We start from the raw sequence: 66,839 nt of genomic DNA, 5'->3' as shown, positions 1-66,839 counted from the left end.
CCTCTAAAGTCTGAATAGTTCTCTCTGACTGACCATCAGTCTGCGGATGGTGAGACGTGCTTAGTCTCAATTTAGTTCCCAAAGCTCTATGAAAAGATCTCCAAAAGTGTGAAGTGAAGATTGGATCCCTATCTGATACGATGATCACTGGGACACCGTGCAACTTGACAACCTCTGAAATAAACAATTCGGCATATTGCGACGTCTTGTAGGTAGATTTAACCGGTAAGAAATGAGCCGACTTGGTTAACCTGTCCACAATTACCCAAATTGAATCATGCCCTCTTTGAGTACGAGGTAAGCCTCCTACAAAATCCATGGTAATGTGCTCCCATTTCCATTGAGGAATCTCTAACTGTTGCAACATTCCAGCGGGTCTTTGATGTTCTATCTTGACTTGTTGACATACTATGCATCTTGCTACAAACTCAGCAATATCAGTCTTCATACCAGGCCACCAGTATCCTTTCTTTAAATCCTGATACATCTTGGTGGAACCAGGATGAATCGAGAAACTACTTTTGTGAGCCTCTTCCAAGATTAATCTTCTAAGTTCTTGATCATTCGGGACACATATTCTTCCCTCAAACAAAATTGCCCCATCCGAAGCTATAGAAAATTCCGGGTGGACACTTCTTTTATGAAGTTCTAAATCAGCACCTTGTGCTTGGATAATTCTTGATCGCAAGTCGCATGAAATTTCCAATTGATGCAACCATATACCATCTTTATCCTCTGTGGCTTCAAGATTGAGGTCTCGGACCTTTTCATACATCTTACAAACATGCACCATGACCTTGGCTCGAGCTAAGGCCTTACGACTCAAGGCATCTGCTACCACGTTGGCCTTTCCGGGATGGTATTTCAAATCAAAATCAAAGTCCTTTAAATACTCCATCCAACGCCTTTGCCTCATATTCAAATCTCTTTGATCAAATAAGTACTTCAGACTCTTATGATCACTGAATAGCTCAAAATGTGTTCCATACAAGTGATGCCTCCATATCTTCAAAACAAAAATGATGGCTGCTAATTCTAAATCATGAGTGGGGTAGTTTTCTTCATGTGTCTTGTGTTGTCTAAAGGCGTAAGCTATCACATTGTTTTCTTGCATGAGTACTCCACCAATTCCCTTAGACGATGCATCACAAAACACAATATATCCTTTCTCTGGGTCTGGTATAGTTAAAACTGGTGCCTGCGTCAACTTCTTCTTCAGAGTCCTAAAACTCTTCTCACATTCTTCATTCCACACAAAAGGTACATCCTTCCTTGTGAGTCAGGTTAATGGCAAAGCGATTTGGGAAAACTTCATGATGAATCGTCGATAATAGCCAGCTAACCCCAAAAAGCTTCGAACCTCCGAAACATTCTTTGGTCTAGTCCAATTTTGAACAGCTTCTACTTTCGACTGGTCAACTGCTACTCCTCCTTGAGAAATAACATGACCCATGAACTTAACTTCTGACAACCAAAACTCACACTTGCTAAACTTTGCATAAAGTTGTTTCTCTCGGAGAACATCCAACACTGTTCTCAGATGTTGTGCATGCTCCTGTGGATTCTTAGAATATATCAATATGTCATCAATGAAAATTAATGACAAATTGATCCAAAAACGGTTGAAAGATCCGGTTCATGTAATCCATAAAAACTGCTGGAGCATTGGATACACCAAAATGCATAACTAAGAATTCATAATGTCTGTAACGCGTTCTGAAAGCCGTTTTAGACACATCCGAAGATTTGATGCGTATCTGATGATATGCAGATCTAAGGTCAATCTTTGAGAACACAGACGCTCCCTTAAGCTGATCAAGTAGATCATCAATCCTTGGCAATGGATACTTGTTCTTGATGGTTACCTTATTCAACTGGCGATAGTCAATACACAGTCTCATGCTACCATCTTTCTTCTTGACTAACAACACCGGTGCACCCCAAGGAGATACACTAGGCCTAATGAAATGCTTCTGTATAAGCTCTTCAAGCTGAGACTTCAGTTCTTTAAGCTCCAAAGGAGACATTCTATAAGGCGCTACCGACACCAGCTCTGCTCCTGGAATCAGATCAATTGAAAACTCAATTTCCCTTTCTGGTGGTAAATTTGTGATATCGGCCGGAAAGACATCCAGGTACTCGCTGACAATTGGAATATCACTTGGATTCAAATCTGTTTCTGAAGTCACGGTGAGCATAACATAAAAACCCTTATCTTGAGCACAAATAAAATGAGCAATTTGATACGTGTGCTTTAATAACTCTGACAAAGCCACTCCTTCCACCGTGTTAGTAGTTGGCATGTAAATACTCTTCTCTGCACACCCTATATATACGTGATTTGCTGAAAACCAATCCATACCTAATATCACATCGAGTTGCTTCATCGGAAGACATACCAAGTCTATATAATAAGTCTTACTAGATACGGTGATAAGACAATTCTCACAAACATAATTCGCTACAATTCCTCCGTCGGTGGCCGTAGTTACCATCATAGGGGGATTTATTAACGAAACAGATAACTGAAGGGCTTCAACACATTGGAAAGAAATGAAAGAACAGGATGCTCCACAATCAAATAAAACATTAATAGGATTTTGACCAAGAAAACACGTACCACCAATCAAATCTTCATTAGCTTGTGCCTTCTTGCCATCCAATGAGTACACCCTTCCCCTGTTCATTGCGGTACCTACACCTTTGCCCTTGTTCCTCCTAGTTGGACAATCCACCATAAAGTGCCCTCTCTGGCCACAAGCATAACATGAATCGTCTCCCATTTTGCATTGGCCAGCATGAGTCCTTCCACATTTACTGCAAGCAACAGAAGAATTGGATGAACCCATCTGTCTTCCCTTCTGAGGAGACCCCTTCTAAGGAGACCCCCTTGGCTTCAACTTATCATGATGCCTATCAACAAAATTGCCTCTTCTTCTATCAAAGGACGTGGTACCCTCTCTGACAGCTTTATCAAAGCCTCTCTCAGCCTCCAAACTATTATGCACCATCTCATCGAAATTTGTTAACCTTTGTTGACTGACTACCGCATATAGTTCACCCCTCAAAGCATACTTGTATTGGTTAACTTTCCACATCTCATTACCCGCATACTCATGGTGAGTAGAGTAATAAGATAATTCCTCAAACTTCTTTGTGAAATTTGTCACCGACATTTGACCTTGTTTGAAATGAAGAAATTCCTGCTCCTTCCTGACCTTGAACGACAAAGGAATATATTTCTCTTTCATCACTTGCTTAAAGCTCTCCCAATTCACTGGTAAACCATTTGTCACCATCCTGCGTCGAGCAGTTTCCCACCAATCCTGTGTTGCACCTCGGAATTGATTAGTTGCATAAACTACTTTCTCTTCCTCGGTACAATTGGCCATAAGAAAAATCTTCTCCATATGCTTGATCCACCTCTTAGCTTCAGGTGGCTCCCCGCTACCGTCGAACTCTGGAGGATGGTTCCGATTGAATTCTCGGAATGCTGGGTTTCCCACTACTGGAGGTGGTGGATGCGGTTGATTCACTCCCGAACCTTGTTGCATAGCTGCAACCCACTGCTGATGAGACTGTGCGTTCTGCTGGATCTGCTGTTGCATCATGTGCATCATCTGCTGATTCTGCTGCATCATCTGTGCCCACATCTGAGCATCAGGGTTAACATTTTTCTCCACATTCTGATTGGCTCTTGGCCGGCCTCGTCCTCTTTGTGCTCCAGACATTCTCGCTCAAACTGTCATATTTAAGTCAAAGTGATCAATTTCAACCAAATATAACAATGAGGACAACATCCTAAACTCAAAAGAACAACTACTTGGATTGTAATATTAATGACCCAAGGCACGATCTGAAACGACCTGCTCTGATACCAAAATGTAACGCCCAGTTTGAAATTATCTAGAATAATCAAACGTGCGTTAGAGAGTGATATTGGTTACATTAATTATACAATACAGAAACGACTTTAAGTCGAGAGTTAAGATACAAAGCTTCCGTGTCATATGTTACATTATTACACACCAAAGTTTCTGCTTCATAGATCTAGTTACGAAGTCTAACAACATAACTTAAATAATATAACATATGCATCCTTAATTCAACTCCACTTTGATTTCTGCAAACTCGATCAATCCAAAGCTTTTTCCTTACCTTTTCTTTGAGCAACCTGTGAACCTGAACAAATAAGGAGTTGGATGAGACATAATGCCTCAGTGAGTTCTATCTAACCTAGGCTAGTGATAACCTTGGGGAAAAATCTATGGTCATCACGTGTCTAATATACAACCTGCCGGTTGATTATACGTGTGTGGTCTTTCTTGGCTAGACGGTAGTGCATGCTAGATCCGTCGTAGATTCTCAAACTTACTAGAGGTTTCGCTACTCTATTTATGTCATGGCGATCAAGGGAAAAGACTAAGATCGCTATATCAAGATACGCGTTAATTATCAAGAGCTATCTTTCATGACACATCTCTAAGTCGGACGACTAGATGAAACCTAACTCGTCTTCGACATACTTCTTTACTTGATTCTAATCTTGTACATATTATATCATAGCTTAAATCATACGCAAGCGTAAACATGTTCAAGCATTAGATTAGAAGTTAGCGTTGAACAATCAAGAACATCTGGATTCATTTTACGGATTAGTTCCAGGAGGAGCAGCCCCGGAAGTTAATCCTTTACTACCGGTAATAATGCCTAACAAGGCGTACCGGACTCCCTTAGTGAACGTGCGGGTCCCTCACGGCTTACCCCATTCCCCCTTGGAGAACCTTTTGTACCCAACCTTGGAAGGTATACAAAAGACACGACACCTTACTTCTTAATAATCTTATTCGTATGATTCTTGTCTTATCTTACTCGTGAATAGATTACTATTCGTTATTCTTCTTATTAATCAATCTCAAGACTTAACTATCTAATTCTCGATATATAGATCGAGGCTCTAAGTTCTCTCCCTTTATCATAGTGTATAGCTTGCTACCCCTTCAGGACTTAGCTTTCTCTCATGTCATGCTTTGCCATCACCAACGAATACTTGCTTCACTCTTTTATTCTCAAGAAAACATTTGAAAGCCTATGCCTTAGGACATTGTTATGAGGGGTTCACTTATAAAAAGACTGTCCAAGGAAAACAGCTCGAAGAACGACCAAAGGCAAGAGGCGAGCAAACAGTGCAGTGCTGCACTGACTTACTCGCCTAGGCGAGTACAAGAGCTCGCGAGGCGAGCTGCCTTACTCGCAGCTGCGAGCGAAAGGCGAGCAACACCCCCCCTACGGCCTTCGAGCTCGCCGTGGCGAGCAACTTACTCGCGAGGCGAGCTATAACAGTCCAGAATCACCCAAAATGGTGGTTTTGATCAAAAGACCTCATATACAAGTATCCCAAAGCATAATATGACCCTTAGGAACATTTAAACCTGTAAAAACAGTCTTAGAGCAAGTATCCATAAGCAAAACAAGCATCACATGAAAAGGGCAAATAATTTATATGTATAAACCCTAACAAAACAACTACTCTTTCACAAGCAACACACAACCCATGGAAAGGATCTATCTAAGAACTCACCTTTGGATGATTATAAGTAGACTCACACAAGCTCAAGCTCTTGACAACAATTTATCCACAAACCCTAGATATGAGAAATCTTTGGTGAAGCTTGCACCAACTCCCTTGCCAACAAACTAAGCCTAATCTCTAGTCTAGTGAAGGTTTGGAAGATGATTGAGTGGTGATTCAAGTTTGGGTGATGAGTAGTGGTAATAATCTTAGAGAGAAGGAAGAGCAAAAGAGAAAGATAGAAAACCTAGAGAGAGAGTGGAGAAAATATTATGAAGGTAAAAGTCCCAAAATCAAATAAATATCTTCCTCAAGCGAAATTCCAAAAATGCCCCTCGCCTTAAACGCACGCATTACATCGTTATCAGGTCCTATTAAGCGGGATGTTACAGTGATTAGTTATTACAATTGATGGATATATTACATCTATAAAGAGAGAAGTTCACACTGTATAAATTTTAAAGTTGACTTTGTTCTTCCTCTTTTAATAAAAGTGATTATCAAATACATATTTATATGCAGACTTGTGAGTAATCCGTTTTTCCAATATACATGACTTGTATAGACTTATTACTTCATCTCAACATTCAATAAACCACATACATTATCAACACCACCATATACAGGAACATTAAAGTTCAAAGCTCCTACCTTCTCAAATTGTTTTGTGATTTGACGCACTAAAATTGGGCAATGAAAAGACAAATCCTTAAAAGTAAATAAAGTTGATTGACAATTCATTGCAAAGATAAATGATAACTATATTGAAATGAACATTCTCACTTTTAAGTAGTTCACCTTTTAAAAAATAAATAAAGAAATCATAATGATTGCACAATTGTCTTCGAAATTCAAAATAACCAATTATATAATGAGAAATCATCTTACCTAGTATTACTCTTTCAGTAGGCCTCTAGCAATCATTATTCGAAGAAGTTATCTGCCTTTTTATTCTCGTCTTTATGAAAGAGTGCGCGGATAATAGTATCATAAGTTACGGCATCAGGAATGATACCATTATTTTCCATTTTTGACAACAACACCTCTGCCTCCTCAAACAAGCCCTCTTTACAAAGTCCATTGATCATGATATTATACGTTCGGATATTTAGACTATAACCCTTAATAAAAAGATCCTGAAAAATCACTTGTGCATTCTTAAGTCTTCCTTCTTTGCATAGTCCATCGATAAGTATATTGTATGTGTTAATATTTGGTTCAATGCCTTGGTCTTTAATTTTCTTGACCAGTGCAATTGCTTTGTCAACTTGATGGTTTTTACATAAAACATGTAAGAAGGAGTTGTAAGTGATTACATTGGCAGGTTGACCTCTATCATGCATCTGATCAAGAAGCTCCCATGCATGAGAGATTCTCCCAGATTTTCACAAACCATCAATAAGAGAGTTGTAAGTTACTGTACGGGTTTGCAATGCATTTCTGTGAAGAGATTCAAGGCTTCATCAACCATTTTGATCTTACATAATCCATTAATAATGATATTGTAGCTGTTAACATTAGGTATCGCTTTCATTCTGCCAATGATGTTGATTACATGTTTGGCCTCGTTAACTTGATTAATTAAGCAATACCTATCTATTAGAGAGTTATATGTAACAACATCAGGTTCCACACATTCTTTTATCATCATAGCTATCACATTTTCTGCTTCTTTCACATTTCCTTCCTTACAAAGAGCATCAACCAATATATTAAAAGTATAAACATCAGGGTTGATTTTTTCAATACCATTTCATGAAACAAACCAAATGCTTCTTTCAGTTGACCAACAATGCAAAATCCATAAATTAGAGAACTGAATGTGACAACAGTAGGAAAAAAATTCTTTACAATCATTTCAGAATATAACTCATAGGTCTCGGTCACCAATTTCTTTTTACACAAACTATCAATGATTATGCCATACATTTCTACATCGGTGTTGACCAATTTCCCTTCAATCTTTCTCAACATTTGCAAGGCCGCTCTTGTTTCCCCAATTTTACACAAGCCATTGATCAAGATCCTTTAGCTAACTTGGTTCAAACGAAATCCATGTGCAAGCACATGATCGAGAAAGTGCAAAGCTTCCTTGACCTTACCATTAAGACACATACCATTGAAAAGTGTATTGAAGGTTATGGTTTTCGGGTGATGACCTAATTTGAGAATCTTAGCAAACATAGAAAAGGCAAAATCCATTTCAGCCAGGTGGCGGTAACAATTAATGACAATGTTGAGAGTAACAATAGTTGGAGTAATACCATTTAATTGCAATCAGTGATAAAGGGAAATAACAGCTGTGTAATGGTTGTTGTTAGTCCTAACAATGGAACCTAAAATCTTGTGAGAGGGTATATGGGTTTCTTGGTTCGATGAATGTTGGGGGTGGAATGGATGAATCCGTGTTTTTGGATTTGGAGAAGAATCAGTGAATCAAGCATCAATGGAATCACTGAATGTTGGAGATGTATCTTCTGAGTTTTGTGTCTCGAGGAAGGGAGAGAGGTAGTTGTTGGGAGGAAGAGAGAGATGAATCTCAGTTTTGGTTCATGAAGAGAAGAAGAAATTTCTTTAGTGATGATGGTGGTTGTTGGGAGGGAGGGAGCTGGTGGTGCGGTGGGGGTATTAGGAGAGGAGGTGGTGATATTTGTTTATTTTTTTAATTATTTAATGGGAATAAATAATTAGCTGGATTTTTTTAATTTTAAAATTAAAAAATACACATGTGGCATTTGATTCACCTAAGTGAGATGAATCAAATTGAGGTTGCAAAAGGGACTAAACTCAGGGGTTAAAATATCCATTTTTTTTTAAGGATCTATTTGGTTCGAGAGTATTGGAGGGGAGGGGGAGAGGAGGGGAGCAAATTTTATTGTATTGTTAAAATTATCCTTAGATTAATTTAAAATCTCAATATCATTCTTATAACAACATTTATTATTATTAGGTTATATTATTCTTGAAACAACTTTTATTATTATTAGGTTATAATTTATATTATCTGGTACCAACTTTTATTATTATATATTTTTTTTTGAACAAGTCAAAATGGTATATGATATAACAAAATAAATGGTTCATCTCGCACAAGGTGTGCAAAAAAGAACCACCCAAAAGTCTTACAATGTTAAATTAGAGATACCTCAGCACATAAGACACACGAAAATAAGAAGATACAAAACAAGTTACAATAAAACACCCATGCACAGTAAAGGGTGTCACCACCAGTCAGTGTAACGGTAGGCGAAAGTAGTCAGACAAGCCTTTATCCATTGAAAAGACACCTCTTTACGTTGTTTATTATTTGATGAATATCCAAGGCCTTCTAATTGAAAACTCGATTGTTCCTTTCCTTCCAGATTATCCAAACACACGCGAGCCATAACAATTTCATGAATGAGTGTGTAAATCGCGGCAACCCTGCTATGTGACTGAACTGGAAAATAAGATTTATTTATTATAATTATCAATGATAAAAAATAATTCCTTTTCTTCAAAAATTAACTCATTTAATTATTAATTTAACGATTTAGTGTACCAATACACTCAAATTTTTAGGTGTACCATAGAATTTGCCCTAAAATATATGTAATGACGTGTAAATTGTTTTACACATGTAGATTAAGCCTTGTCAGCGACAAATGTGCCACATCATAAAAAAAGTGACAACTCATCTAATTTTGTGCCAAATTTTTTGTTGGGAACTAAAACTGTATGAATTTAAAAGGGGGGCCAATTGCATGAAGAGATCAAAATAAGAAGACCAAAACTGTAATTAAACCAAATTGGTATTAGTTATTTGGACTGGATACCGAATTTTTAAAAAATTTAGAGAGAGAAAAATTGGAAGAAAAGTTTTTGAGACTGAAATAAAATTTGATATTATTTAAGTGATTTTTTTATGACATATCAATGTAAAGACTTTAAAATGTAAAGACTTTAAAATATTATTATCTTAATAACTTAACTATTTAATAAATAATTTACCAATTTCCTTCAAAAAAAAATCAATTTACCAATTTAATTTTTAATTTGACTTATATATAAATTCATGAGGATTAAATTGTTAAATTATTAATCTAATAATATATTTTTTTGAAGGAAATCTAATAATATTTTTAGATCGTTATTCCAAAAAAAATATATATTTTAAGATCGTTCCAATGATATGTCATATAAAAATGTAATTTGAAACATGCGACAAGTATGCTTCCTGTTTCTGTGCCATCTTATCATTCTGAATCATATAGCATCTTTTATAAGTTTTAATTTCAGTTTCTCTGTTTCTTTTCATGAGTTTTTCATTGTTTTTTGTACTTTAGTTCTTAGTCTATATAAATACATATGATATGATATGATATAGTGTTTAGTTCTTAACTCTGGGTATGTTGTATTTTAATACATTATAAATTGCCGAAGACATATTGAGCCAAGAGCTTCTTAAAATTGATGAATACATAGATAGATAGTTTTCTGGTCTTAGGACAAAACAGTATCCCCTTGTATTTCAAACTTATTCTTATTCTTTTTATGTTTCAGTTACAAGTTTTTGGGCTTCCTCCTGCTATTTTCATATCCAACTCCTGAAACTCAAACACCAAATTGAGTTTCACATTGCTTTCAATGGTGTTGCATTGGGAGTTCTATATAGTTCTCTTATACCAATTGTAAATGAATACTGAAATCAGAAACATGAGAGTTTATCGAAATGCTGCAATCTTATGGTTCATGCATTTTTGAATTTATATGTTTATTATTTAAGACACTGAAAATTCATTTATATATAATTCTTACATTTAGAAATTGTTAATGTATTCCTTACTCACATTGGTACTTTTGATGCCATTGTCCAGACACTTCATTGTGATTGTTTCCCAACGATTACATTGTGCATTATAAAATGAAAGTGAAGTAGATGACAACGACACAATTAGAAAGAAAATAAATTAAAATAGATCACAGGATTGAAAGAGAACAATAAAATAGAAGAGGAAAATGTAATGAGTAATGAGAAGGAAACGAAAATAGCAGAAAGGAAAAAAAGAGTAAAATGTAAAAGAAGAGGACCTCTATTTCCACAGGCCAGGCTCAGCAGCCATCGCCCATTGCTGCTCTGTCAGCCCCAATCAAACACCCTTAACGAAACATTCCTACAACCAGTCATGTAGCTCAGATGTTTCCTTTCATTTCTTTTTTCGTCAGTCGTATTTTGCAGACACGGTGGCGTCCAAACGTCGGCAACCAGGCCACTGCTTTTATCTGCCCCACGGATCGCATACAGGGTTAAGAGAGGGTCAATTACTGGCCATGCGAGTAGTTTTAAGCTTTACAAATCAAAAGTTTAGGAAATGGCCGCATGGCTTAATTTTGAGCATTAAATTCATCTGATGGTTGAAAAGGAGTGAACGGCACTCCAGCGTTCTGGTGCGGACATTAGAGAATCCAGATCCTAACCAAACATGCACCAATGCCGTGTTTGATTTAACATTATAAAACCCGAAAAATAAACTCTCATTATTCATTCTCCACCACTTTCTCTTTCTCTCTAACCCACCATGGCCCCAAGAGAAGAACAAAAATCTTTACTATATAGCTTCATAGCTCACCGCGACCATGCATTCATGGTTTCTGAATATGTGAATTTCGAAGGTAATTACACCGGAATCGCAAGAGACTTTATCCCCGACATTCCTTCTCCTTCTTTTTTAATCCAACCAACATCTTCAAATGCACATCAGGGGAACTTACTTTCACTCACCTCGTTCAAGACCCATACATTTACTGTGTTGTTGCTATCCCATGTGTTGGATTTCAGCTTCCTATTTATTTCCTTCGACGTATCAAGGAAGATTTTTCCGATGGATATGCTCGAAATCCAGATCGCCAGTTTGGATGTAAATTGAAGGAACACATGCAACATTGTGTCAATCAACTGGAATATATTAGAAGTCGTGAAATAGTGAAATCTCGGGATTTAGAAGTCAGTAGTCGTATGATGGAAAAGATTAGGAGGGCTCTGGGTGGCAAGGTGAATTTTCAAATCCATCGCAATTGGATGCGGAATGTAAAGATGACGACAAAGCTTATAATTGTAAGTGTCATTGTTGTCAGTGTTTGGTGGAGCAGATGGAGCGGATAGTGAAATCACACTATACCATAAGTGAATTTAGAACCTTTTTTTTTTTTTAACAAAAGAACATTTATAGTTTCATATTATTTGCGTTTGAAAAGCTAAAAAATATATAATAACAATTTAATAATTACCATATTTAAAGAAAAAGTATTACTTCCCTCAAACATGGATTTAATTGTAACAAAAAAAACCATTCCTTTACCAACACATTTTCAGTCTTTTCTTCGTATAACTCTCTTCTCATAATGTGCGTCTTGTCTCCTGTCTATTCATGTTCTAACCTCAAGAAAAAAGTCTACGTAAATTTTGTAGACTTAACTGCCTTAAATGTTACCATTGTATACTTGTATGCCCCCAAAATCTCAACCTTTTGGTGATCTTTATGGCATCTCTTACGACACCATAAAGGGGACTGCTATGGTGCAGTTGTTTTTATGACTTTTCTGGAAAAGTCGCTTATGTGGCTTAATGGGAGAGTGCCACGTGGATGTCTTTTTAAATCGGTTATTTGGAAAAACGATTTTAAAAAGTTTTTGTTTTATATAAAAAATATTTTTTAATTTCTTTTTTATTTTTATTTTCATGTTTATCCCTTAGGATTGTGTTTCCTGCTCTGATACCAGGTTTGGGGTGGGGTTTTCAGCGGAATTTTCACGAACTTCTTTTAGCATTTGTTCGATTTTAAATAATCCTTGAAAAGGTTTTAAGAGTGTTTTAGCTCTTTGTTTTTGTATCTGAGTAAGATTTTCTAAATCTTCTGTATCTCTTAATAGATCTTCAATATATTCTGTATGATATATAACAAATTCTCTAGAATTGTAAAGAGTTTGTTTAAAAACAATTCTTTCATAATACAATTCTATTTCAGAGACTATGTCTTCTAGCCTTTTCTTGAAGAGTCTTAATTCTGTTATAAGATCTAGTCCAGGCATTATAGATTTTCGGCAGAATTTTCAGCGGAATTTTCTCGAGCTTTTTCTCGAGCTTCGTTTATAAGTTGTTCAATTCCTTCTAATCCCCAAAAAGGTTCTAAAAGAATTTTTGCTCTTTTTATTTGAATCTCTGTGAGATTTTCTTGTATTTCTTCTACCAAATTTTCAATTAAATCTATATGAAATCTCACTAAAGTTTGTGCCCTATAAACTATTTGTTTGAACGTTATTAAATCATAATACCATTCTATATCACTTACTAAGTGTTGCAACCTAGTTTTAAACAGTATTAATTCCGATTTAAGAGTTAAACCAGGCATATTTAATTATAGTTTTTGATTTATGTTATTAACCTGTATTGATAAGGTTTTTATAGAATCTTGTAGCTTTTTCAACTCACTTTCTTTATTGATTTCGAAATCCTTTCTAGGAGGTTCGAATGAGGATGAAGCATCATCTTCAAATATAGTTCGAGAACTTAATGATTTACTAAAATCCTTTTGATCTCTGTTTGGTGATGTTATTCGAAGACTTTGGCTTCTAAACAATGGTTTTTCTGTTTCTTCAAACATATTCTTTTCTGCTTCTATCAAAGAAAAACTATTTCTTGTGATATCTTTAAATATTGGTGTTTCCAAAGTGATTAATGGTGTAAATAATTCATCAATATGAATTGTTTCTTTCCCTATGAATTCTATGCTATGATGTGAATTACTCAAAGCATAATTAATTCTGTAGTAAATTGTAAAAGGATGATTACCTTCTTTCATAAATGTTGAATCTTTTAGTTTATAATGAAAAACTATAGATTTATTCAAATCTATATCTTTTAGGGATAATCCCATCTGTAAATTTATATCAAATTTTATCTTTCCATATTTTAGATTGCATTTTCCTTTTGCAATTACTGCTTGTTTCTTATTTCTAATTCTAGAATCTTCTAGAGCTATTTCTAGAGGTGAATCAATACCTTTCATGAAGGTACTTTTGATTAGAATTTGAATGGTTGATATATGAATATAACCAATCTTTTTTCTTTCGTTCTCAGAAAATTTTCCAAGTCTTTTATCGATTTGTTGTTTATCTATAGTTGATATAACTATTTTTCCATTAGTTGTTTCGATTGGAATTGCTTCCTCTCCTACCATTATTCCGAATTTTAGAATATTTTTTCTTGACAAAAATTCCTTAAGTTTACTAAACTTTCTTTTAAAATTTTCTTCAGCAGTTAAAGATAAATCTGCTTCTTCAATTTTATTATCTATTATGCTATCAGCATGATAACTAGATGTTCCTTCAAAATATGAAACTTCAGACATATTTTATAATAATTCTTGATAAATTCATACCTGATTTTTCTTCAGAAATATGGGTTGTTTTGCTTCAGCAATCTGATCTTCTTCAGCAGTTTTTTCTGCTTGTGTTGAGTTTATCCCAACTCAGGGCGAATTCCTCCAGAGTATTACCTCAAGAATTCTCAGCTATAGTGTTTTACCACTATAGGACCATTAGTTTTAAAGAAAAACTAAGAGGCAAAGTTTATGAAAAACTTATATTATCTCAAAACATGGTGAATACAAATGAGCTTCGAGGCCCTTATTTATAGGATGAGAGACTCACAAGTTGGCCTTCATAGTTGGCACAACGTCTCTTTCCATTACAGCACACGGAAAAGAAATGACATGACAGAAAGAGGAAAACGACAAAGAAAATTATATTACATAATTGCCTTAGAGATAAGGCTTATCTCTAAATGGGTCCCATGCCCACTAATTTTCTACATTTTCTTCGTTGTTTGGTGAAACGTCACTGTCATACAACGATTCTTTGTCTGCCACGTTATTTATGTCTTTTGCACACCACTTGCATTGGTGTCCTTTGTATTTTTGAAAGTGTCGGCAGCACTCCTGTTGGATTGGGTCGGGTAGACGGCCCAAGTCTGCTTCAAGCCCGCTAAAGTTTTCTTCGAACTTTAGAATTTGCTGAAGGTGTTCTTCTCTTGCTTGCTTCCTTGAATCACTATAGACTAGAAAGCTTTCCTTTGCAGTAATTACCCTGAAGTTTGGTAATTTTACTCCAAATCTGATGAGAGTATCGTAGAATTTTTCCATTTGATGCAGAAAACATTCTGGTCTTGGATCTACATCTCTTCCATCATTTGTTGGATATGAATGATTTGAAATGCCAATCTTGATTAAGTGTCTGGCTTTAATAACTTCATCGTCTTCGAACCATGGATAAGTTGAAGTAAAAGATAAAAAGAACTCTTTACCTTTTGCGAAGCTATTATTGAATTTATAAGCGATTTCGCCTATATCTTTTGGAAGAAGTTCTAGTTCATGAATTTTTCTTCCTGCATCTTCTTGAAGATACATTGTTTTAATCATTCCACAATCATAGAATGAACTGACTAACTCTTTACTTACGCCTGGGACTGTTACGGCTTTTACCTCTATCCCGTTGTTGCTAGGATAAAAACATTCTGTTTTTAACTCTTCTGAGTAGTTGGTTAACCATCTCCAGTTTTTGTAGTAGTCTCCAATGGTGACTTCTTTAACAAATTTGCTTTCTCCATAGATAATTCTATCTACAGATATTTTCTTCTTAGTCACCATTTTTGATGGCTGGACTATATTGTTTGCTATTGCGACTTCCTTGTAAACAGCGTTGTAGGCTGTTTTTGCTTCTTCAAGGGTCTCATACCCTTTGTATCTGACATTTTTGCCATTTGTATGTAACTTTGTGGTTTCCCAGTTTTGGTAGATACCTTTCATAGGTCCATCAAAAATTACATAAGCTTTCTTTTTGCCTCCAAGTTGACTGTCAATCTTTTGGCTTGTTTGTTGATCAATGGATTCTTTTTCTTTTCCATTTTTTCTTTCTTCTTCTTCAACTTTATCGGCCCAAGATGTTTTTGGTAAATCTGCAAGGACAGTTGTTGGGTTTGTTGAAGATTTCCATCCTTTTGGTTCTATTGACTCAATTGGGATGTTTGATTCTTTTGGAGCTGAGTATTTTACATAGTAGTTGAATTTTCCAGAATCTTGACCTAGCAGATCCCAGTTTTCAGTATTTTTGGATTCTGAAACTGTTGATGTTTCTTTTTTGCATAGTTTTTCAAGGTTTTGAATTGTTAATATCATCTCCCCCTCTTCAGAAAGAAGAGTTTCTAGACGATTTTTTGCAGAGGCAATTTGCTCCTGCTTTTGCCTGAGAGAATTCTGTAATGTCTTTATAGCTGCTTCCATTCTCTTGTCAATGCATCTGCAAAGCAATTCTTTTCAGATTTTATCTATTCAATATATGGGTGAAACGGTTGGAGTTTCATCTGCCATCTTACAAGTCTTCCATATTTATAATTGACGCGAAGGTCATATTTCCAAAATCCAGTTACATATTTGGAATCTGTTCTTAATAAAAATCTGGTTGGAATTAATTCCATTTGCCATTTTGTTAAGACTTTAACACAACTCAATGTTTCTAATTCATGAATTGGATATCTTGTTTCGGTATCTGTAAATGATCCTGAAACATATTTACAAAGTAAAAGATCTTCATCTTTTATCTTATTTTTAATATTTTCATAAGAATAATCAATCTTAGTATCTTTTGATACTAATCTTTCTGATGAATCAGAGAGTTTGTCTAATTTCTCTTTCGAGCTACTAGACTTAGCGTACTGGGTTGCTCCAGTATCTTTCATTCCTTGTTGATGGGTTACATCACCAACATAGTTTCCCGAATCATCAAGATTCAGTATCGCTTTACCATTAGGTAGAGCTCTCATACAACCTGCCCAGGTTGTTTTATCAGCATCAATCTCAACAATTAAAAAATCGTTTTCTGTTGGATTGTATAAGCTGGGTAAAACTTTAATTTTTCTTTTAATAGTTTTTACAGTTAGAGTATCTTGTTCAGTCCATGACCATGGAACTTTCTCAGATATCTTTTTTTGTAAAATCTTTCTTTCAGTTGCCAAATTTTTGAAAAATCCTTCATTGGCAATATAATTCAAACATCCTAAAAATCTTTGAATTTGTTTTCGGTCTTTCAATTCATCAGGGAAAGCTTGGATCTTTTCCTGAACATGTGGAGATAAATCGAGGGTGCCATTTTCTTTAAAAATAAGGCCTAAATACTCGATTTCCTTTTTGGCTAATTGTGATTTCTTTTTTGAAATAACAATTCCCTTTTCTGAAATTCTATTTAAAACAATTTCTACATCTTTAAGATGTTGTTCTTTAGTTCCTTTTGTAAAAACTAAAATATCATCAATATATGCCAAACATATATGTTCTAATCCTCTAAGAGCATTATCCATAAATCTTTGGTATATAGATGGTGCTTGTTTTAGTCCAAACGGAAGGACATTCCATTGGTAATGACCTTGTGGACATGAAAAAGCTGTTAAAGGCTTAGTTTCTTCTGAAAGTCTGATTTGATAGTATCCTGATTTTGCATCAAAAGATGAAAACCAATCACATCCTTTTATTTTTTGCAAAATATAATCCTTTCGTGGTAATTTATAAGAATCTCCGATTGTAGCATCATTGAGTTTCTTATAATTTATCACCATTCTAGCTTTTCCTCTTTTTATTTCATTGTGATTTGTCACATAAAAAGCGGGTGCTGAATGTGGACTTGCAGATGGAGTAATTAACTTCTTTTCTTGAAGTTCTTTTATATCTTTTTGAAATTCTAATTTATCTTGAACTGAATAAGGCATTTTATATTTTACATTAATCTCCTTATTGGGATCTCGTAATTTGATTGTAACAAGTTCATGATTTGTATTTTTCAGATTATCCAAAGGATCTTCTGAACATACAGCATCAAGTTTTTGTTCTATTTCTTCAAGATTTAAAAATAATTTACCTTCTTCCCAAATACTTTTTAGGTTTATAAGATTTTCAGAAATTAATTGAATAATCTCATTTCTAGTTATAATTTTTGTTGTTATAACTTTTGTCTTTTCTTTGGGGTTTGCTAAATTTTTCCAAAGTAAAGAAATAGTTTTAACATTTTGCACAAACGGTGCATATAACTTTAAAAAGTTATTTCCAATGATTAAATCTAATCCTGAATCATGGAGATAAATTGTTGGTATGAAGAATTCATGACCTTCTATAGTAATTGAGATGTTTTTCAAAACAAACCATATTTGATGTTTTGACTTATCTGCAACGATTATTTCTTTGGGTTTTCCTAGTCTTTCCCAATTTCTTGATATGTTTCGTTTTCCAAAACATAATGTTGCGCCTGTATCTAAATAGGCTAAAATCTCCTTCTTACGAAGTTTTATTTTAATAAAGGTAGCACTAGGGTTTCCTTTACTCAAAATCTTGGTTTTGCTCATCTTCGGAATCTGTACAGAGTTCATAGAAACTTTGTTGCTCCCAATCAGAATCTGAATCTGATTCTACTGGTTCATAACCTATTCTATAGATCATGTTTAAAACTTGTTTCTTTTCTTTAGAAACTTTCTTTGGACATTCATTAGCATAATGTCCTGTTTCATGACATAACCAGCATGTGCATGATTTTTTACCTTTAGGACAGGTTTTATTTTTTCTAGGATACTCTCTTTTTCTTCTATAGAATTTTTTCTTCCTATGTTTCTTTTTATCATAGGAAAATCTTTTAAATTTCTTTCTTCTAGGATATTTTCTTTTTCTCCTAGTTTTTTCACAACCATATGCTCCAATCTTTCCTTGGATTCTATCACAGCACAATCCTATTCGTGCATCTCGTTTTGATTGTTTCTTTAGGCATTGTTCTTGCATCCAATTTCTAAGGATAGAAATTCTAGCTCCTAAAGTATCTTTAACCTTTCCTGAAGATACTGCACTGTTAAATTCAGTTTGGATTATTTGGGACATTGCCATAGGTAATTTTTGGTAAAGTAATTCGACAACTTTTTGGTTTTCTCTAGTGTCTTTGTTTAAATCATAATATAATTGTGAGAATTCACAAATATAATTTTCTATGTAACAAGGATTACATATGGATAGATTCATTATTCTCCATAATTTTTCGGCATTAAAAGCGATATTTGAGTCTACCGTATCTTGCCATCCTTTAAATTCATTTAAAAGCCATTCAAAGACTTTATTAATCATTCCAATACTATTTTCTGCAGTTTGTTCCTCGTCAGGTTTTTCAGCTAAAAATTTATATGCATTACCTTCTGTTCTACACAAAAGATAATTAAAAATCTGTTTTGGAGTTAGATTTTTTAAATCACTATCTAGCTGTATTTGGATAATGTTTTTATTATACCAACTTCTTATGGCTTGAGCTAGATTGTCAACACAATCAATGTTTAGAATTCCACTTCCATCATTTACACTATGTTTGGGAATATAACTCATAGGAATTCTTTGGAATTTAGCTTGAGAAAATTCTCTATGGAATTCTGTATTCCAATTATAAGAGGGTCCTCTTTTTGTTCCTGAGCTTTCGCCCATTTCTAATTGTTCTATTTTAACGAAATTTCCGTCGTCTTCTGAATCATCATCGGAACTAAAGTCGTAGACAAAATCTTTTAGATCTTTAGGTTCAGGTTCTTCCTTAATGGAATCTTTGTTTCGTCAAGCAAAGCTTTAACTCTGGTTGTGAGTGTATTATTTTCTTCACTCATCTAGCTATTTCTTTAAGTTTATTCCTTAAATCTTGAGCTAATCCTTTATATTCATTATATAAAAAATGATCTTCATTTTCATGGCTTTCATATAAATATTTGTTTAAAAAATATTCAGCCGTTGTATCACACCATCTAATTTGTGCTTTAACTAGGGTAATATCTTGATAATTTGGACATAATATAAAGGGTTGTAAAATACATTTCCCTATTGGTCCTTTAATAAATTCCATTTTTTATTTAGACTTTTAAAGCCGGTTTTCCACAAACTGATTTAAAATGTTTGACTTTATTGGAAAAGTCATTTGGGTGACTGTACCGTAGAATTCACCCACCATAAAATCCACTGAGATGATAAGTTATTAGGGTCGAGTATTCAAGGACAGCATTTAAAGCAGGTATGTCTCATCAATTCGTGTAGACTTTTTTCTAGAGGTTTGAACATGAATAGCTAGGCAGTATGCATGGTATGAGAAGATATATAGAAGAAGAAAAAAAATAGAAAATGTGTTGTTGAAACCATGTAAGAGGGAAGAATTTTTTTTATAGTTTTTTTAGTATGATTGTTATTAAATTATTATTATTATATTTATCTAACTGAAAGAAAAAAGAAAAACAAAGAACTATGTTCTACCTGTTGTTTTTCACTTTAACTTTCTATTTTCTCGAACTCCTCTCTCTCTATAGCCTTGACAAAAAAACTCTTTTGCCTACCAGTTGTCTTTCACTTTCACCCGATCCTTTTTTATGGCGATCAATTTTCTCATGTGTTTCTAACAGAATCACATACTCAATCTATTCGGGAGCCTTAAGCAGTTCCAGAATGAGTGAGACATCCTTGAAGTAGATATAATAGTCACAAGGAAGGAGGTTTTGAATTGTGACCCTTTTAAAAAATAAACTTGTAACTTAAAAGTGATTCTCAAGTTGAAACTTGGAAAGTTTAAGTTTAAAGTTGACTTCAGAACGTTCTGAAATCTGAGTGCAAAAACAGTTTAATAAAGTAAATGTGTTTGTGTGTGTTGTGTTTGTAGTAAATAAAGAGTATAGGGATGAGAAGAAGGACACACATAAATTTTAAGTGGTTCACCCAATATGGGTTAGTCCACTCCTCTAAATCTTGTGAGAGTTTCCATTATGATGCTTGAGATAAACTCTCAAATCCTGCACAATATTGTAAGGGTTAGTCCACTTCTCAGCAGGCTTGCACCTTCTTGCTAAGTTATCCACTTAGACTTTTACACCTTCTACTCAAACTAACATTTTAGTACCCCTAAAGGTAGATCAGACTTTCTTTACAATGAGTTAGAGTTTGAATGATTGAAATCAGACAAGAGAAGAAGAAGAATAGAGGGGGAATTTTATCATTAAAAAGATAAGAGAGAATTAATTCACACTCTTAAAGATTTTAAGAATCTTTGTGAGATCAATTTTTCGCTAAAGCTTCAAACACTCTTATGTTGTTTTCTTGTATGCTTTGAAAAAATGCAAGTAATGTTGAGCCTTCCACTTATATTTATATTGTTGTGTTCTTGAGAATACATCAAAATGTTATTGTGTTCTTGACGTCATCATGATCTTCACCTGGGTTCATCAGATGCATGTTAGATGAATTTATGGGCAATGTCCATGTGTAGTATCATTTGCACGTACATCAAAATGTTGTTGGACGATGTCTTTCTAGTTTTGCCTTGAAATGTGTGTAGGAGAAAGAAAAGTGGATCTGCATCTTCATGCTCATGCTTTGACTGCATGAATCACTTCTTTACAACGAGAATCACCTTCGGTTTTCTCGTGTACTTTAACCGATAAATTCAACTATCTCATTAACATCCCACCAACTTGCAATATTTCGATTAGATAAAGCAAGATTTTACATCTCTATCTCATTACAACCAATCAACATTACCGTGCAGAGACTCTCTGCTGTTTTCAGTTGGACATGCTTTGCAAAATCAAGGAACTTTAAAAGGTTTTTTACTTGCTGGTATTTTTCTACCATAAAGTATGTTTTTAATATTCCTTTCGTGTCTTCTATACATTAGATTATTTCACAAGTCTACTTAATGAAACATATGTGATGACAAGTGAGAACAGACTACGTTCTCGCAAACCCTTCTTTCCTCCGACTCAACGACAATGGTGGATGGAATCAGCGATTTATCAGATGAGATATTGTGTCACATTCTCTCTTACTTCCAACCAAACATGCTTTCCCTAAAACCGTTATTTCCCAGAGGTAGACCCAACTATTCTATTCACTCCGTGTTTTCTGCTTCAACGAAAACGAAACCATTAAAGGCGATGATGGCTTCTTCTATCGCTTCTTACGTTTTGTCAACAATCTCGTGCTCTCTCCTTGATATTCAACCCACAAACCCTTCAAAACGTTTCGTCTCATCTATTGGTTTGATGGAGTCTGCATGCATGATCATTGCTTCTTCATTGAATGTTTTGTCTCATGGATTGAAGCATTGAAACTTCGTCGTGTCGAGAAATTTCATCTCTCCCTCTATTGTCACACTTAGAAGCCCATTAATTTCATTTCCCTAACCTTAGTTGTTTTCAAACTTGAAAATTTATATGTTGGAAATGATACTTTGTGTGTTAATCTTCCATCACTCAAAACCATACATTTGACATCAGTTTATTTTTAAAGTCAGAATGATTTCATAAATTTTTTCTGCTTATCCTAACCTAAAGGATTTGCATATTGAGACTATCTATTATAAAAAACATGATGAGAACAATGCTGAAGAAAGGTTTAAATCATCAACCTTATCTAAATTGGTAAGAACGAGTATCAATTCAATGGTAATCGATTATCAAATAATTTTCTTTTACAATTCCAAAACAAACCTAATGATCAACGTATTAGTATGAGAGAATAACCTAAGACTTTGATAAAACATTTAGGTATGGGTTTGTTACTAACATATTACAAGACCCCATCTCATAATTCCATATTATCATATTAATTTATAAGAGAATGCCACATTTTTCATCCACAATAGAATAACGAACAAAAATGGAGTACCACTGGTACCTGGTATGGGAAATTCACCTTTTTAAAAGTACCCCTCCCTCAGAATGGTCACATTGGAAGAGGTGGTCGATAACAACTACATTTACCGCATTACAGAATGAACAAAAGAGATTCTAATTAAGAATGCATCTATGCCATTAAATGAGTCCAATCATTGATGTGTAAACACTCAGTTAGCTCAATCATTGATGTGTACACACTCAATCTTAACTAGGAAAAATTCAATGAAAGTCTATGTTACAGCGGCAACACACCAGATTTAACACGATATACATTGAGCCAATTCAGATAGTTATTAGATAGATCATCAAGCTCTTCCTGCACAATCGTACAAGCGAATCTCCCTCAATTAAACGTTCAAACTGCAGGTGTAGGTTAGTGAGATGAATATGTGATACATACTTGTTCAATGATAGCACTGAGACTCCCCGTTTTAATTTGGATGGGCTAATTTAGCTTCTTCATAAAAAAATGATAGCACTGATACAAGGAAAAGAAACAAATATTACAAATATAACAAAGTGTGTGGAAATAACCATGGCAATTTTTAATTCATATAGTTGGCTTCACAATTTTTAATAACTTTACAGACTTTATTGTACAGATTAGTTAAATCATCATGTTCAACTTTAAAACTCGGTGAATAAGGAAAGAAAAAGAAACCACTATATTTCTAGGCAACATATAAGCTAATGCGTAACAAAATATCATCTTACCTAGCTTTACTCTTATAGTAGACCTCTAACATGTGACAATATTTCCACGTTTTAGGTTCCAAAAATCTGCATGAATTGAAACCGTGTAATAGTAATGGAGAATCTTGCTGAGGTACTTGGCTCAAAAGGGTTGATTAAAAAAAAAACAATTTGTTAGGATTATAGTTCAGTGTTTATACTCATTAAGGTATTACAAACTCTGCATCTGATTTGGAAATGGAATCTGGATTTTTGTACAAGTCCAAGGAGTTTCAATTGCTTGAATCTCATGTGGAGAATGGAAACTGGGATTACTGTGTTGGTTTTCTTAATTCTATAGGGGATATGTATACTACGTAGTATTTGAAACTCGTACTTGATTTTCATTGGTGGAACAGAAAAGTGATGTATGTAGAGAAAGAGTGACAGTAATCATGTGTGCATGAACTATGGTAAAATGTGTGTATGTGGAGGAAACTCATACTTGATTTTCAATGTTTCACATGAATGAGTTCAAGATGGACCAAAACTTCCATTGATTCAATCTATAAAAACCCTCAAATGAAACCAATTTGAAACCACTTAGTCATGATTCTCGTGAAAGTGAATGTTATAGAATTTGGATCAAAACCTAGCTTGAGAACCTTTCCCAAAACAGAAAAGGCGAGAATCATTTGAGCCATGTGGCATTAACAATTAATCAATGTATTCAAATTCATTGTAGGAATACTTGGAGCAAGTCTCTTTAAATCCATTTGATTGGAAAATGAAATAACAAGTGGGTAATGGGTCTTGGTCTTAACAAGTGAAAATCATGTCGAATTCTTCTATGGATGAAGTATGCTGCTTTTGAAGCATGCGACAGAAAGAGGAAACGTTGTTATCAATATCAACATCATTCTGATTGAATTGAGATTGTGAAGTGAAGGAAAGAAGGAAATATCATGTAGATACAAGATAACGAAAAGGAATGGACGTGGGAAGAAGTGAAAGAGACTGAGACAATGTTCGTAAGAAGAAGCAAGCATCTGTGTGTGTCTATGGAAATGACAGATTAAAACGCAATACAAACATTGTTAGGTTAGGAATTCAAATGAAAATGAAATTACAACATAACTGGGAGAAGAAAAAGACTTGTGGTAGAAGATCCGTAGACGGTGGAAATCAGGAGAAGGAGCAAAAGAAAGAAAAAGACTAACCTAAATTATATATTTCACCCTCTTACATCACCGAAAACATTTATTCCATCAGCCTAAATTAGTTCTCTTTATATCATCCAACCACAAGTTTTCATTCAATATAGCTTGACTTGTAAATAATACACACAATAATAAAATGATGGGTATAGGCCCTTTTTTTAATAAAACTAGTATGGACACATGTGTCAAGCACGGATTACAATTTTGTCATAATTGAGAGAGAGATGGAATATTGCAATGTATCAAGTGTCAACTAAATCCAACGTTAAATAAAAGAGTGGTGGTTGAACAACAAATAAGTGGAAAAATTCATATAATTATTAGGGGTGTAAGCGGTTCGGACTAAACCAACGAAACCGAAAGTCCAAACCGAACCAAACCGAAAAAATATCCGACCTTGTTTGGTTTGGTTTGAAACCGATCCGAACCAATCAAAACCGATCTAGTTTGGTTTGGTTCATGGTTTTTCATTTCGAGATCCGTGAAACCGATGAACCAATCCGATGATAATCTCACTCCTTATTTTACTAATATTATCCTACCTCACACAAACTTATGGTTAATCCCAAAATTAAAGTCCAACATAAAATACTTTTTAATCCATTCACTTTCTCTCATCATTATCTTCATCTCATCTCATCAGTCAGACTCTTTCATTTCTACTAAAAAATAAACCCTAGCCATCAACCACACCAAACCAATTGTTCATCACCATCGGCCACCGCTACGATCGTTTATCTCTTGGTTAGTTTTATCATGTTTATGCCATTGATTTGTTATTTTGACTATGTTTTAATTTTAGGATGTGCTTTTTGGAATTTTTGTGTTTGTTGATGAATGATGCAAGTATGTATCATGGATGATTGAAATATTTAAGTTTGATGAAGTTGTTTTTGAAGAATGATGGATGAATGAATTTTGGATCATATGTATGAAATATTGAGTAAGGTTAGTTATGAAAAGTTGTTTGAAAAATAGAGAACATGAAAAAACAAAATATGAAATACAATTATACAAAGTTCTATGAAATATTTTTGTGAGAATATAAATTTTTTTTTAATTGTATTATTAAACAAACCGATCAACCGAACCAATCCAAACCGAACCAAACCGATTAGTTTGGTTCGGTTTCTTTTTTGAAAAACAGTGAAAACCGAACCAATCCGAACCGATGAAGATTTCATCAGTTCGGACATTTTTTTGACTGAAAACCAATCCAAACCGAACCGTTACACCCCTAATAATTATGGCTTAAAATTTTGAATGAAGATGTGGTATCATTTTCACTTGTGTGGTTGCTCATTCTCTAATGTGTCGATCCACATTAGATAAGATTTGATATTGGATAAATGTCAGAAGGTATGTTATTCATGCTGCATAATTTCACTTTTGTGTTGATATGGAAATTGAGCTTGTATTCAGGCTTTGTTGATAAGATCCAAGATTTACAGCAACACCAAAGTTACTCATAGATTAGATTTTTCCATCCTTCAAGTCTTTTTTAAATTTGTAAATCAAAGTTCTTCTCATAGTGACATGAATTTTGTTACCCTGAAAATGAAAATAATTCATTAAAATTACAAAACAGAATTTTTGTTAAAGAATAAGTGAGAGAAAAAAGTCGAAATATACTCACATATGCATTCATCAAAACCATGTCAAGAGAAAACGACTGTGTGTCACGATTGACATCACGAATGAATCAAAAACGGATAATTCGAACGACTATGCTCTATGATTACTTCATTGGGTTGATCTCAAAGATGTTATCGGAAATTTGTGCCATTCTAATATTGTTTTTCATATTGACAACACTCTAAGGAAAAGAAATGGGTAGATGAAATGTTTAAAGAAACAAGAGGTATATATAGGTTAATAGTATAAGTATAATATTATTTGAAATAATATAAAAAAAAAAATTATGATGTAATAAAACCAAAATGATGCAATATAATTGGCTTAACAACATAATAATAATAATACATGTACGAACAAACCATGCACGGATAATCCGAACAACTACAGTCTATGATTCCTTTAATGAGACAACCTAAGAAAACAATGATATATATAGGCTAATAGTATAGGTAGAATAATATTTGAAACAATATAAAAATAAAAAATATGATACAATAAAACAAAAATTATGCAATATATTTGGTTCAACAAAACAACAATGACACATGCTAAAACATGATCAACCTAGAAAATCGAATGGAATAAACAAAATACAAAGGAAAGAAGGAGATACCTTTGAAGATTAGAAAGCCTCCCGGAGAAAGGAACAAGGAAACTGGAGATCGCAAAATCCCGAAGGTACAACCTGGATAGGCGGATTATTGCGCAATAGTAGGAAAGGTGGTTAGAAAAAGGAACACACTGAACTTCCGAGCTAAGTTCAAGGGAAGAAACTGTAGGAAGTGTAAAAGCTGGAAGTTGGAAGTTTTCCACCTTTTATAAACCCCGAAGATTTGAGATCAACGGCTCACGAAGAAGGAAACCAAAGTTTTACCATTCAACGATCGAGGAACAACTTTGAACCAAGGAAAGCACTCAAGTAGTGCATGCATGCGGCGCAAAGCCCGGAACGCATGCAACACACGAATCAGGCATGTGAAAAGCAAAACTGAATAGCCATCACATCGCTAATGTTCCGGTTGAGAGCATTAAATGGCAACAACTCCCACTAACTTACAGTAGGGTGGCGCTTCCTTCTGGACAGAATGAAATTTCCCGACAAAGAGCATCAAATATTGTCCAACCAAAATCAGCGACGGGCACCCTTATCGAACGCCTCCTACCACTACTAAATCCATTACTCCGTAAAGGCATCAACGACTTGGGGGACAATGGTTATGGACCAGTCAGAAGATCAACCGCACGCCAACACGTGGCCGGACTTGCACCGTCTTAAGACTCCACACTCAAGGGAGCACGCCATCTCGTGTGCACCGTACCATATAGGAGTGCGCCTTCGCACAAGGATCACCCTACATGTGTCCTGCTCCGTCCCTAATCACACGTCGCATAACCCGGAGACAATTATGGCCAATGCGAGCATATATAAGGGTGAAATAGCTTCACCCTCAAGGAACACATCACTTTTCACAACACTTACACACTCTTTCTCAATTCCATTACTGACTTGAGCTTCGGAGTGCTAACATGCCTGTAGTCACCTTTCGTTCCACCGCGAAGACTCATCGCCGCCATGCCAGAAACTGTTACCGTACAGCGGAGCATTCTTTGCCGCCGTTACCACTCAACTGCTCTCACCGGATGGATCAACTTCTATGCTCTCTTTCTTGCTGATTATTACAATTTTTATCTCTTCAATTCCATGATTATAATAAGACTCAGCAATGTGTGTGGCCAGCTATGGATCTGGTTTTGACGATTTTGTCTTTGGTTACCCTCCTCGAATGAAACGACAAAGTCATACAAAAAAAAACGGTGTACAATCCCATGCCCGGCTAGCGGTGGGTTCACATGAGCGGTCATGTTGAGTGCGTTCACTTTAATTTATAGAGTTAGAGTATGAAGTAACATTGACTTCCGGATATAATTGCAAAGAAGAGGAGTGCTATGCATAGTGTCTTTTTAACATTCACTCTAACACTAACTCTCTTATTGGGTGGGATCTATATATGTATCATACTTTGGAAATAGATGTCACATATATATAGTGGTAAGACCCATATGAATTTCACCCAAAAGAAGAATGAGTGTTAGAGAAGACGCTAGAAAAAAGAGTGCCCTTGGCATTTCTCTTGCAAAGAAATGCCACAAAACTTTCAAGAAAGTGTCACTCATTTAAGTTTGTGTGCAACTACTTTGGTGTACCAATATCCATAAATTGACCAAAGTCAAGATTTGTATTTGGACAAATATTCAACTGTAACAAACATTTTAAATAAATCTCCTAACCAAAGCCATAAAGATTTAAGCACATAAAAGCAAACTATAGTTGATTAGTTCACATGTTGTGTTCCTACAAAATTAGAAACTTTTTCTATTTCACTTCATGCTTGTATACAATCATTTACCAAAATTAGGTAGGACATTCATAACTCAATGCACTCCACCCCGCCTGAATGAGCATGCAAAATTATTTGCTATGGAATCAAATAGATAGAATGCAGAACTAGAAATCAAATCGAAAAGAAGAAAAACAAGGTTAGAAAAATAATGTCCGTGGAAATTACTATTTTGCCCTTCTAAGGGGCATTTTGGTAAATTACAAATTGGACTCCCCTTGCCTATATATGTGAAAAGAATAAAAAAAAAGGGAGAGAGAAACGGGAACGGGAGGAAGAAGGGGGGACGAGAGAAAGAACGGAAGAGGAGAGGGACGAAAGAGTGAAATCGCCGCCGTCGACCTCGCTGTCCAACACTCCAATTTGCACCGATTTGCATTAGAAGCAAAAGAAATTAAGGTAAGCTTATTCTATCAAGCCCAATTTCAATTTCAATTTCATCCAAACCCTAACCCTTTTCAGCCCCAATTTCAATTTCTTCTACTAAACTAAATTAGAAAAATAATGTCCGTGGAAATTACTATTTTGCCCTTCTGAGGGCATTTTGGTAAATTACAAATTGGACTCCCCTTGCCTATATATGTGAAAAGAATAAAAAAAAAAGGGAGAGAGAAACGGGAACGGGAGGAAGAAGGGGGGATGAGAGAAAGAACGGAAGAGGAGTGGGACAAAAGAGTGAAATCGCCGCCGTCGACCTCGCCGTCCAACACTCCAATTTGCACTGATTTGCATTAGAAGCAAAAGAAATTAAGGTAAGCTTATTCTATCAAGCCCAATTTCAATTTCAATTTCATCCAAACCCTAACCCTTTTCAGCCCCATTTTCAATTTCTTAATGAAGGGTTAATTAAAGTTGCTGCATGTGTGTCTCCTTATTCAAAGAAAGCTTAATTGAAAGTATGGGGGTTGGGTTTGCAATTAGAGGAAGAAACAAGAAGAATTGGAGGTAAATTTTTGTACAAGTGATGGTAAATCATTTCTGTTTGATGGTAAATCATTTCTGGTAAAATTTGATATGTGGTCTGATACAGGATGTTGCTTTAGTCTTGGATTCATTTGGTAAAATTATGCCAGTATTGTCAAATAGCTTTTTTTCTTTAGCTACAATTTTTTTAATTTTAAGTTAATTAGTTTTAGTTTTTAAGTTGTTTACTGATTTTTTTTTTCAGGACACTTCTAGATTTTAATCTATGATAATTTCATCCCATAAGGTATGTTCTATGTAAATTTATATTTAAATTGAATATAAAAATTGTAGGCTCAAAATATTGATGCTGTAATTGTTTATTTCAATAGATTGTCTTGATAAAGAAATGAAAGTATGGGGGTTGGGTTTGTTTAAGAAGATACATGGGGACATGGTTGAATTTGATCTGAATGGTGTTGAATGGTAGTCTCTGTTACAGTCTAATATCAACCATTTTCCTTTGTATCTGATCTGGTAAAATTTGATATTTGTGTTTTTCAATTTCCAGTAGCAATATATGATGGATCAAGTGCTGCATTTAGTTGATAATTGAAATATAAATTGGAAGAGTAAAATTTAGTATCTAATTTTCTCATCTACTTTGGTAACTTCATAGTATCTGAACTTTCAGGATTGCTTCAATGAGGTTTTACTAAAATGTGTTCTTCATTGTTGCCTAATTGGATACTTTTGTGAGGAGGAGCACAACCTTTTGGTGTAGTAATACATGACCAATGATGTATTTTGCTTGTGTAAGGTTTATTGCACAAACTCGAATATGATGCTGATTATTTTGTAATTATTCTTTGAATGTGATTTCAGTCCATTATCTGGAAGGTGTTTACTATGAGAGAGAAATGGAAGGAGAATAGAAAGAGGTTCAATTGATTCACATATTTGAAATTCTGCATTTAACCTATGATATCAGAGTATGTTTAACAAAATAATAAATTACAGGGAATAGTTTGTCTTGGCTTGGTTGATTAGCATATGAAACTTGTTTGCCATATATATTGTTTTTTTTCAAATGTGTGTGAGTCCTATATGTTGAGGTGTGTTGATGAAGGAAGAAATCAAAAGTACATTGTGAGAATTAGAGTTGGGTTTGAATATGCTTCAGTTCAATTTATGAATTATATTTGAGCCTCCATAAGTTATTGATTTTTGAAGTACGATTTGTATTGCTAATGAAACATAATATTTAGACTTTTGGTTCTGGTGATTTTGTTAATGAAATGTCCTTCTTCACATATCTTTTTGGACCTTACAGATCTCAGTGAAGTATTGCAAGGTTGACTTCTGATTAATTGGTATATATTTATACAAGGTTCTCAATGTCTAGGTAATTGACATTGGCTAGGGACAATCAGCTGAAGTTTTAGGAATATCTTAGTGAAAACTCAGATGTACATCCTGGAATTGACTTGACAATAACTTTTCTTACCACTGGGTTTTGGACAAGCTACAAGTCTCTTGATCTGAACCTGCCTTCTCAGATGGTAGGAGCATATTTCTGATTGTAGTTATTTAAGGTTCCATTGGTGTTCTCTGACGAAGACAAATCTTATTTAACACTAATATGATCAATTGTTTGTTTCAGGTCAAGTGCGTGGAAGTTTTTAAGGGATTTTATGAAACAAAGACAAAACATAGAAAATTGATCTGGATTTACTCACTAGGAACTTGCAACATCATTGGCAAGTTTGAGCCAAAAACCATTGAGTTAATTGTCTCAGCCTATCAGGTAATTCCCTTCCTGAGACTCATCCTCTTCTGTTATGCTGATTATTGTGACACTGAAATATTCGATAATTTTCTTCTTCAGGATGCTGCCCGGCTACTATTCAACACTGCGGATAAGTTGAGTTATTCAGAGAAATCATTATAGAAGAAGTTTTCTCTGAGTTGTTCATGGACGACAGGTATGAATTTTGGCATATATCATGTGAGTTTTGGTATATATCATTTCTTAGAGTTGCATTTATGAGAGCAATTCAAAGTTATTTTATATACCTTACAAGATTCAAATGAAAACAATTGAATAATGACTAATCTAGGACCCTCACTTAGGTTTCTTTTTTCCAATTTTGAAATGTTAGAAGTCATTACTATTGTGTCATGTTTTATTAGGAAAAGCGATCCTCAACTTATATATGTTGTTTTGTTTGCATTGGCTGAGGTTGTATCTATGCGTCATTTTTCAGCTATAGTGAATATGCCTCATGCTGAATTTTGATGATGATAATGTGAAATTTTAAATGACAACCTGTTTATTTGTTTATCACTTGAAAACAATTTCAGTGGCTGACATAATTTGATTGGTTATGTTTGTTGATTTGTTATTTAACTGTATCCTCAATATGTTTATAAAATTATCTTTGTATTATCGTTTATAGGATAAAAAGGAACTCAAGTTGGGGCCTGAAGATAATTTATATCTTGAGGGATTTGCTTTGAATGTGTTTGGAAAAGCAAACAAGCAAGATCGTGCTGAAAGAGCAGATGTGTATGCTAAATTGCTTCTTTTTTAATGCAGATATACTATCATTATATTCTTATAATACTCAAGTTCCTTTGTTATGCCTATCACTGTGTTGTTAAGTAGCAGCTATAGAGGCGCTAGATCGCTTAATCGTAGTGGAATTTAGACAAACCGCTATTGTTCTGTGACACGCCATTTAGTACAAAATGTTTTCAAATAGCGGGTATAGTGGCGCTATAGCCCTATTACCTCTGAGGAATTTTAACAATCCGCTATCCCAGATTGTCAGCACTTCTATCACATAACGTTCTTGGGAATTAATTATTCTTTCATGTGTGATAGTTTTCAAGATATATTTCTGGCCTTTTGCAGGACTACAACAAAAGCATTTTACGTTGCTAGCATCTTTTTTGAGATTCTTAATCAATTTGGAGAACTTTAACCTGATGTATGTACTTCAATGCATTGATTTTTTTTTAAAAATTAATAATATACCTTTGTGTAATTGTATTTTTAATACTTCTTTGATAGGCCTTGAGTATGCCATTACAGCTCTAAAGAACACAAATTTTTTGGTGTATATATATTTATTTTGAGTCATTTTTGGAAAGGTAGCATAAATGAGATTTGTCAAATAGTGTAATTATTATGGTACATTTTGAATTCAATTATTTTCAAGTAGTGAGGAACAGATGGGAGTTATAGGCTGAATTCAATGTGTAGAACAATGTGTATTCTCAATAGGACATTATAGTTCCTTTCATCTATACAGGGTTGAATTCAATGTATTTCTTTTTAAGAACAATGTGTAGATAACGACTTATTTTCATTTAGAAGCTTAGAGTCACAGGTTGAATACTCTCTTAACTCTCTGTGTATGCTCAGAAATTAAACCACCATTGCTAAAATTTACATATACATTTCATGCTATTAAGGAGTAACTAAAATATACATACTATAGATCTTTCGTTGCCCTGGAAACACAAAATTTACATATAAGCTCATTGCCAAAAGTTTTATGGTTGCTTCAAACAGTTAACTTCTTATATGTCATCAAATTTGAATCCAATTCTTTCCAAAAATGATTGATTGGGAATTTGTTTGTGTAGTGATCATATATTCCTAATTATGACAGCGATTAGCATTCATATTTTGATCTTTTGAAACTCGACTATGATGTTGATTACAAAATTTGTGCAGAAATTGATCTTGCTGTGAAGAGAAGTGAGGATAAAGTACAAGTCTTACCTGATGAGGTTGTTAGAATATTGAGTTTGAAGGAACTCGAGACCAGGGAATTTGACGGGAAAGTATCTTCATCAGCGTCTCAAAGTCCTATTCCTGAATCTACTAAGGGTGTAGAAAATGTTAAAGATTCCAATGCTACAGAAAGCTCTGAAAATCAGGTTTTGTATCTCTCTCCCAGACACACAATCGAGCGCGCACACACACTGACACACTATGTATATCTTAAATTTGTCGATATAATCCTGAGTTGTTAGTGAGTGTGATTTTCATTTGAAATTTTAGTGTCTGAACTTTTGTGTTGATAACTAATTTTATAAGCTTTTCTTTTATGAATTATTGACATGCAACCCCCGGTCATTCCACTGAACTGTTTGCAACATTCAGTGGCTTCTGCATTCTTAGTTGTTCTTTATAGTGATTACATGTTGACAACTAAAACTGAAAATCTATATTGTAGTGTGAAAATGTATAAGCCAGTTGATCTCCGTATATTTGCAATTTCTCAGGTATGCATTTCTATAAAAATGACATCAATCATTTTATATCCTTATCATCAGATCTGTTTTTAATTCGAATTCAGAATTTCTTCATCAGTCAACTCCCACATATTTTTATAGGAGACTGACTTGCTAATGCACCTGTGTGCAAACTTCTAAAAGAAGTATGCAGCCATGTAACTGTTGTCCTTATGCTAAAAGGTGGTTGTTATCTTAAAAGATATAATTTCCTTTCTCCTTTCTAAGATAACAACTTTACTATTTTGGTATCGATTTAGCAACTATGCTATCATGTATATTACCATTTATCTATTATCTATTACCAATGATATTGTAGTAAGATGAGTATGTTAACTCAAAGTCTCAAGTCTTAGGAGGGACAAAATATTTAGTGATTGACTGAACTTCATTTTAGTGATCGACTGAACTTCATTTTTTCATGTCTTAGAAGGACAAAATATTTTGTAGTAAGATGAGTATGTTAACTCAGAGTCTCAATTTTTTGCAAACTTACACACAATCATTTTCTGATGCAATTCTAGATCAGCCTATTTGGATTTGGGTAATAGTCATTCCAAAAATGCCTGGACTTAGCATTGATGAGAAGAGAGCAACAAAAGCATAAGCATGCACATTATGAAAATAAGTAGTAGGCATATTATGAAGATATTGTGAATAAGAATATAAGTGTACTCATGTTATGTTTGTGGTGACATAAATCCCCCTTACAACTCATGAAGAACATTACCAGGGCTTGACATGCCGCGACAATCTTTCAAAAATGATAATAGAATTACCAAACTAAGTGAATCAAAATTATTGTCCCATCATCTGCTTTTAGAAAGTAAAAGTAATGGATTGTACCTTATCATTGGTTAATTGAATAGTAGAAGTAAAAGTAAAAAAAAAAATTAATATACATGGAATTAAGAATTCAGTATTATTATATACATGGAATTAGAAGATATAAGCTTTTATTACCAGGAAACTGATAGACATAGTTTGCTGAATCTGATTTTGTTGATATTAGGTGGTTGTTTAATACAGTATTGACAACCTGTACATTGAACTGATTTTAAATTTTTTGTTTTCCTTCTAGGTTTTGAAGTAGAATTTAACTTTCTTTCAACTGTTATGGAGTCCTCGGATGGACTTTATGCAGCAGCAAAAGGTCTGGGAATTGATTTGCAGATTTTCTTCTCCTACTCACCTGAGTTGACCAATGAAGTAATGATAAACTGCATTAAGAGTACTGCCATTCTGACAAGGGGTTTGTATGCTAAAATGCCTGATTCAGTCACTCTTACTGAGTCATTTCTTACACAATTTCCTGGAATAAATTCTTTGACAGCACATTCTATGCTATCTTTAGGGGTCACGCTTCATGAGTTTCTTGCTTGGTCACACAAAGGATACATGTTTTCCCCATTATTGTAAACTAAAGTTAGAATTTTGATCAAGAGATGTAATTACATTTAACTAATATGCTTAGAATCGGATTAACTTTAAAGGAAGAAACCAATATAAAAAGAAAAGTGTTATATAACCATTTAAACTTTTGATAAATGTTTGTTTGTGAATAATGGTGGTGATGAGAGCTTTTCTTCTATGGCATTCGGACCTGTCGGTCCTGTTGGTGCTAAGCTGCAAGTGTCGAATCTATACTATGTTTTCTCTTCTATTAGTTTTGGCTCTGATGTTGTTGTAACAAAGAAAGTTGATTTTTATATTTTCTTTTCAAAGTTTTCCAGTTAATTTGGTGCACTAAGGTGAAGGCCAGTATTTAAGTTTACAAAAATTGTAACAGCTATGAATTATGAGCAATTAATTTAGAATATTACAAGGTCTTTCAAACTTAAATGTGATTAATAATGACAATAAAGTATGTGTTCTCTCAGCTGATACATTTGAAAGCAATCCTCAAAGTAAATATTTTGAACACAGTGATAAAAAAAATGAAAACCCTTCGTATTAAAACAACATAAACATTATATAGAAAAGTATAAAGAATGGAGTTATAACTAGGACTCATCCCTTTTTCTTTGTCTCCTTTCAAAAGTATGGAATTGAATAATTAATGCATATTATAAGAAAATGTATTTGCAAGTTTCATTATTGGTGTTCATATCTGTGTTTAATAAACCAAATGTCTAACATATACACGAAAGACTTTACTAGAGCTGCACAATGTTGAGTTGGTGTAGAACTCTTTTACACCGATATTCAACGACAAGTCATCCTATTTGTAAGATTTATGTGAGCCTGTGTTAATTAAGGAGGCAGGTGTTCGGAGGAGGTAAACCTTAATTTGAAAAATGCAGCTATTTCCCTTAATTTGCTCATTTTTCATGTATAACAAAGTTCTAAAACGCGATATTCAACCCGTGCAAAGAATGACAATATTCTGTGATTTGAACATCTCTCCTTCAGAATTATTTTTTAAAAAGTACGTAATTCAACCCGTGCGAAGCAAATGACCAAGGAAAAAAAATGATAAATATACAACTCTTATTGGAATGTTAGATTATGAAACCACTTATATCTTTCACATATCATATACTTTTAGATGGGATCCTGGTAATTTATCATGACAATTTTATCATGACAATATTCCTGGAAAATCTAATACTTGGATACTTAACTTGTGAAAAATGAAACCACTTATATCTTTCACATATCTTAGAAATAGTGTTTTCAAACCAAGATATTCGAGGGTTCTGCAACAACAAATGAATATCCATCTTATCATAGGTAATCCACTTGCATTACCAGAGACCTAACATTTCAAGTCACAATTTCACAAAATTCACCAATTGGTCCAAAATTCGTAAGCTCCATAGTATTTGAGTTCAATTATCTCAAATTATTTATTACCATTTAAGTTTCAATCAATTTCACAAATATTTTACTATTTTATTACCTTTCTTTCATTTTGGAGGTTTTACCAACTGATCTTGGTAACTTTTTACAAACTAAAAACCACGAATATCTAAGACTATGCGGTACCGCTAACACAATTACGATATGTAAATTATTTTTCATAAATGACCCTGAAACAAATATTAACACATCTATAATCGGAAATGGACAGTGGCGGACCCACGTTGGGCCCAGGGGATGCAGCTGCATCCCCTCAAATTTTATATTTGCACCTAAATTTTCCAACTTTTTCTTTACTGAACCCCCTGAAAATTTAACTATGAACCCTCTGTCTTTTCTCTCTCTCACTGAACTGTGTAAATGACTGCCTTGCATTACATTTTATTTGACTGAACGTGTCAATGAGCTGTGCATTATTCACATGTTATTTCATTATTATTATTAAATAGTAAAAATGATTCTATTCTAAGGAGATATAGTTATCACAATTTGACATATATAACTCAAATTCTACACAAGATAGTTTTCCTTTTAAAAAAATGTTCTAGCTATTTTAATAAACATATACTAAAATTTCATAATTTTTTTTTTGAACCAGCAAAATTTATTATCGACAAGTGTTTTATCTTGGTTTTCGGGTGTCAAACATTGATTACGTTTGAACCTTTTTAACCGGTGATATCTCATTTTTTCTTGGGAAGGGAAAAAATAAGCAAAACCCTTGAGAATTGAGGTCCGGGAGTTGTTTTCGCCACGGGAAGGTGTTAGGCACCCATAACGACTATAGTATCCTATAGGAACCTTCTTTACTTCCAACGCGCGCGCTTTATTTTTAAATGCTATTTTGAAAGTGTTTATTTAAACCTAAGAGTTTTCTAAGTGAAGAATTGGAGGGAGAAGAAAGTGTTTGAGTTTTTATTTTATTTGAATTGAAGGAATTTTGTTCCTTGCCTACGTACCCGTTTAAGGGATCAAATCCACCGTAGTTCTCTTCCAAAAATGTTTTTTGTTTTTGTTGGTTGATTTTAAGTTTGAAAATGGGATTTTGAAGAATGGAGATTGAGAGGCCTTAAAGGCATGAGATTGTAAAATTGTCAGGTTGAATTAGTTATTTTGGAAAAAAGGTCAAGTATGATTAATTTTCATTGAAATTTTGATTAAGAAAATAAAGGGAAAATACAATGGGATTTTGATCCCAAGGTTTATTGGGAAAATGATTTGAGTGATATTGTTCATATTTTTTTTTTGGAAAAGAGATTTTTCTAAGTGCAAAGCCTAAGCATTCGTCTAAACATACAATCCTAAACATACATCTAAGCATGCATATCCTAGCCATACATCTAAAAATATCTATGTGATGTGTGTGCATGTGTCGGTGCTTGTGTCGGTGTACATCATTAGAGTCCATTGTCCTTTACATATGCCCTAGTTTACATTCTATGGTCTTGCAAGAATTTAAAATTGCATGAAGTAAAATACAAAATTCCTAAGTCTTTCCACATGCTACATCTTGGCAAGAATTAAATTGCAAGAAAAATAGAGGTGAATATGAGATGAGAAGAGCTTATGGAATGCATGAAACATGAAATGAAAGTGGTTAGTGGCACAAGGTGTAATGGCATGAAAATTATAAGCAAAAGGAATACTAAAAACTTGACAAAAAGTAATGAAACTCTTAACCTAAAAGTGGCAAAATACACTTAAAATTTACCATGACATCAAGACAAATATGTGACCTATAATCCTCATATCATGATAATTTTCTAAAGGTTTTATTACAATTAATGATATGAGAATTATAAGAACACATTCAAGTCAAAATTCATGATATATCCAGGCATATTGGCATCATTTATTCACAAAATATAACTTGCAAACCAAACAATTAAACCTAATTCACACACATGCAACAAAAAACACATACAAACAGTAGCTAAAACTTCACAAAATCATATGGTATAGGTCACAAACTTTCATCAAAAAAAATGGAACTAAAATCAAGCAATTGTCACAAAATTTTTTAATACCAAATATCACAAAATAACAAGAAAATTATCACATTATCTTTTATCAATTTTTTTAATATGCAAAATCATCACAAAAATACCACAAAATTATCAAGACATGTGTGTGAAATTTTTAGAAGCTTTTTTTAAGAATTTTTAGACACAAAAACATAGGAAACTTCACAAATTTTAACAAATATAGCAAAGAATTAATAAGAAAATACTACATATTTTTAATCCAGTTTCAACACATAACATCATCCCAAAAACATCAAGAAAGTGATCAAGAACCCATAGAAATTTTTTAGTAATTTTTATCAAAGTTTTTGGACAGACAGGGGTGCAATTAGCAAGAAAACAAGTGCATATAGCAACAAAAGAACCAAAAAACGAAAAGAACAACCCAGGCCCAAAGGGAAAATGGATCCTGGACTATCCAAACGTATCAGGGACGTTGGATTGATCCAGGATCCCCAAACCCTAGATCAAACGGTCACAAATACGCAGCATACCATAAGGTGGTTCAGGCACATGGAAGCAAGGCATCTGGATCATACACGTGGCGAACCAAAGATCCAACGATGTGGATTGAGAAAAGGAATGAACCAAACTGAACCAGACCGGTTCATGTGTTTATATAAACACAAGATAACCGGTCCAGTTCATTTCCTTCTTCCCTTTCTCTCACTACAACGTTTTAGAGAGAGATGCTTTGCAATCTCTCTCTTCGTCTTCTCCAATGAACACAACGGCGGAGGTGTGGTGGTTCGCCGGCGGCGCCACCACACCTGAACATTTTTTGGAACTTTTTTACACCATTGTGTTCATCTGAGTCTCCTCTTTATGATTCTGGAACTAGTTTCTTGAAACGAGGCCTAAATTCGAACAGATCTACGTTCGAATCTTACGTTCTAGGGTTTTGGAAAAATTTTCTAATCTTCTTGGAACCAAACCCTAACTTGACCTATTTTCTGTGCTGATGACGAATTTGAACTCTGATTTGGAAAATAAACGGTGAACCTTCGTGATTTTACATTTTAGGGTTTCGTTTCAAACTTTTTTGAATCTTTTCGAAGTTTTCACTTCGATTCACCGTTTGTTTTCAATTTTAAGCCTTCGATGATGATTTGAAGCGAAAAACGAGAAGGTTTTGTATGTTTACCTGATTTGATTTGGAGATTCGAACAAAAAGATCCACGCAAGCTTCTAGTAAGTCTTGAACTGAAAATAAATCAGTTGTTCTCTTCTCTTCCTTCTTCACTGGTGTGATTTTGCTTCGATCCTCTTCTTCTCACTCTTTTTGCTTCTGTGATCGTTCAAATTTGTTGCTTAGGTAACGAATTTGAGCTTCGAATTGCAGAAGTCAAGGTTCGATGATGAAGATTCTTCAGTGAATCTCTGAGAACTGTTTTGAATTCATTCCAATTGATTGAAAAAGTTGTTACTGGAAAGTTAGGGTTCAACGAAGAAGATGAAGATTCATCTTCGTTCTTGATGGATTTTGTTGTTTGATTCTATTAGAGGAGAGAGAAAATGTGTAAGTTGTTTATGGTGATGTGGCTCGTAGTGATTGATCCTGACACTGTGATTGATGATGTGGCCTATTTATAGCTGACATGTGTCCCTGATAGCCAATGGTTTGCTGACATGTGTCCCTGGACTTGTTTTGATTCGACCTTGGACCAATTTTTGGATTTAAGGGCCTTTTTGTAATTTCTGGAAATTAAGGGACCAACCTGCAAAATAAAAAAACTAAAAATAAAATTGGACAAAACATGGACTATTCTGCAATTGACTAAAAAAAAACAAAAAGTTTGACCCAAGGACCAAAACGCAAATTAGAAAAATTTTAAAGAAAAAAGAAAAAAAAGAAAAAGGACTAAAGTGCAAAAACTTAATAAAAATTGAATTTAAAAAAAAATGTAATTTGGAATAAACGTAAAGTGAAACCAATAAAAAACACAAAATGGACTAAAACGAACCAATTACCTAAATGAGGTACTTTAAAGTAACTTCTCTCTGCCAAAATTTCATGTGAAATGACCAAAATGCCCCTAGGGACTAAAACGACTAAAAAATGACTCAGATGCAATTAAAAAATGGATTTTACCATGAAATTAAAGCAAGAGCTTATTCAGACAAGTTGAAAAGACTCAGAGACAAATTTTTAGAAATTAAACAGAGTTTTAACACATGAAAGGACTAAAATGCCCCTAGGGGCTAAACTGACTCAAAATGACTTCAAATGCAATTTTTGAAATGGATTTTGACATGGAATTGAAACAAAGACTTATTCAAACTATTTGAAAGGACTCAAACAATTTTTCAAGGACTAAAAATGAGTTTGGATACAGGAAATGACTGAAATACCCTTTTGCACGAATTTTGCAAGTAATATTGAAATAAAATGCAGAGAAAGATGTAATTGATCAGAGACAGTTCAAATGACTTGAAATGCAAGAAAAAAATGGAGTTAGTATTTTTAGGTCCAAAATTAGGGTATAACAACAAGTTGTACTAAAAACAGTACCCCTCGCAGCAAAAAATTTCATAATTTAAATATGTATGTTTTAATTTATATACATTATAATAATTATTAATGGATGTTAAGAAGTTTACATAGTTACGTGAGTTTAACTCCGCTGATAGAGATATTGCAGTATGCAGGGTATGAGATTCAAACCTCAAGTTTTTCGCTTATTCACTTTTAGAAACGAATTTCTAATCATTACAATTTGACAACAAAAAAAATGTTTACACTCATATGTTAGAGTCTGATTTAACCATCAATGTCAAGATTGTTAAGCTACACATTTTTTTGTGGTTATTCGTGTTTAAGCCTGATTTTACCATTTATATCCTCTATTGGTGGATTTTTATGTGGTATCTATCACTCTGTCAGTGTTAACAGCAAAAAAAAAAAATGTTTGCATCCCCTAAGCCAGGGTCCTGGCAACGCCACTTGAAATGGATGGAAAAGATTTTGCTTATGTAATCTCATCACTCCTGGAACCAGATTGGAATTCAAGTGTGACTCAATCATGGCAAAAAACATCATTATTATATTTAGATTAACTGGACAACAATAAAAAAATTATTAATGACAACAAAAAAAAAATATTTAGACTAACTAAATGGTTTACTCTAACAGATAACTGCTGGCAGGGAAATGCCGAGAAATCTTTGAGTGGTGAATGGTCAGACTTCGTCAGAAACAGCGACTTACAAGAGGATGACAAGTTGATCTTTGATTTAGAAGATCCACCAACCAAAATGTATGTCAAACATATCCGCGGCCAGTAAACAATGAAAGGTAGTGCTTACTTTTGAGATTGAAGATGATGGGGCCGTTTTGGAAATTTACCTTTGTAATCCATCAAACACAACTACTTTAGAATCTATGTTGTATAACTTCTGTTTTGGAATCTTTTATGATAGACCTATCTAGGATTTGGTATGTTATGGATCATGGCTTTTTATATTTATAAGCATGTAATATCTATGTTCACAATCAGTTCACTTTTAAGCGTTAACAAATGTGATTGCCAACAAAATTATCCGAAAAAAAGCAATCCATCCCGTGCGAAGCACGGGTTGACAACTAGTTTAACTTAACATGACATAAGCAAGCTAATATGTGTCGGCTGTCAAATCATTTGTTAAGGCACCTTCTACATGGAAACTAGTCTATATAATCATTCTTGTCATTCAAAGTATCACCCATGATAAATAAATGTAATTCAATGCAGAAATGTATACCAACATCGAAAACTTTAGATAAAAAGGTCCACAAATTTCATAATAGTGCGATGGCACTGCTTTTAAGGTCACTTAATATAATAATTTAGAAAAATAAAGATGAAAGATACACATGATCTATAAAGGTTTTGGTAAAGACACTTAACATGAGAAACAGTAATAAAAGTCTATTTCCCATCAAGAAAAGCAAGTACATAAAATAAAATGATGTTGTTACGCTGAAATATAAATTCAAAATCATATGTATAAATAGAAAATCATCTTACCTAATTTCAATTTTTAAGTAAACCTTATGCAATCATTTTATGAAGAAGTTTCTTTGCTTTATCATTATCATCTTTTTAAAAGAGAGAAAGGATAAGTATTATATAAGTTTCAGCATTTGGAAGGCAGTTATTGTCTTTCATTTTTGACAGCAACGTCAATGCTTCATCAAACAATCCCTTGTACCAAAACTCATTGATCATAGCGATATATGTATAGACATTAAGAATGAATCCTTCTACCAAAATATCCTCAAAAACCTTTAATGCATCCTTTAGTTTTCCACCTTTACACAGCCAATTGACAAGAATAGTTTATGTGCACATGGTTGATGAATACCCTTCTCTTTAATTTTTGTTAATACTGCAATTGCTTTGTCAGCGTGAGTGTTTTTTTAATAAAACATCAAATTAAATATAGAGTTGTAAGTAAATACATTAGGCGGCTTGCCTTATTCATGCAATTCATCGACAAGCTTCAAAACATTAGAGATTCTCCATAATTTTCTCAAACATTCAATAAGAGAACCATACGTTACCACATAATAAGAGAACCGTAAGTTACCACACTAAGAATAAGTTTTCTACAATGAATTTCTACAAAGAGATTCTCGGCTTTATCCACCATATTAATCTTACAAAATCTATTAATCATGATATTGTAGCTATAAGAGTCAGGAGCCAGTCCCCTCAAGGCTACAGTGTTGAATATATCACTGGCCTTGTTCACTTGGTTAACTAGGCAATATCCATCCATTAAAGAGTTATAAGTAACATCAGGCTTAACACCTTTTTTGATCATTACAACTAACACATTTTTAGCTTCTTTTACATTTCCTTCTTTTACATTTTTAGCTTCGTTATTGCTTAAGATGGATTAGGAAATTGATCATCAAACAATTCTGCTGGAAATTATCTTAGGAAGATATGAACAAAACTGTTGATTTAGTAAGCATTTTAGTCAAGTTTTACACATAGTTCATAATTTTTTTTTAACTTCAAGCTTTGTGTCCCGAAATACAGATAAGGGTTCTGCTTCTGGTTCTGAAAATTGAACCGTATTAATTTTACTAAGTTTTTTTTTTTTAATTGAACCGTGTTAATTTTTATTATATCCCCCTCTCCCTTTGAAATAACACAATGATCTGATGCCACCTGCTTGTACACTATGGTTCTGGTTTTGTTTGATTCCCAGCATTAATTTATCAATGAAACTATTTCAGACTAGTGATAAGAGTGAAAACTAATAACCAAAAGGGTAATATTTTCCTTTTCATTTTATTTTTCGATTAAATAGATAGAACATGGACACTTACTTGTTATTGTTAATGCATCTTTTGTGTTGATGTTGTAGTTGTTCACCTCCATGCTGCAAGCCTCAGCTTTCAGCCTTGTAGCTATGTTTTATTTGATTCTCTCATAATATTCGTCTCCTGTTCCAAGATCTCACTTTGGTCAGGCAAAACAAAAATAAAATAATGTAATAAAGCAATCTAAGTCAAGAGAAGCATCATACCTTGCAATCATTTTACGAAGTTCCCATGCCTAACATTTCACCTTTATTAGACAAAGAACCGATAATCATTCCAACGGTGGAATATTGTTTGGACATATTGGGACAAGAAAACAGCACCGTCGTTGTTACCATGATGCACAGTGAGAGTATAGTTGTTTTAAAAACGATGAAAATGATAAAAATTGGGTGGGTTGGAATTGGAATGAATGAGTTGAATACCTAAGATATTGGTTGTTTATAAAATGGAATGATGCAGTTCTACAATAGTGTGTGTTTTGGTTTGATTGATCCAGTTTTAGTGGAGCTAAAGGCGGAACTAAATCAGAATGATTCAATCAATTATTTTTATTTATTTTTTATCAAGGATTCGGTAAAAAAATTATTTTTATTTTTGTTTCAACTAGAAGGATGGATTCGGTGAATTAATTATTAAAAATTAATATACGTATGTACAAAATAATTATTACATCTCTTCTTTTGAGTTTAATATATGAAAATTTTGACAGCCAGTATTAACCATATTTTACCCATCAGTATTAAAAAATAAATTTCTCTGTATTAGGCGCACTTTACATTTGTCCAAAAGATTATCTCGATTGGTATGGACATTAGTCGGTCAGGGATTGTATCTCTGACACAATTTTCAGTCATTAGCTATTTGACAAAAAAAAAATTATACTAATAAAAAACTTGTCTATTCGCACTGGTCGTTTAAAATTGGAGTAATTATATAAAAAATAATTATATTATTAATATTGAGAAATATTTAAGTATAGTAAATAAAAATATCAACATTAATGAGATGTTTCTATTCTTGGAAAAAAAAAAGTAATGTTTATCTTAAAAACAATTATATGCAAAATTTTGTTATATATATGCATGAGTCTCGTTGCATATTTTATTTGTCTATGATATGAGATGCAAACAAAAATGTAATGATATAAGAAAGTCGATAACATAAACATTTGAAAATTCATGACTATTTTCGAAATATCAACGACAATATGATATATGATAGAGAGATGAGAGAGAGTGTGTGGCGATCAGTTTACTGTTCATCACCTTCTACCTTCAACCTTTGCTTCACCACAAACTAAGCTTTCTTCCTAAGCCTCCTTTTCTTTTTCTTCCCTAAACCAACATGCAACCCTTTATTATTCCTTGGCGATGCCTTCCTGATGAAGATCCACAACCCGATCATTCAAAATCTAACTCTAAAATCATCCCAGCTAAACCTAAATCTAACCCTTTAGGTGAAACCAGCAAAATCCAGTCCATCACTCATATGACTATCACAAAACCGGTAGATACCAACAACAATATTCCTCAAACACAATCCAAAACCTTTTCCCAGGTGCTTTCCAATACTTCTGTCTATTGCGACATCCCTTCATCGCAACTGCCTAAACCTGTTTTGAAGGGAGGTAATTTTTTAATATCCATTATTCCAGAAGAGGAGTATGCAGCTGGTGTGATGTCTTGCAAGCTTAATCTCCAGGCCATAATCATTTGGCCAAAAGGCTCAACTCTATTCACCATCTTTGATCTGCGCAACAAACTTTCAGGTTGTGGAGAAATCTAGGTAAGTGGGGAATCTCCTCACTGGGCAAAGGATATTATGAGCTAACATTTTCAAGCCTGAAGGATGTTAAAAAGGTGAGATCAGTTCCATCTTGGAATTTAAATCCAGGGATTCTAAAACTATTTGCATGGAACAAAGACTTTAAACCTAGCATGCAGGTTAGTAACACAACTCAGGTATGGCTAAGAATTTACGGGATCTCTCAGGAATACAGGCGTCCTAAAATTCTCTTTGCTATAGCTAATAGTGTAGGGACACCAATATGTACTGATTCAGCATCATCAAAGCCAATGATTGACAGAACTTTTGGTCAATTTGTGAGAATCTTGATTGATATGGATGTTACTCAAACCCTTAGATACACAGTGCTAGTAGAAAGAGAGGTTTTGCTTTTTATGTTGATTTGGAATATGAAAACCTACCTGACTATTGCACTAATTGTAAAAAGATAGGGCATTACGTGGAAATTTGTAAGAATCTCAATGGTGAACCTATACATACTGAGCACATTCCAAACAAAATTTTTAGGAATGAACCTAGACAAAGGTATGTTCAGAAGAAAGATAGTAGAAAAGAGCAGGGGAATGCTGTAGAAAACCCTATTATTTTAGACCAATTAGGGAAGAAAAATTCTGAAGTTGCTATAGGTAAGATGCCTGCTCCTCCACAGGAACCTGGCCTAGAAAGTTACCCTCCCCATCTTTGAACCCTGTTACTGAAATTAATAGGTTTGATGCACTGGCAGTTGCGGAACCTGTTTTAAACCATCGGAATTTGATGAAATATCAGGACAAGATGCTAGAGAAAGAGATGAATGTTGATCTGGAGGCTGTTAGAGATCAGGACAACTTTCAAAAGTTGAATAGAGATGATCAGGACATGGATAGCACACAAGAAGATTCGGAATTTGTGGATGCTACACAAACTCAATTGGTACATATGTCAGAGGTTGACATTGACATTGAAGAAGGAGAAGTAGCTGCAACTAGAGGGAATGATCTTCCAGCAAGAATCCAACAGGATATGGAGTTTTTGAATCAGTCTTGGTCAAATATAGTGGAGGATGCAGATGTTGAAGCCAGATTGTTGGATGAACTAGAACAGGAACATGATAGAGATATGCAACAACATGGTATCAATACTGATGGCTTTCAATTGGTGGCAACTAAACACCAGAAGAAGGAACAAAGAAAGTTGCAAAATATGAATAGAGGAGCTTACCAAACCAGATCCAGAAAGGTTGTTCATATTAAACCTTTCAAATGAAGAGCCTATTTTGGAATGCTAGAGGTCTGGCCAACACCTCATCAAGATTGGTTCTTAAAAGACGTAAATATTCACAAATCTGATTTTTTGCTTATTGCTGAACCATGGATGCATATTGATAAACTCCCTAAAAGATGGCTCAGAAACCTTGACCTAAAACTTTTTGCCCTGAACACCAGAACTAACCTTCTTCCCAATCTTTGGTGCTTTTGTAAATCTACCCTTCAACCAACAATCTTAGCCTCTGATGATCAACATGTAACTTTTACTTTAACAGACAATGACCTTACATTTGCTTTTTCTGCTGTGTATGCTTCAACAAACTATCAAAGGAGAACACATTTGTGGAATGCTTTTAGTTAGATTAAAATATGACCAATTCAATCACTAGTACTATTTCGATTTAGAAATCATTAGATTAGATAGCGTTTGAGACATCTATATTTTTAAAAAAATTGAGTCAAAAGATTTTTTTTTATCTTTCCAAAATATCTTTCCTCCGTGGCATCCAAAATATTAATCACCTTCAAGAACCAAAACAGACTATAGCAAGTTCTATTTGGATGAGTAACAATATGCATGGAAAATAGAAGCTGCCCCAACAAGTTTACAAAATCCTGCAAACTAATTAAACAACTAGGTTATTATGAGTAAAGTGAAAGACCGATAGCACATCACAATACCTTCGTATAAGTGTAGCTGAACTCAAATTCTTGATGCAGGTCTCAAATTTGAATATTGTGGATATAAAAAATATGGTTGGGAAGAATAGATCTCACTAAAGCTTTGTTTGGAAGTTTGGAGGGGAGGGGAGGGGAATGAAAGATTTTGAGGGGAGGGGAAAATATGATAGAAAATGGAGAAATCTTTCAAAAAAATTAAATGACTGGTTTTTTAGAGAATGATAAATTAATGCATATGATTGCTATATTTTTAATTTTAAAAATATTCTAACAACATAAATTAAATTTGAAGAATTCATATAAACCCCCCAAAATCCTCCTCCAATACAATTTTTTAGTTCCTCCAAATGACTAGAGTTTTGTATTATGAAGAAAAGTTAACCCCCAAAGCCCTCCCTTCTCATTTTCCTCTATTTCTTCCACTTGCTCATTCTTTTTTTCTCAAGCCTTCATCTCCATTCCCTTCCAAACTCACAAACAAAGTCTAAAAGTTGTAAGTCATGTTTTCTAACGAAGATTAATTATCAACAAAACCTGAAAATACTACGCATCCATAAAGTGGTTCAAAAAAGTTGTAATTAAATATATTAGCATCACTTGTTGCAAAAAAGGAAGAAAAAAAAGGAGCTAGGATGAACTTAAAATTGGGCAAAGAAAATACTGCTACAACAAAATCATCAAGGCAATTTCGCTGGCAAGGAAAACAATTTATCATCCTGTCAAAAAAAAAAAAAAAATTCAAAAACTTTGGTAAGGTTAAGTTAAGCTAATTATTGGAAGATGCAACCATTATGTACGTTTTTTTTTTGTATTCTTGACTTAAGCTGATCATAGTTTGCATGCCAATTAAATTACTTGATTTAACACATAATACAAGTAGATTTAGATATTTAAAATGGTATTCCAGCATATTAATGTGTGGAATTCCATTAATGAAAAGTTTCTAATTGCTGGTGTAGTAGGCTATTAGTGAGAGTGTATACTGTGTAAGAATTAGGAAGTTTCTAATGAAATCTGTTAACTGATTCAGTTATGATTAGATAATTTCAAATATAATTGACATAGCATGGAACAATACTATGATATAGGCATAGCAAGGAACAATCCAATTAAAGTCTTGCATGTGACATACCAGATTTAACACTACATACATACACCAATCCATATCGCAAGAATGGCAATGGTAAAGGTTTTGGGATATGATGGAATATGTACACAACTTTGTGCTTCTCTACAAAATAACAGTTTATTTTCTAATCCAGGACAGGCAGAATTCTGTGATATATTTTGATTCTATATTTTTGGTAAGTTTCTCGATGGAATATCATGTCAAATGGCTGCACAAATATATTTCAAATGAGCAAGGGTTGGACGGGCGGCATTATCATAATATTATAGAATTGTCAAATACATTTCTAGGGAAAAGAAACATATCATGAAAATGAATCATCTGTCATCTCACCTGTATCAGCCAGCTTCTTAGAATGAAAACCGCCATGGAAATAGCCATGGAAAAGCTTGAAGCTCTTAAGAAAGAAGAAAATGGAGAAAGAGAATTGTATTGATTCATTGATTTGAAAAACGGTTACAAGTTCAGCTTTTATAGAAGCTATGAGATTGTAACTAACTACATGCAAATGAAATGTAAAATGAAATTACAAATGAAATGCATTTGAGTTAACTTGGCGCGCAAGTAACTGCTTTTGCTTCTTTATTTTCTAAGTGCATGTTTTGTTTTTCTTCTCTTCTTTCCTCTAATACCCCCCCACAAGATGGGGGTTGATAGATGTCAAGCATTCCTAGCTTGTTGCTGCATTCATAAAACTGGCGTGGTCCTGAAGCCTTTGTAACACTACTAGAAAAAGTTGATATACGGACGAAATTAAGAGACGGAATGGCTTCGTCTTTAGCAGAGACGGAAGTTGAGACGGAAATTTGTATTTTGGAGACGGATTATTATGATGTGTGTGGAGACGGATTTTGGAGACGAAACATTTTGTCGCTGATCACTTTTCGTCTCTAAATCCATCTCTAATGAGCTACTTTGCCAGGTAAGCGCATAAAGAAATTGGTCAGAGACGGAATCTAGACATGGAAATGATGTTGTCCGTCTCAAATTCCGTCTCTAACAGTATTGGTTCCAAATTCCGTTTCCAAATTCCGTCTCTAATGTTGTCTCTAGACATATCCGTCTCTAGATCCGTCTCTAATGATTGCTTTATTATTGTTATTATTATTTTAATTCATAAAAACTTAAAAATTGAAATAAACTATATCTTATTATTTATTTTTTATTAATTATATTTATGTACACATAAGTAATCTCTACCAACAGATACTAAGGCTGTGTTTGGTAACGATGAGAAGTTAGCTTATAGCTTTTTGAATTAGCTTATAAGCTTGTTGGATCAAAACATGACGTGTTTAATAACAAGTTTTTCTCATGAGCTTATAGCTTTTTATAAGAAGATATTTCAAGTAGCTTTTCACCTTAGAGCTTATAGTTTTTTATATTTTCTTCCAATTTTAACCTCATTAATTTAATTTAATTTATTTTTTAATAAAAACTACCCACATTTACATGTAACTACCCACTTTTATTAAAATATAAATATGAATAAATATAACCACCCACTTCTTATATTTTACCTCAATCAGTATGTTGCACGTTAGTACACTTGTGCCATAGCTCATGTTCTAAACTTAGAAGTTCTCAATTTTATAGGAACCAAAAACATTTAACCCTATAAAATATTAACATGAAAATATTTTCCTTCTTCTTTCCATAATGATCGAATTAATATTCATAATGTTTTTAATTTTATTAGTTTAATTTATCTACATATTAATTGTAAGTATGTTACCCCAGCTGACTAACGATCGATGACAAATATGAGTATGTTAATTGTTACGTTAGTATTTTTCTATACATTACCATGATTTAAACCCTAATTGAACTACCCCACCCCCTAAAGGAGCTCGAATTTTGATGATTAAAATCTTCCATATAAGTTAATCGGATAAAATATCTATTCATAAACTAAGTCAACATGAAAAAACATTTATTTATCAATGGAAATAGACTAGAACGACTACCAATATCGAATTTAACCAACTATGTAGTTGCAGATGACCTAATTAGATTAATAATGAACAAAAAGCTCGAATTTCAACGATCGAAAATACGCTTCTCAATCGACTAAAACAGACTCAACCGACGAGTAACATTATCAAATCAAATCAATCCCACCGTTGGATAGAACATAATAAGATTAAGAATGAATCAGAACTCAAATTTTTATGATCAAAATCTTCAAAATAAGTTAACCCGACAAATTTTCCCTTTAGAAATATAGTCTACATAAAAAGACATTACTCTGTGGATTGAAACAGACTCAACCGACTAACAATATCAAATCAAATGGTCTCAACAAACTATCCCTTTAAAATCATATTCAATATAAACATACATTTATATGTCAACTAAATTAGATCCAACTGACTAATAGTATCAAATAAATTAAATCCGACAATTAGATATATTCAATATAAAAATACACTTATATGTCAACTAAATCAGATCCAACTGACTAACAGTATCAAATAAATTAAATTCGACAATTAGATAGGACCCACCACTTGCACAATTGAGTGAGAAAGTGTTTTTTTAATCATACTATAATTGATATGACAACACATTATCGAATAAATGTGTAATACTTTTGTCCAATGACAAAGTATAAAAGTTATACTCTTATTATATAATAATTTGTACATAAAAGTTATACTCTTATTATATAATAATTTGTAGGAACGTAGTGATTAATTGTATGTTTAAGAAAATATTATTTAGTTTTTTTATTAAGAAAAAATATTTAGTTAGAAAGACAAAAAAGAACGACCATTTTTTGTAGAGAAAGGAAAAAGAAATATTTTTTGGTGTGTAAAGGAAAAAAACATTTTTTTAGTAAAAAAAATAAAAATAAACATTAAGACAAAAATTGACAAAAGAACATTTAGCCAAAATGAAATCCAGTCCAGACCGCCAAACACCTTTTCATTTCCCTCTTCTTATTTTATTCTTTAATGAGCTTCTTTCACTTCATTCCCTTTTCATTTCACTCACAGCCGTATCATGTAAACCCATTTTGAATCTCTCTCTCTGAATTCTTTCAAATCGCAAACCCCTCTCTTAAATCCCTAATATTGGCTCGTAAATCCCTCTTAGATTACAGCTCACAAATTGAAGATTTTGTCACTTGAAAGTTAGGGTTTTGACAAGGCTTCTTCAAAAATTGTCACTTGGAAGTGATAACTGGGGTAAATCTCTTCCTTGAATTTTAATTTTAGTATTTTAGTTGTTGTTTCACCTTTGAATGGACTTCATTAGTTTCATATAATTTTTTTTAGGAATTCCCTTTTGATTCTTGTTTTTGGGTATTCTTTGAAGATATCTATTTAGGTCTAGATTATGTTTTTGTTGTTTTGATTATTTGGGTCTTCATTGAGTTTATGTAGTGACTTTTTTTTATTGATTTCTGATAGGGTTCACTACTACAAAAAAGGGCTTATATAGCGCTTTTTTTTTGCTTTAGATAGCGCTTTTGAAGCGCTACTGTAAATGGCGCTGGTAAAAGTAATATAGCGCTTTTTTTTTCTGTACAAAGCGCTAGCTAAAGCATGGTTTATATAGCGCTTTATGTCAAAAAGCGCTAGCTAAGAATCTTCTTAGATAGCGCTTTCTATAAAAAAAACGCCATTTAAGACAGGTTTAAAGACAACGTTTTTGTTTTAAAAGCGCTATGTAACAATATGTTTAGATAACGCTTTATAAAGGAAAAAAAGCGCTAGGAGAAGCATTTATTTTATTTTATTTTATTGTAAATATTTTTTTTTTCCTTTGCAGATAGCATTTTTTATTAATTTAAAAGTAAAATATATATAAAGTCAGAAATTTAAAGGGAAATATATATAATTTTGGCACGTTATAATTGAGACTATTATTTATCAAATAAAACTTAACCATATCATAAAAAATGTATGTATATATAGCATAAAAGTCAGAAACGTATAGTCTTTAATATGGTAACATAGATATCTCTAGGAGTTACAACTAATTAGTTAACATAAAGATCAAAATCTTCTATGGTATCATGCAGTCTTCATCTATCTTCTTGATCTTCTCAACATTTATATCCAAAACAAGCAGGCAAATCATCATTCATTTCCAAATTTCGTTCACTCTCCTCTACCTGAATATATACCAAAAAACACCATTAAGCAATAACACTATATTATATTAAACTCAAAGTACTAGTGATCATGTGTACAAATTAAAGCAAGATTATAAATTAAAACAACTACCACTTCTATAGCAAATATAATTAGAAACATGAAACCCACCTTATCATAAAAATATCATATAACTTTTAGGCTGAGCATGAACTGACACCATTCTTCTTGGAATCATCAATGTACTGCATATATTATAATAAAAAATAACCATGTTACTAAGAGGGTAACTAAAAATAAATATTAAAAATCACTTCACATACTTGATTTGCTCATGGGTACCGCCAGATGTAGCATTGGAGAGTGCCCATGCAGCTTCTTTTTTAATGTCAAACTCGGCATTTTGAAGAAGATTGACCAGAGGAGCAATCAGTCCGGCTTCAATAACAGCCTACATCATACATAAATGGTTCAGAATGCCTTTTTCAGAAAATAAGCTAACTAAAAATCGCACTTCAATCTTTCAAAAAAAAAAAAAAAAAAATCGCACTTCAATGTAAAATGAAAACAAAATTCAAAACCCCAAACAGAAAACAAAATGGCAATAGTCAAGTAATAGTTATGTATGTAATTGAAATGGTACCACACCTGTCTTTTATGTATTTACAACAGAATGGAAAATAAGGGCTTAGTCACCTAACAATCCAACAATTACTCTAATTGGTGTATAACCTGGGAAGTAAATATATCTACAATACTACAATGATTGTTATTGCACCGGATCTCCATGTTAAACAGCATGTGATACCCAAAAAACATCAAATTTGAATAAAAGCATAAATAATAAGAAATTAACATTGCATTTTATTAGACATGATATTTAACATCAATTGAGTTATCATGAACATGGGATTTGGAGGTTACCTGTATCTGGTCTTTGTTTCCAGCTGTAATGTTTGATATAATCCAGCAAGCTTCTTTCTTAATACTTTTCTTGTGATTATGGGTCAACAGGCTCAAAAGACATGGGAGTGAATCATGACCAATAACAGCCTGACAAAAAGAGTCCCAACAAAATCAGATAACTCTCAAAGGTGACACATGAGATGACAAAACACACACGAGAAAACACTACATTAATGTTAATAAATACTCCCTCCGTTCATTTTTAAGTGTCGTTTTAGAAAATTTCCACGAAAATAGCAAAGTGAATTTTTGCACGTTTTCTTTCTATTATACCCTCAATTTAATCCACCAATATATCTCTATTTTTTGGCACACACTTTATCTTTCTAATAATTTAATATGTTATATTTTTCCCATAACAAACATTTGTTTTTTTTTTTAAAGATCATAACAATGAGTCTGTTACTTCTCCCTCTTCACCTTCCATTAGTAGTTCCAATGAGTCTTCCACTCTTTCTTCTTTTTGAACATTCATGGAGTTTTTATTTGTTTTTCTCTCAAATTGTTCTTTTACTTTGCACTTGAAATTTTTAACAATGAGTATTCATCTTTTTTATAGAATTTTAGCTCTTAATAAAATCATTATTATATGTAACAAAATTTTGTTTAAATCTGAAGATAACAAAAAACAAATTTTGTTTTAAAAAAAAAATTTGTTTAAAAAAACAAACTTTAATTTTCCAAATATATAGCATTAATTAGTTTTATTAAAAAAGATAAGAGTAACAAAACAAAGAAAAAGATATGAGTAATTGACAAAGGGTATAATTGGCAAATCGTACCCTTAAAATACCAAAACGACAGTTAAATAGGAACAAAAAATTCACCCTAAAACGACACTTAAAAAGGAACGGAGGAAGTAGTAGTGATCACTGTCCACGTGAGCATAACTCATTCATAGGGACATCACAATATGCAGGGGCCGGGGTTCCCCACTTACTCATCTCAAGGGGTGAATTTCTAGCCAGCCATTAGGTTAATTGACCAAAGAAATAATTAATAGTAGGGATCACGAGCAATGACTATCAAGTGTATGACTATCAAGTGTATGTTTTGAAAGTTATCAATCAAGCTTCAACAAACACATACTTTAGCATTTTGGTGTTTTCCCTAAATCTAATTACTTGCAAAATTTAACTATCAATAATTTCAAGTTTATATTATTTCATATTTAAATTTGTTCACCAAAATTACCAACACAACACTAAATCAGTACTTTATTTCAGGTCATTTATTTCAAATTTTAGTTTGTTTACTAAATTTTAATATGGTAAAAGTTAAATTTAATTAGAAATAATTAGGTAGCAACCAATTGTTGAACAATTCACAAGCCATTATGACATTACCTGAGTCTGCGCATCATCTCCCGTTACAATATTTCCCACCGTGCGAAGTGCAGGGATCAGCACTGAAGGAGATGGATGCCTACAAAACATGCATATAAATTTAGAGTCAAAACAATCAATAACTGCAAAAGATCACTGGTCAAATAAGAATAGAAGAATCGTTACTCACAAAAGGAGCTGCACCAGTCTGCCACATACACCTGCCTCAATCACCGCTTGGATTTTGTCATTTGTTCCATCAGAGAGATAAGAGAGTGCCCAGCATGCATCTGTCAGGACTTCTTCATCATTTGAAAAAACCAAACGCTCAAGAGCTGGAAGTGCTGGCCTCACCTGTCCATCAAAGTTCCATTATCATTAATACACAAAAGAAAGCCCGTTTGTATGTTCAGTTATGATTTATTACCAAAAACAGCAACTACCTGATCAAATGGAGGTTGTGGCTTGCCCCTGCAAAAGTTTGACAAAGTCCATGTGACATTTCTCAGCATTGAAAGCTTTGCCTGCTCATTCAACTGGGTTAACAGCATCGCAGGTGTTGCATAATAACTCCCGTGTTAGAGGGATTGTGGCGCCCCATGTTAGGCTTCAATCATGTCTTCTGAATATGATCCATTAACAGTATCCTTGGTGCGCAACTCCACTATAGGTTGTTTCTTCTCCTTCATTCCTTGGAGCGTTTAGTGGTACTCAGAGTAGAGATTATGGGTTTGTCGAGTCATTTTCCAAACTCATAATGCTTTGACTTAGTTTTGAGCCTTTTACGACCCATGCTCTGAGTTAGTGGAGTTTATTAAGAATAATCTCCATCGCACTCGGCTTCTCTAGCATCGTTTATCCTTCACTTGGATAAGGTTACGAACTACTACTAAATTTGTCATCTTTTCCGCTACATCTACCTAGCAAAACAACAACACCAACAGAGGCGAAACACCTAAACACATCAGCTATAAAAACTACTAAATTAAACCACACCAGAAGCAGACCAACAGAGCCCTGCCAACACCTGCTAAGTTCCTCACGCAAACAGCCCCAAGAAATCAGACCTGCCAAGAGCAGTAGTAGGCACAAAACAGATGGAAACCATCCTCCCTATTACTCAAAATTCCTGCCACCGCACCCAATCAAAAGCTAGCACCGAAAAAACACAAACAGACACACCTATCTAGCCATCTAGCCAGGATCATCTAACAGGATTCAACCAAGTTAAATTAGCATATAACCACGTCCACATATTCAATTGAATGGCAAGGATTAAAAACATATCATGTGTATTCTCATCCACCCTATAAGTCTATAACCATCTCGTTGACTCAACTTTCCCAATTCATTCGTTAAAACCATTCCTTTTTATTATTGTTAAATTAAATTAAATTGCATCATCATTTTCCAGTAACAATAGATTGAATTGTAAAAAAATAATAAGAAGAATAAGAAAAGTAACAATAAATTGAAGTAGCTCTATCATGTTTTGTTTCAGTGAAATTTCATAATTTTGTTCATATCAACAAAATAGTAATGAAATTAAGAAAGAAGAATAAGTAATTAGCAAATTAGATAAGAAGAAAGAAGTAGCAATTTTCAAACCAACCTTCAATTTCGTTTTCTCTTTCTCCCCTTTTGTTGTTCAATAAAAAATCAAAGAAAGGAGAACTACAGGATATATGAAGGTTTGATCGGTGGTAGTGACCGGCGGCGCAGGGCTGAGAGAGACGGAAGTTGGCGGTGGAGAACTGAGAAGAAGAAAGAAACGTGACTGTGAGGAGTGAGGTTAGGGAAAGTGATTTATGGAAAAGTAGGATTTAGTGGAATCTGATAATTTGATTTGTTTTTTTAGTTTGGATTTGTTTTTTCGAAAATGTTTCGATTTGTTTTTTTGAAAAGTTTGGATTTAGTTTGTTATATATATATTTAAAAAAATATTTAAAAAAAAGTGTGTTTTTGTTACTCTAATCCATTTTTCAAAAAAAAATATCCCCTCAAAAAAAAAATCAAAAAAATATTTGAAATATGCTATGCAGGGGATCGAACAGGGGACCTGTTAGTTAATGTACATTAAATCACTTTATAAAATGACGCTTTTTTTAACCTATAAGCGCTATCTTTCTCAAGCATACAGTAGCGCTTCTTTTAACCTATAAGCGCTATTTAAGGTTGATTTATATATAGCGCTTTTCATAAAAAGCGCCATATACGATTAATCATGTTTTTTATTTAAATATCTATTATTTTTATGTAACCTATACTGACGCTTTCAATACAAAGCGCTATATATACTTAAAAGGATAGATAGTGCTTTTTAAAAAAAAGCGCTAGCTAAGACCTCCGTGTTTTAATTTATAGCGCTTTAGTGTTAAAAACGCTATTTATGAGGCGCTATATTTTCCCAATTTTGTAGTAGTGGTTTTTTTGTTTCTAATAATGGGTAATTGAAAAAAAATTAACCTTTTTATGTTTTTTTTGAACAAGCCAAAATGGAATATATTATATTACCAAAGGTGATTCATCTCGCACAAGATGTGCAAAAGAGAACACCCAACATAAACAGAGTTTAGTTACAGTCTTACTTCAAAAGATAAAACGAATAACAGAAGAACATAAACAAAAAGCTACACCAGCACACCCATGCATAATAAAGGATGTTGTCCCCAGTCATTATAACTGAAGGCAAAGCTGGGCATATTTGCCTTAAGCCAATTAAAAGACATAATCTTGACCATTTCTGCTAAACGATCCGAAGTCAATAACTTTTGCTGAAAAATCCTGTTATTTCTTTCCTTCCATATAACCCAAACACAAGCATGCCAGATTAATGTCATAAAAGAATGAGTAGACCTCGACAAACCTGCCAACTGACCAAATTGCTGAAAGTGGTCGCCTATTGTAGCTGGAGCAATAAAAGAAATGCCTACCCACCGATAAACATAGTGCCACACTGAACCGAAGACTTCACATTGAAGAATGAGATGAGCTGCAGTCTCAGCACAGCCGCACCCCCCAATGCAAAAAGTGCCATCCTGATAAATAATTCCCCTACGAAGAAGGTTATCTCGAGTTGGAAGTCGTTGACGAAGGAGCCTCCAAGTAAACACAGACCTTAAGAGGGACTTGCCTTTGCCACACAGCGTCGAACCTACCCCGTTCTATGGAGTTAACAGATGTTGTAATATACTGATATGTCCCCTTGACGGAGTAACCGGCAACGGTATCAAGTAGCCACCGCCATCTGTCTGGAGCACTGTCCTGCAAAACAATATCATGCAGCAAGAAAGAACAATTTGTAACAGACTCCTCCTCCCAAGCCAAAAGGCGCCTCCTCCACTCCCAGGCACCGCCCCCGTCCATCCAACCCCTACTCTCCATCTCCTTCACCGTCACCCACTTGTCAACGGCTAAATCAAATAATCGAGGGAATTGCACCCTTAAGGGCACTCCTCCCACCCAGTTATCAGTCCAAAAAAAAGTCCTATCACCACCGCCTACCACCCTACGCACATTATCACCAAACCAGTCCCCTACACCTAATCCGACACCCTGACGAATGTCAGTCATCATCCGCCACCACACCGAACTCTCCCTACCCCTATCCTTCAACCGCCCACCCTCCTCCCCGTACCTAGCTTTTAAGACCCGGTACCATAAACCCTCCTTATCAACCAACATATGCCAACACCATTTACCAAGCAAAGCAATATTAAATTCTCTTAGTCTTCTGACACCTAAACCTCCCACCTCCTTCGGTAAACAAACAGAATCCCAGTCAACCCACGCAATTTTTCTATAATCCTCACTTCCCCCCCAAAAAAAAATTTTAAATAAAGATTCGATAGAAGAAATTATACCTGTGGGGGCCTTGAAGAAGGAAAGAAAGTAAACCGGAAGAGATGATAGGACAGATTTTAGGAGAATCGGGCGACCACCAAACGAGAGAAATTTGCTTTTCCAGTTCGACAATCTGGAGATAATATTGTTCACAATCGGTTTCCAAAAATCCAACCTACGAGGATCCCCTCCGATAGGAAGGCCCAAATACACAAAGGGAAAAGTCCCAACTCGACAATTCAACAAAAGAGATGCCTCATTCAACCAGGTATCAGATACATTCACTCCAGTCAATAAACTTTTTTGGAAATTCACCTTAAGACCAGACAAGTGTTCGAAAATCACTAGCACAGCCCGTATAGATCGCACATTCGCCCAACATTTTTTGCCAATAATCAAAGTGTCGTCAGCAAATTGTAAATGAGAAAGACTTAGTTCAGTACCTTGACCCACATGATAACCATGAAACAATCCTGACTCTACTGACGACGTCATAAGAACATTAAAACCTTCAGCAGCCAGTAAAAACAGAAACGGAGACAAAGGATCACCTTGTCGAAGACCTCTCTCGATGGGAAACTCATCCGTGGGGCAGCCGTTAACCAACACTGAAGCTGTGGCCGTACCGACACATTCTAACATCCACTTCCTCCACAAAGTCGGGAAATTCATTCTAACCATAACCGCCTCTAAGTATTTTAAGTCAACCGAGTCGTAGGCTTTCTCAAAATCAACCTTAAAGAGCAACATTTCCTTATCAAGGCGACGTGCATCGTCAACCGCCTCATTCGCTACCAAAATACTGTCTAAAATTTGTTTCCCCTTAACAAAGGCTGACTGGGAATCTGAGACCACACTTCCAATAACATCTCGAAGTCTGTTGGCAAGAATCTTAGCCAACACCTTATAGAGGCATCCTACCAAGGATATAGGACGAAAGTCATTTAATCTTTGAGGACTGTCAACCTTGGGAATAAGAGCAATAAAAGTGGAATTCACCCCCTTAGTCAACCGCCCATTCCGATGAAATTCAACAACAAAACGCATAAAGTCATCCTTCAACTCCGACCAAAATTGCTTTATAAAACCAAAATTGATCCCGTCCGGCCCTGGGCTCTTAAAACTGTCGCAGTCCCAAACCGCCTTTCTCACCTCATCCATAGTAAAAGGTCGAATAAGATTACTCGACTCCGCCATAGTCAAACGGTTAAATTGTAAATTTTCCACCCCTGGCCGATCCATACTTAAGGCTTTGTAATGAGCTGAAAAATGACAATAAACAGCATCACGAATATTTTGAACTCCCTCAACTTGGACACCGTTGACATGTAACAACTGTATAGCATTATGACGCCGCCGAGAAGACATGATCCCATAAATGACAATTAACCTTTTTATGTTGCTAAATCCTTGGTTGATTTTTATTGTTGTGCTATTCTGCTATCTACATTTAGCCGGTTCTTTTTGTCTGGCTCTGTGATGTCCTGTTCATGGTGTTTTTGTGCTTAGACTCGGATTTAATTTAGTCCTTGTTGTTGTTAGGCGTTGTTGCTGCTTCACCTGTTTTCTTTACATGAGTGTATTGTTTTTTCTCACCTTTTTTTGGCCCGGATTTGAACGAAGAGACCTCAAACATTCTCCTCATGTGTTTTCGTCTGTTATGTCATTTATTTATGTTTGTTCTAGTTTTTGGAGCTGACTTATAGCTTCATGTTAAGTCATGGTCAATATAATAACAACTTTATATTTTACTATTTGAATGATACATTACTCATTTTCTGGTAGTTTATAGAATTACTCCTTAATTTGCCAACCTATATGTTAGTTTATGTATTTTATTTCGTTCTTGTTTAATTGCTAGTGACTTCATGGATTATTGTTGACTAATGGTAATAAATCTAAAGCTTGAGAATTTGGTGTTATTCTCATTTATGGTATTTTTTGTTAGAGTTATTTTTTCCCTCATCTTGTATTTCATTTTATATGCTTTGGACAGTTTGTGTTTCAAGACTATAACATTAGCCATGCTGGGACTTTATATTTTTTAATTTTATTAATTGTTTTTTTGGTTCCTTCTTCTTCTCTGATTCGAATCTTTTTGCTCCTTCTTCTTCTCTCTTAAACTCTCTGCGATCGTACGAATTCCCACCTCAGATGGAGGATTTGTGCTTGAATTGCAGAGGAACACCGTTCGATGATGAAGATTCGTCCTTGAATCACTGAGAATGGTGAAGAAATAGCTTCAATTTTGTTGAATTTGTGATTCTGAAGAATTAGGGTTTGATGAATGTTCTTTGTGTTCTTGGAGTTTCTGTGTTTTTGATCGTAACTGAATGGAGAGAGAAAGTATGAATCTGTTTGTGATGATTTGGCACTGAATGAATGGTATCTTTTGTTGCATTGAATGATGTGGCCTTTATATAGGCTGACATGTGGACTCTGAGCCACTTAGGACCTGCCACGTGTTCTGGAATGATGACTTGGACAATAACTTGGACAAAAGGACCAATCTGCAAATTCTAAAACTAAAAGGACCAACTTGTAAAATAAAAAAAAAGACTATTCTGCAATTATTAAAAAAAACTTAAAAAATGAAATTTCGAAATAAACAAAAAAAGGACTTAAAAATAAAATTTGAAACTAGGAAAAGGACCTGAGTGCAATTTTAGAAATCTTTAGGACTAAAATGAAAAATTAAAATAAAATCAAATTAAAATTTGGTAAATGGAAAATAACGTAAAGTGAAACCAATAAAAGACACAAAATGGACTAAAACGAACCAACTACTTAAATGAGGTACTTTAAAGTAACCTCTCTCTGCCAAAATTTCATGTGAAAAGACTAAAATGCCCTTATGGGCTAAACTGACTCAAAATGACTTCAAATGTCATCTTTGAAATGGATTTTGAAATGAAGACTTATTCAAGCTATTTGAAAAGACTCAAACAATTTTTAAAGGACTAAAATGAGCTTGGACACAGGAAATGACTAAAATACCCTTTTTATATGAATTTTGCAAATGATATTGAAATAAAATGCAGAGAAAGATGTAATTGGTTAGAGACAGTTCAATTGACTTGAAATGCAAGGAAAGAAGAATTGAACAAGTATTATTAGGTCCAAAATTAGGGTATAACAGGTGTATACTTGTGGATTACTCTAAAAGCCAAGGGTTATTGGGAACAAGTAGATCTTCAAGGAAGCGGGAGATGTCTCGTATTGAAGAGGTTATGGTATAGTCTTGTAGAACTACCTGAAATTCCTAGCGTAGTTGGACTACAAGGATCTTCGAGAAGGCGGAAGACATTCCGATGGCTAAAGAGGTTAGGGTGTAAACTTGTGGAGCTACTTGGTGTAGTGGGAAGCAAGGAAAGAGCAGCAAGGTGTTGATGTTATATTGGCATCATCACTAATTTGGAGTCAAGGTGGAGATTGTTGTGAAAGTGACTCAAAATTGGAGTTTGGAGGCCAAAATTGATGTTTGCTGGAAGTGGAAATCGGGGCCCGATTTTGGCTGCAGGTTGGTGCTGGAAAAATCGGCGCCCGATTTGGTAAAATCGAGGCCCGATTTCGCGTGCAGGATTTTTTCAGAAACGTATTTTTGGGCCATATTTGTTACAATTTTATGGGAGTTACTTTTACTATAAATATAGGCATTGTATCAGTGTAAACCTGGAGATAGAGGGGGCTGAAACAAGGGTTTAGAAATCAAACTAGGGGTTGTATAGAGTTTGTCTCTTGGCAACAAACTAGGGTTTGAAGGTTGATTCACCTTGGGAAACACTATTAGGATTGAGTCTCTTGGTTACGGGGAGAGGCTGGGATTTGGGTAGAATTAGGCGGGAGACTTATTCTTGTAACCCATTGATATCTCTTTTGTAACGTTACTCATCATATAGTGGAACGGAGGGCTGCTCTCTCCCCCTGACTAGGTCAATTTGGACCGAACTGGGTAAACAGATTCTTTTGTGTTCTCTCTTCTTTTCTCTCGCTGTTTTTTCTACTTTTGCGTGTTTAATTGCAATTCACTTTGATATTGGTTGCTTAATTATCCCTTGCTCCACACATCAAGTTTGTTATTGGTGTGTTTTCTCATCGAAACCGCAACACCATGAAACTCAACTCTTCATATCGTTTTTTATATACCAGCAAAATTGGGGAAATTTTTATTAGTTAGATAGTGGTAGCATTGTAAAATTATGTGCATATGTACTTTACTCGTATGGGTATAGTATAATATGCTTTAATCGATGTTGAATTATAAGCCTGTGTATCACTTTCTCCATGGCATATACCAAATAGCTACTTGATGTTTACTTTAATAACATTGCTTTATTGTTGCTGCATGTTTTTTAAGCTTGTTCATTTATTTATTTAAAAAAAAAACTTAGAAGCGTCGATCTTTTAGTTTAAATTGGGAATAAAAATCCATTGGCCACTACTGCATGGTTGGTTCATAGAAAAATCCCAATTCGTTCATTGATACCTATTGTTTATTAAGAACAAAACTATATATTTGGGAATAAATGTGGCATATCCATAATCAATCATAAGGTTATAAATGTGGGATTTGTTTGATTGGTGTGTTATGTACCTTTAGGCTTTATTTAACTTTAAATGTATATTCTCTAAAGAAGCAGGTGTAAGTTCTCACCTTAGGTTTTGACAGCCACAAATTAGTGATTGTAGTCTCTTAACATGCATGCGAATTAATTATTAGTAAGCAAGTATATATGCCACGCTATTATAAAAGACTTAAATTTTTTTAGTGAAAACTTCACAGAGAAAGAAAAAAACATTGTATCTGTTATGGAACGAACAATTGTTGATCACCAGAAAAACGAAATTATTTGCCAATAGATTTATTGATTCAAAAATTTGATACACAATGGAGCTATTCTTCCCTACAATGGAGCATTCTCTAGTTCACAATTCACAAAATTCCCACCTTAGTTTGTAAAACTACTCCTTCCCTCTATGGGTAAACCATCCCTCAGTTTAGAAGTCAGCAGGTAAATCTGCCGGTGGTTGATTACCTACTGCTCTGTTAGTATTGGGTCATTGCCCTCAAAGGTTGGTAATCACACCTTCTTCATTCAAGAACAAGGTAGTTCTTCATCTTCTATGTCAGAATATTGAGCACGGACTTTGTCCGCCACAAATTTGTCATAAATTCAAGAACCATCTCCTTAATTGACCGGAGATTGTATCTCGGTCGACAGTCGTCTCAATTGTTTGTTCATTCACCTAATTCATAGGTATTAATCAAACATAGAGGTGAATACCAAAAACAAGTACATAAAACATAGAAGTTTAAGCATCTTAGGCTTAAAGGAACTAAACATTAAAACTCCAATGTTTTCCTGCTGTCGCAACCACAAACAGCTACTACATGATGTTATAGCTGGTGCTACAGAAAACCGCTCATACTTTCAATAGCAGCCACCTATCGTTCCCTTCTACTATGCTTCTATAGATGATAAGAAAGGTGACTGTTTAGCCGAGATCCGAGTTAAGATGGGAAAACACTGTATGATCCAATTATGGTGAACCATAAGGTAATTTTATAGGTCTGTTTACTATGATATGTAGCCAAATTATGTGGCCTTCTAGTTAATTGGAAACAAGATTGGAAATTCATCAAAGTATTGCAAGAAACATTAAGTACTCAAATTAGGACTATTTATAGTCCAATTCAAGAAGAAAACGGAACCTAAATCAAGATCAGTTTGGCTAAACCGAACCATTCATAACTTGTTCCAATCTTAACTGGTTTTAAGTTTCAATTAAACCGAACCACTCATAACTTGTTCCAATCTGAACTGGTTTTAAGTTTCAATGAACATCGTTCTATATCTTCAATTCGAACTGACCTATCTTTGCAGAACTGAATTGTTTGTTAACCTTTTCGTACCAAATTGTTTTTCTATGCAAACAAAACATTTTGTTTTTATGAAAACCAAACTATTGCTGTTTTCTTGAACTGTTTTTTGAGTTGTCTATATATCAGTTTCAATGTTTTATTTACTCATTTCCACACACTTATTTGGGTGTCGAAAACTTAACTTTTCTCTAAGAATAAGAACACGGTTTCACAATGAGTAACACAACAACTATCCTTTGAGGTTGTAGAAACGATTTGTTAGCCTTTATTAATATTATAATCCGACAACAGAACTTGCCACAATCCACTTTTTCTTTGACAGGAGCAATCCATTTGAGATAACAAATTTATAACAATTAATTTTTTAGTACGATTTGGAAGATAAAAATCATGTTGGTGCTGTTGCAATAAAGGTCTCGAACCAAAAGTCGATGCAAAGTCAAAACAATGAAGTTGATCTAGCTCACTAAATATGAGCAATGAATGAAAAAAATTTACTTAAAAGTAAATGAAGTTGATCAAAAATCAACCATTAATGCCATTATAATATCAAAATGAACATAAAAACAATCTGTTGATCCAGATAAGTGAACGCGGTGTAGGAAGGTGGCGCAGGACCAAATATATTAAGTAATATAATTACTATAACTATTCACATAAACTCATGGAAATGCAAACAATATTCATATTGTAGGCTTGGAAGCTTAGTGATATCTATGGGAGAAAACAAGATACTTGAGACAATATATTAAGTAATACTCATGTCATGGGAGAAAACAAAAGAAACAATGTAGTTTCCGCTCTTCTTTCCCTTTTTTCCGAGACAGACAAGGAAAAACAAGATACTTGAGATATAATATGGAAACCATCAATCAACAAGGTAATGTTTTGCAGTTCCCCTCATAATTCAATGAGTGTGTTTCTTCAAGCAAAGCCCCAACTTCATCTGATAATGATGGTTTTGGTTTTGTACGAATCATATTGCCACTTTCATAATTCTCAACAACATTATCCTTATCCTTTAAATAAGTACTAAATATTCCATATTCTGAAATGACATGATATTTATGCAAGAAACCGTTACGCGTCTTCTTGAGAAACTGCTTTCTGTAATATATTCTAGAAGAATATCCCTAGGATCAACACCGTAAACATTGTTTTCAAATATCAAGGATGCTCTAAAATCTAAAAATTAAAATTGAATCACCAAAGTAACTCATAACTGCGAAAACAAACATACTCTTCTTGAGAAACACATTCTTCACCGTTGGATGAAGTGGAAGATATATTTATCAAGTAAACATAAGATAATCAAGAATCCGTGTTTGTCAAGTCTCAAACAATCTGTTGAGACAACGAGATAACTACTTTTTCTTCCCGCAATTTAAACTTTCCACACCTATATAAAAGAAAACAATATTAGGGAACGATGACTAAGTAATGTTAGCTAAAATTGCAATTTGTAGAGGGATGGAATAATCTTAAAAAACAATTGATTACTTGGTGGCTAAGGAATATTCGAAAATTGACATTATGTAACGAAAAAGAACTAAAATTATAACATAAATAACCACCACATGTATATATATCAGTTGTAGAAGCAAATGATTGAGTTTTACCCCCAAAAACAAAGAGCAGATGATTGAGGAAATGCCATAAGCTTAAGTGAGAAACCCTATGTCTAACAAGCCTTCCTTTCTCCAAATATAATGCCATTGAATACACGTTTTTTAATTAAAATTAATTACTATGATTTTTATGGGAGCGTCAAACATCAAATTCAATTGTCGAATCAGAAAAATTAAGTTATAAATTAGATTCTTACCTTGAGTGGATATTCAACACCTCAATATTGTTTCCTTTCACGGCATCCTTCAATGAGATTAGACTTGGAATATGTGGAATTACTTCAAAATATCCTTTAGAATACCCAAGAATTCGAAAAAACTTGACTCCATATTCGTTAGGCTCATAGTAAGTAAAACGATCATATGAATGATGCAACAATACAGCAGCACCCTCTTCAAAGTGTTTTATCGGAAAACACAAAGGACGACGCCACGCTAAAGGATTGTACAAAGTATCAATGTGGTAAACCTTAGTCCATGATTCTCCAATGCCATATTCATTCATAACCCACATTGTAACATATTTTAAGGAGTTTGAGTCACAAATGTAAAGAAA

The 66,839-nt window shown here is 34.0% G+C and overlaps 3 protein-coding genes, 3 long non-coding RNA genes and 1 pseudogene across 13 annotated transcripts in view; 2 read left to right on the top strand and 5 right to left on the bottom strand.

Annotated features, from left to right (window-relative positions):
• Positions 1–6,258: 6,258 nt before the first annotated feature.
• LOC146915744 (uncharacterized) lies at positions 6,259–27,433 on the bottom strand (annotated as a pseudogene).
• On the bottom strand, positions 12,967–14,140 carry LOC146915746 (uncharacterized). The gene is made up of 2 exons (XM_085718090.1): positions 13,131–14,140; positions 12,967–13,043 (listed from the first exon to the last, which is right to left on the bottom strand). The coding sequence occupies exons 1-2, from the start codon at positions 13,957–13,959 to the stop codon at positions 12,967–12,969; spliced, it is 906 nt and encodes a 301-aa protein (XP_085574216.1). The 5' UTR covers positions 13,960–14,140.
• Positions 22,438–22,923, bottom strand: LOC146915745 (uncharacterized). Its single transcript, XR_015014753.1, has 2 exons — positions 22,729–22,923; positions 22,438–22,644 (listed from the first exon to the last, which is right to left on the bottom strand). It is a non-coding gene; the product is annotated as an uncharacterized LOC146915745 (long non-coding RNA).
• A 1,451-nt stretch (positions 27,434–28,884) lies between the features above and the next one.
• LOC146915743 (uncharacterized) lies at positions 28,885–30,117 on the top strand. Its single transcript, XR_015013457.1, has 4 exons — positions 28,885–29,009; positions 29,098–29,202; positions 29,426–29,467; positions 29,855–30,117. It is a non-coding gene; the product is annotated as an uncharacterized LOC146915743 (long non-coding RNA).
• A 318-nt stretch (positions 30,118–30,435) lies between these two features.
• On the top strand, positions 30,436–34,539 carry LOC146915742 (uncharacterized). Its single transcript, XR_015014752.1, has 5 exons — positions 30,436–30,722; positions 30,824–30,967; positions 31,049–31,145; positions 31,620–31,729; positions 32,906–34,539. It is a non-coding gene; the product is annotated as an uncharacterized LOC146915742 (long non-coding RNA).
• Positions 34,540–52,380: 17,841 nt separating this feature from the next.
• On the bottom strand, positions 52,381–56,733 carry LOC146915741 (importin subunit alpha-1b-like). 8 transcript variants are annotated; one of them, XM_085718084.1, is made up of 9 exons: positions 56,541–56,728; positions 55,956–56,136; positions 55,372–55,848; positions 55,119–55,282; positions 54,950–55,028; positions 53,562–53,690; positions 52,961–53,088; positions 52,809–52,882; positions 52,381–52,657 (listed from the first exon to the last, which is right to left on the bottom strand). In XM_085718084.1, the coding sequence occupies exons 3-8, from the start codon at positions 55,477–55,479 to the stop codon at positions 52,813–52,815; spliced, it is 678 nt and encodes a 225-aa protein (XP_085574210.1). In that variant the 5' UTR covers positions 55,480–55,848; positions 55,956–56,136; positions 56,541–56,728; the 3' UTR covers positions 52,381–52,657; positions 52,809–52,812. The 8 variants fall into 8 exon arrangements, with proteins under 8 accessions (XP_085574210.1, XP_085574213.1, XP_085574209.1 ...); XM_085718087.1 differs by having other exon boundaries at positions 55,956–56,057; XM_085718083.1 differs by having other exon boundaries at positions 52,381–52,653; positions 52,805–52,882; positions 55,372–56,136; positions 56,541–56,731.
• An 8,654-nt stretch (positions 56,734–65,387) lies between these two features.
• The window catches only part of LOC146915740 (F-box/kelch-repeat protein At3g06240-like), a 2,754-nt gene continuing 1,302 nt past the window's right edge, over positions 65,388–66,839 (bottom strand). Inside the window, exons 2-3 of the mRNA XM_085718080.1 lie at positions 66,481–66,839; positions 65,388–66,054 (exon numbers count right to left, since the gene is read on the bottom strand). The exon at positions 66,481–66,839 is cut by the window's right edge and continues 1,016 nt beyond it. Of these exons, the coding sequence (XP_085574206.1) occupies positions 65,991–66,054; positions 66,481–66,839 (423 nt within the window). The 3' untranslated portion in view covers positions 65,388–65,990. The remainder of the gene's footprint in view (positions 66,055–66,480) is intronic.

This window comes from Medicago sativa, chromosome 6 (assembly GCF_051527215.1).
Source record: "Medicago sativa cultivar Bolivia chromosome 6, Bolivia_mono, whole genome shotgun sequence".
NCBI lineage: Eukaryota > Viridiplantae > Streptophyta > Magnoliopsida > Fabales > Fabaceae > Medicago > Medicago sativa.
This window is presented reverse-complemented; position numbering and strand designations above follow the sequence as displayed.

What these genes read in the sequence shown, in the direction of transcription:
- LOC146915746 (XM_085718090.1), bottom strand. Translation starts at nt 13,959, where the DNA reads ATGTCTGAAGTTTCATATTTTGAAGGAACATCTAGTTATCATGCTGAT. An exon ending in CAGAGATCAAAAGGATTTTA is followed by an intron (nt 13,044 to 13,130) that starts GTAAATCATTAA and finishes AAATCAATAAAG; the next exon opens with AAAGTGAGTTGAAAAAGCTA.
- LOC146915741 (XM_085718082.1), bottom strand. Translation starts at nt 55,479, where the DNA reads ATGCTGTTAACCCAGTTGAATGAGCAGGCAAAGCTTTCAATGCTGAGA. An exon ending in AGACTGGTGCAGCTCCTTTT is followed by an intron (nt 55,029 to 55,118) that starts GTGAGTAACGAT and finishes CATGTTTTGTAG; the next exon opens with GCATCCATCTCCTTCAGTGC. An exon ending in GAGATGATGCGCAGACTCAG is followed by an intron (nt 53,691 to 54,949) that starts GTAATGTCATAA and finishes TCTTTTTGTCAG; the next exon opens with GCTGTTATTGGTCATGATTC.